This window comes from Vigna unguiculata, chromosome 4 (assembly GCF_037176805.1).
Source record: "Vigna unguiculata cultivar grain cowpea cultivar isolate G323 ecotype 2 chromosome 4, ASM3717680v1, whole genome shotgun sequence".
Lineage (NCBI taxonomy): Eukaryota > Viridiplantae > Streptophyta > Magnoliopsida > Fabales > Fabaceae > Vigna > Vigna unguiculata.
Genome location: NC_140795.1, coordinates 14,063,567 through 14,135,655, shown reverse-complemented (window position 1 = coordinate 14,135,655; position 72,089 = coordinate 14,063,567). Strand labels below are relative to the sequence as shown.

Sequence of the window (72,089 nt, the reverse complement as noted above, 5' to 3'; positions counted from 1 at the left end):
GAGTCATTGGTGGTGCCTTACTTATTGGACTTAGTTCCATGAACCTCGTGGTGAGAGTTCATGGTGGTACCTCAACTTAAGGACGTAATCCCACGCGAGTATCGTGGTGGTGCCTCAACATCAGGACATAATCCCACGCGAGTATCGTGGTGGTGCCTCAAGGCTAGGACGTAATTCCACGAAGGCCACGTGGTGGTGCCTCATGTAAGGGTGTAATTTCGCGAAGGCCTCGTGGTGACGCCTCACTGCTAGGACGTAATTCCACTGTCTTGTGGTGGTGCCTCATTTTACGTATCCGAATGGTCAAGTCTTGGGGTCTTAGATGATTCGGTAATCCATGTGTGAATGTCTGTTATTTATGATTGACTCTGAAACTGCATGTTGACAGTTATGATATAAGATTCCTTTACACTAGCTTACCTTTTCGTTTGCTTGTATATTGTGTGTGGCTTTCTCTATTGCGATGATAATCAATTTCATTGATGTGAGCAGATGTGAGAATCCCTGGCAGTGGTAATGATAGTAGAGACGCTGCAGCTTGAGGGTTGGACGGGTTTTTGGGCTCACTATGGAGCCTACAACTGAAAGAGACCTAATAGTTTATGATTCTCTTGTTTTGGACAAGACCTTGTACTACCTTTAGAACTATTTCTCTTTGTTTTAGTCATTGTGGTGCCTCTTCTCTTTTGTTATGGATATGTTTGGTGTATTGTGTACCTTCATATCCCAAACTTCGTACTCTCTGAATATTCATGTATGCGACATTTTATTAAATTGATTTTATCTATTTAATTGCCACGTTACAAATAAACTATATTTAAATATAAGTAATATGTTAAATAATATTTAAGTAATTATATTAATAAAACAATTAAATAATTATATTTACATAATATATATAAATAATATATTAATATTAAAAACCCATATTAATTAGAAATTTTAAATAAATATATTTAAATAATATATAAATATAAATAATATAATTGATATTTAAAGAATGATATTGAAAAATATTGATTCTTTTTTAGTTGAAAAGAAGGTGAAAAACCTTTATGTGGGATCCGTGACATATAAAGATATTAAATAATATAATAAATTATTAATGGGTTAAATATGTTTTTGGTCCTTTAACTTTCAGTAAATTTTGGAATTAGTCCATTTTGAAACTTTGAACCAATTTAGTCCTTCATCTTTTGAAATACGTGGATTTAGTCCTTTTAATCAAATTTTGTTAAGTTTATTTGACATTTCAAGCGCGTTTCACAATAGTATTTGACTTAACATTAAAGCAAAAATGTGTCAAACAGAATAAACAACTCAAATACAATCCTAAAATGTGTATGAAATATTAAATAAACCTAACAAAATTTGATTAAAAGGACTAAATCCACGTATTCTGAAAGATGAAGGACTAAATTGGTCCAAAGTTTCAAAATGGACTAATTCCAAAATTCACTGAAAGTTAAGGGACCAAAAACATATTTAACCCATTATTAATTTATTAAGAAAACAAAAGATCACTTGCCTTCGTCTCATACATCATTTTTTAGTTCTCCTCCATATTATTTTGTCACAAGAACTCGGACACCGGTTGACGCCTTTGCAACCCCTCCCCCATTAGGGATCATTCAAGAATTTGGAAAGCCTAAAGTAAATTTAAAAATTAAAGCCTTTTATTTAAATTTTTATTTGAATTTTCTTTTTATGTAAAATTATTTATTAAATTATCACAATTAATTTTATTTAACATTTATTTTTTTAATAGATAAATAGGGCCAATTCGTCCTATCTTTCTTGGAACATTTTTTATCTTAAATAAGTTTTTATTATCTTTAGCTTTGAGAAATTCCTTTTTGGCTGAAACAGTGACATTGAAATTGTTAACATTACGTAATCACTTATTACTTATCTTCCTATTGTTGTTTTCACCTATATCTACATTGTTATTATCTTGTTCATTAAAGAGCACCTACCTATATTTTCTAATTCATTTTTCTTATCTATTTTTATAAATTTATTCATAGCTCCTTTTTGTGATGGAATTAATTTCTCAATTCTTCTATTTTTTTTGGATTTCTGAATAGCCTTATTCAAATTTCTAGTTGACATATCTATATATTTTTATATGAAATAATAATATATAAAATACTACTAAAGATATGTATATAAAATGAATGAATTAAAACAATAAAACCTAGTTTTGATTTTCAAGGAAGTAAACTTGATAGTAGGTTTGTAGTATCTTAAAGTCTCAAACATCTCTCCTTCTCAACTCTCAACTCTTTCACAAACATACAGAGTGTATTTTAAGATTAATCATTAATAAAAATAAAAAATTATTGTTCTTCTATAGTAAGTGAGCAAGATATATGAAAAAAAACACTCTTGAAACTCGTAAATTGAAAAATACCGAAAAACAAAATTGGACAGAAGAAATGAATTTCTAATTTTAATAAAAATCCAAAACAAAATAAAAATAACAGCAACACACAAAGAAAGAAAAAACATACTAACAGAAAATGAGGATGAAAATATTGGTACATACGAACAACATGATATTCAAGATTAGGAGATTCAAGGAATGTAATATGCTAAACCCCTAAAAAAAATGACTCTTGGAAGAGAAGAAAGTAAGGAGAGGCAAGAGTAGTCACAGAGAGATAAAAGAAGAAAATAGAATACATATTGATTATAAGACAATGATACTATGACTTCTAATTTTTGACTCTCATCCTTTACAGTGTGGATCATTGATTAATGTACTACTATCTTTTTCTTTGAAAGAATCAATGACCCACCCTAAGCCACGTGTGAGGGAGTAAATGATGGCAGTCAAAAGATAGGAGTCAAAGTATATTTTCCTTGACTGTAATAGAATACAGATATCGCTAATCATTCTCATTTCGTAAATAAAAGTATAACTTACTCAAAAAAGTTTTAACTCATTAATTATCATTTTTAATACCAATAAAAATTATTAGACAATATTAATTTAATTAAATTTTATGTTCAAACATAAACTTATAATTAATTTAATATAGTTATATTAGCAATAAAATATTTTTTTGGGCCTTTTCTTTCTTAAACATAATTTTATAATTAATTTAATAGAGGTATACTAAAAAATATTTTGAGGCCTTTTTTCTTAAAAATAATTTTATAATTAATTTAATATAGAAATATTAGTAGTAAAAGAAATTTTTGAGGCCTATTTTGTTGGAGGCCTAAATCGAGTGTTTTACTCGCTTTACCCATGAGTCGGCCCTGCCATCCATCATAGTCGTTGTTGGTGACATCGGTGGCAATCGAAGGCTTAAGTAGAGTCAACATGATCTCCCTCAACTTTCCAATACTAGATCGGAGACCACCATGACCCTCAACACCAATGTTGTCATCCAACCTAGAGGAGCCATCGTTACGCCTTCTCGAGTCAGGTCATGTCTTCTTTAGTGTGTCCCTAAACAAGGTCATGTTGGGCAGAACACCCCATATTTTTGACATGGTGTCGTATGCACATCGGTCACATGTTCGTGTCCGCCACGGGAGTTCGACATGGAGGCGCCATTCTCATGGCGTGTCGAAGCTTCATTAAATTATGAATATGTTCCTTAATGAATAATACCATAAGTTTTACACAAAAACATTCATTTATAAAGACATGTATCATCACTTCTCTATTTAATTAATTTTGTACCTCAAATCTTTATAATTTGAATGATCTCTAACCAAACTTCTCAACAATTGTAATAATAGTATGTCATATATTACAACTTAAATTTTGTAATAATTATAGAAAAAATTACTAAATATTTTATTATAAGATAAAGGTACTTAACTCAAACCAACCACCACAAATATATGATGTACCAATCAACACATATATAGAAATAATAATTTATTGTACATAAAAACCATTCCATAGCCTTATTGAGCAGCAAGGAAGTTTCTAAATCCAGAAATATGAAAAACTCCTTTTAAAAAATAAAATAATTCCTAGAAGACAAGTTTAATTTTACTTGAGCATCTCTCAATTTCTGATACGAAGATTTTTTTTTCTCAAACGCATGATCATAAAGATGATGTCATAAATAATATTTTTAAATTCATAAATCTATGAAAAAATATATTTATTATCAATCATTTTTTTCATATAAATATCAGGCTAAACTTTTTTTTCTTTGCAAATGCATAGCTAAGTTCAAGTGTTTTTCATAACACAATAATAGTTTTAATTTGACAAATTATTTCATAATTTTTTTCATACAAAACACTTAAAATGTACACATGATATAGAACATTTTTATCAATTGTAAGAGTAGAAGATATTAAAGCATAAATTAATATAATAGAAAAAAATATTAGTTTTAGACATCACCAGAACAAATTATTCAGTTAGCCATAATTTCATTTATCCATAATTTCATTTATTGTTACCAATAGAAATAAAAATAATTATACACATAAATTTTTAGGCTTAGTTGAGACTAATTTAATTATAACTAAAACAAACACATTCGTTCATAAAAAGAAATGTTTTCAATCTTATGCTCTATATTGTCTTTAATGATAGAAATGAATAAGGCTTTTCTCTCTAAGAATTTTAGAAAATGATTAAACAAATTATACCGATAATAATAAAAATATGAGTAATATAATAATAATAAGAATAATAATAATAATAATAATAATAATAGTTAGAGCAATAATAATACCAAGACATACATATGAATCAAAGAATATTAAACAAACTCAATAGTTCTTAAGGCATGCATAACGCTATCCTTAGAGAGGAAACGCCCCACTGCATGTGCATTTATCTTCCAAGATACAAAAACCTGTCAGTCAGATCGAGTGCAACGAAGGATCTTTGAAGCTTTTGAATACCATTGTTTTAAGAGATAATACAGATAAGAAAAGTAGACACTTCCGAGAGAATTCTAGTGTTTGTTGTGACTTTTCTCTATGCACCTATTGGTATTTATAAATAAAAGATAAATATACAAAAATCAATTGTAATAAATCTGGTTAAATAAAATATTAATTTGTTTAAAAAATATAACGGTTAACAATAAATAACATAAAATTAAAAGTCCATAAAATATTAGTAACTTTAAGATAATATTTTAATTATATATTTTTTAAGTTATATTAAAATATTTCTCGCTGTTAACAGATTAAATCTTATAAAATTATATTAAAGTTCTTCCTTGTTTGTTAGCTTGATCACTATTTATAATTCTAGAAAGATAACCGTAGAAGGCTTCATCAAAACTTATTAAATTGATTCTTCACCAATAGGCATGAACATCTTTATTTTGGATGATTCACAAAGGAATATTTTTATATATACAAATTAGTCTATACATTGTTAAATGACAGTTGATAATTCAAAGAAATTTCAATTTCAAGAGACATAATTTACTTATTAAATCTTTTGATTTTGATTTGATTATCTTGAAACACTTTTAACGTTGCAACTTGTTCCTTTCTCTTAATTCATAAAATAAACAAATTATAAATATTCAGAGCAGTAAAAATAATTAAAATGTTAACATCAAAATAAGCCAAACGATATCTCATGGTCGATGGATTGTCTGATTAGTTCAAACTCTAATCGATTCAAACTTAAATTGTCTAATCATAATGAATCATCTAATGAATAGAAATGCAAACTTGATAGGAATACAATAACAATAAAATAATAATACATGCATATAATTAATTTTATTTATTATTTTCTGCTGAATTGTTATATTTTTATTACATTGATTTGCATTTATCATTTTAAAATTAATTCCATTTATATTAATTTTTCAATTAATATATTTATAATTATGGACAATTACATTAACAACATAAGAGTGTGGTGTGGAGAGCGTTCTAATAACCATAAAAATAATCAAAATAATATATACATATAATTAATTTTATTTATTATTATAAGTTTCATTGCACTTATTTTTATTATTTACTATATTTATTATTTCAAGATTAGTTGCCTTTATATTAATTTTTTAATTAATATTTATAATTATGGACAATTAATATTTACATTTTGATGTCAATCAAAACTTCTTTAAATATCAGCAACATAAAACACATTAAACAATCATCTTCTGAGTATTTGTATTTTTGTTTAATTAGAGAACAAGAGTGTTACAAGTCACTCACCAAGAATGACGTCAACCTTCCCCTATTTCATTTCCATTCTCATTCTTAGTTTTGTTATTAAAGGTATATTTTATTTCATTTTATATATTTCATAAATTTTCTTGATCTTGTTATCATCATTAGAGTTAGAGGGTGATTGTGTATGTCATTGTCACCCCAAAACCCCAACTTTCTTTGAAATTCATACATAATGACACTTTGAATAAAAGAGAAAATCAAGAGAGAATAGTTTTAACTGTCATGAACTTTTATGCTTTTTATATCAACATTCTTCTCTATTCATGCATGTGTTGGTTGCACTAATTTTGCAGGATCGAGTTATTGTAACTTGAACAACATCAACATTGCCGCAACAAGAAGTGGGAGAACAATACTTGGAAAGCCCGAGTGGAATGTTGTTGTGACAAACAATTGTAATTGCGCACAAAGCCAAATAAAGTTGCAATGTCAAGGGTTTCAAACTACAGAAATTGTTAGTCCATCAATTCTTTCCATTCAAAGAGACACTTGCCTCCTTATCAATAGCAATCCATTAAAAGGTTCTACTAGTGTTAGCTAGAGATGGCAAATAAACCCGTGCCCGTGGGTATCACCCGAACCCGTCCCCGTTTTGACGGGGAATCCCCGCTTTGACTGGGTATGGGTATGGGTATGGGTAATACCCGAAATTTTCAACTGGGGATGGGGATGGGGATGGGGATATATATATATACCCGCCCAAATACCCGTCCCCGCTTAAATTACTAAACTATTTATAATTTATTAAATAATCTAAAAAATATATATAAATAAATAATATATTTACACATAAAATATAATATAATATAATATAATATAGTATATATACATATAAATAAAATATACTTATATATATATATATATATATATATATATATATATATATATATATTTACACATATACATGTAATATAATATAATATAATATAATATAATATACATATAATATATATACATAATAATATAATATAATATATATAATATATACGTATAAAACAAATTAATCATTTAACTAGTGAGATCTTTTATAAACAAATTTATAAAAATTTAAAAGAAATATATATATATATATATATATATATATATATATATATATATATAAAAGCATAAAATATCTACGCATATACATATAATATATATACATAATAATATAATATATATTATTATATAATATAATATAATATATACTTAAAATAAATATATATCTATAATATATATATATATATATATATATATATATATATATATATATATATATATATATATATATATATATAAACATAAGATATCCACACATATAATATATATACATAATAATAATAATATAATATATAATATAATATAATATATATAAATAATTATATATATATATATATATATAAACATAAGATATCCACACATATAATATATATACATAGTAATATAATATATAATATAATATAATATAATATAATATAATATATATATATATATATATATATATATATATATAACATATTTCTCATTCTCTTTGTTTTTTGTTATACACTTTGTTTACTCTCTCAATTGTCTGGTTTGTTTTTCAAGATTTAATTTTGAAGGTAATTTTTCTTCTTCTTATTACATAATTTTTACTCTCTGTACATGGTTATGTTCAAATAGGTGTTCCTCAATTTCATTCTATGAAATAATTTTTAGGTTACACATTTGATTATCTTTATTTATTTATTTATTTTCATGAAAATGTTTGACTCTTATTTTGTAGCTCTTCTTTTTGTTACTTTGGTTATACACTTTTTTACTCTCTTCTAATTGTTTGGCTTGTTCTTTAAGGTTTAAGCAGATCTTCAAGGTACTTTTCCTTTTATCATAATCTTAATTATACATTTTTTTTTCCGTTATGTTATGTTCAAATGGATATTCTCAAATTTGGGTCACACATTTAATTATCTTTACTCCTTTATGATAATTTTATTTATTATTTATTTTTTGTTTCATGATAATGTTTAATTCTCAATTTTAAGTGCTCAATTGCATAAATCCTTAATTTAATTCAAGATCAAAAGATGAAGAATCTATGTTTAAATTTGAATTATTATTAATTTAATTTTGTTATTTGTGCTATTTCGTTTAAGTGGTATAATATAAATTTTTAATAGTATAAAAAATATTTGAAATATTTTTAAACTTGATTATTGGTTTTCCTTTTATATTTTGTTAAAAAAGAAATTAACCTTTTTACTTTGTTTGATTTTTTTTTGTTACGTATGTTAGTTTCTAGAGAAAATGAGCACAGGAGATCAAGATTTGCAGGTACCAAGTCCACCACAGTGTTCACAACAACCAACTCCCTTTCAAAGTTCCAATAATGACAGTCAATCTCCATTGAATCCATCTACGCAAACACCTTCAGAAGTTCATGATGAAATACATTCAACAACACAAGTAGAGCCTGAGAAAGGGAAATTGAAAAGTGTTGTGTGGGAACACTTTGAAAAGATAAAAGTTGATGGAAAATACAAAGCTAAATGTAACTATTGCAAGAAACTGCTTGGTGGAGAAACAAAGAATGGAACAAAGCACTTGCACCATCATACAAACATATGTATTCAAAAGAAGGCTTTAGCAAAAGGAAAAGGGGGACAAAAAACACTTTTTTCTAAGATTTCAAGTGGCAAAAAGGAATTGGCTTGTGGAGCTTATAGTGAAGAAAATGCCAAGAGGGAACTTGCAACAATGATTATATTGCATGAATATCCATTGTCAATAGTGGACCATATTGGTTTTATTAGATTCGTGACAACAATTCAACCATTATTTCAACTTCCTTCACGAAATACGATAAAGAAAGAGATACTCGGCATCTATGAACATGAAAAACAAGTTGTTATGAAGTTGATAGATACAAATAAAGGAAGAATAGCAATTACATCGGATATGTGGACTGCAAGCAATCAAAAGAAAGGGTATATGTCTATCACAGCTCACTATATTGATGACAATTGGACATTGCAAAATATAATTTTGAGGTACACCTTTTTTAATTTATAAATTTTCCAGTAATTTTTTTTATGCACCTCTAGAAAGATTATATGTCTTACAAAATATTGCTTAATTTATAGGTTCATTTATGTTCCCGCACCTCACACAGCTGATCGACTTTGCAATGTATTAGTTGATTGTTTGTTCGATTGGAATATTGATACAAAATTGTCTACTATCACTTTAGACAACTGCAGCACAAATGATAGCATGATTGAAAAAATTAAGGATAAGTTGAAGTTGGACACACTCATTAAGAAAGGGTCTTTGCTTCATATGCGTTGTTCAGCACATATCCTTAATTTGATTGTGAAAGAAGGGTTAGCCGTCCTAAAAGAAGGGGTGGAAAAAATTCGAGAAAGTGTAGCATATTGGACAGCAACTCCTAAAAGAATGGAAAAATTTGAGGAAACAGCTAGACAATTGCGAATTTCTTTCACTAAAAAGTTAAGTTTGGATTGCCCAACTAGATGGAATTCTACTTACAAGATGCTTGATATTGCCATATGTTATAAGGATGTGTTTTTTAGGTTAAAGCAACGTGAAGCTCAATACACTTCTTTGCCAACTGATATGCAGTGGGAATTTGCAAAGGATGTTTGTCAAAGGCTAAAATTATTTAATGACATCACAGAAATCATTTCTGGCTCCAAATACCCAACTGCCAACATCTTTTTCCCAAAGATTTGTGAGATCAAGATTGCAATAAATGATTGGGTTAAATCTCCTGAGATAACCATTCAAAATATGGCAATACAAATGTTAAAGAAATTTGAAAGTTACTGGAGTGTTATTCATGATATATTGGCAATTGCTTCAGTTTTAGATCCAAGGTACAAGATGGACATGCTAGAATATTATTTTTATAAATTGTATGGTAATGATTTTGATCTGAAACTTAGTAGGATTCGTCAAATGTGCTATGATTTGGTTTTGGAATATCAATCAAAAAAGAATGAAACTTCTTCTTATAGAGCTACATCATTGGAGTTGGGAAAGGATGTTGATAATGATGCGAATGAATTTTTAGAGTTTATGGCAAAAAAGAAAAAATCTAGAACTACAGTTATGAAAACAGAGTTGGATTATTACTTGGAAGAAGATAATTTGCCGGTTACACAAGAATTTGATATCCTATCATGGTGGAAAACAAATGGGTTAAAGTTTCCAACCCTTCAAGCAATTGCAAGGGATGTTTTAGCTATTCCAATAACAACTGTAGCTTCTGAATCTGCTTTTAGTACTGGTGGTCAGATATTAACTTCTCACCGTAGTCGACTTCATCATATTACTATAGAGGCTTTGATGTGTACAAGAAGTTGGATATGGAACTCAAACCATCTAGGTAAGTTACTCAAATTTATTAATATTTTTTGTTAGTATTTTTTGTGAATTCTCATCTAATATTCTACATTTGGTGTTTGTAGGTGTTAAAAAATTAAAAGGAAAAGATGTTCTCATGAGTGAAAATGAATCTGATGAAGAAGGTACATTATATTCTAGTAATTAAAATTTTCAATTTCAATTATTATATCATATCTAATTTTTCATTTTTTTTCTATGTGTAGGTGGATCGAATGCAAATGAAACCACTGATCATTTGTAAAATTAATAAATATTTTGGTTATTATAAAATTTTAGTAATGTGTAATTTTTTAGCTTTTATATAATTATTTGAATTTTATTTAGTTGTTATTTGATACTTTAATTTGAGATTTATACTATTATAATATTTTTCTTAATATTTGACATCATGAAAATCAAAAAGAGTATGTTATTTTAATATTGAATATTTTGATAGTATCATGATTCCGTTGGTGTGATTTTTAAATTTTTTTTATAAAAAATATTTAATTGATATATGGAACAATAAAAAAATGGGTATGGGTATGGGTATAAGAAAATACCCGTTACCCGGTGGGGATGAGGATGGGTCAAAAGTTGTATACCCGTTGGGTTTGGGGATGGGGATGGGGATGAATTTTTATTATGGGGATGGGGATGGGATCATGATACCCGTACCCGCCCCGCCCCGTTGCCATCCCTAGTGTTAGCTTCTCCTATGCTTGGGATCCTCCTTATTTTTTCAGGCCTCTGACCTCTCATACTACTTGTTGATAAATGTTTCTCAAGAGAGTCAAAGAATTACAAATAATAGGATATTTTGCTTTTCATATCCCTTCAACTTGTTCTCCTGAAAGTAATGCTTGTATAATTTTAAATTCAGGTCTAGATAATTTTAAAACTATCATTCACTTCTTTATATTATGAATAATGTTAGTAACTTGATAAATTCAGAAAAATATTTATATTGTTATAGAAAATTTTTACAATTACATAGTATTTTTTTTTGTGATTTTTTTAAGAAATCAATTCCTATGACAAATAACCAAAAATACATGGATAGATTGTAAAATACAACTATTGTATTTTTAATTCATAAAATGTTTATAAAAAAATATCTAAATAGTGTTTTTAATACTTTTAATTACATATGATTACACTGGATTGTTTTAACTTTGAATTAAATAGATTTATAATAGTGGTAATGAGTGTATTATGAAAGTCAAGTAGATGATGTAACGTCCCAATTAAATAGATAAATTCAATTTAATTAAACGCCACATACATAAATATCCAGAGAGTACGAATATTTGAGATATGAAGTACACATTACCCTAAACATATTCATAGCAAAAGAAAGAGGCCCCGCGTGGCCTAAAACAAGATACAGAGTCTCGTTAAGGAGAAACTTAAACTACTAAAACTCCAAAAGTTGTGGGCCCCAAGGTGAGCCCGATACCCGTCCAAGATTCATCAAGCTGCAGCGTCTCTACCATCATTACCACTGCCAGAGATTCTCACATCTGCTCACATCAATGAAATTGATGATCATCGCAATAGAGAAAACCACACACAACATACAAACAAGCGAAAGGGTAAGCTAGTGTAAAGAAATCTTACATTATAACAGTCAACATGCAGTTTCACAATCAGACACAAATAACAAACATTCACCCATAGATTTCCAAATCATTTGAGACCCCAAGACTTGACTATCCGGATACGTAAACTGAGGCACCACCACCAAGCAATGGGATTACGCCTAACAATGAGGCGTCACCACGAGGCCTTCGCGGAATTACACCCTTACAAGAGGCACCACCACGTGGCCTTCATGGAATTACGTCCTTGCCTTGAGGCACCACCACGATACTCGCGTGGAATTACGTCCTTATGTTGAGGCACCACCATGAACTCTCACCACGAGGTCCATGGAATTAAGTCCAATAGGTGAGGCACCACCAGGGACTCCCATAAGAAAGGTCTATAGGATTACATCCAACAGATAAGGCGCCACCATGAGCTTTCGCTACAAGAGTCATGGAATTACGCCCTGCTCACACTTTGTACATGTTTCACCAACCAATCCGAAAGTTCCCATAATACTAATGTCATGTATAACAACCCATCATACAACTCATGCTTTCCAATTCAAACACAATGAAGCAGCATATCATTTACATCTCAACCTCATATATTAATCAAGGCATCATCCCTCAAACTTTTATAGTAAAGCATTCAATTCAAGCAAACAAACAACCACATCATTGGCCATTCACGTTATAGCACAAAACCTGCCTCAGTCTTGCTCAGGCTAGAAGACCTCGCTCAGGCAAGAGGTCCTCTCGCTCAGACGAGCCCCTTCTCGCCTAGGAGAGAGCTCGAGCAGTGGAACAGTGGCTCCTGCGGATTCTCGCTCAGGCGAGCTCCTTCTCGCCTAAGCGAGATTACACCTCGCTCAAAATGAAGGCGAGTCGTCTGAGCGACAGTTCGCACAGAAAGCTTGGGCAAGCCTCTGTTAGTCTCGCTTGGGCGAGGCATGCTCGCTTGGACGAGAAAACCAATGCCCGTCACTGTTCCTTCATGTAGCAGTCACACAATCACAATCCCAAAAGCTAAAACGGCATTCTCATCAACCCACGATAGCATACAGACCACAAAATCATACAAAAGCATTGGAGCAAGCAGAAAACGAACTAGACACACAGACCCTAGCTTCCCTTACCTGGTAAAGGGCTAATATTGGACTTTGACTCTTAAGCCAACGAAACCAGCAACTCCAAGGACAAATCTATGAACTGAAACAGCGACACAACAAAGGGGATTGGATTCACACAGTGAGTCCCGACATAAACCACAAAAATATCTTAGAAAGAGTTAGGTTTGAGAACTAACTTAAACTTGGGTGGATCTCCAAACCCGAGGTTATGTGGAGAGAAGATGGCTGAGTTAGGGCACTGATTTTTCAGAATGTCTAGCAATTGAGGGACCTGGGTTGCTTTAGGGTCTTGGCACCCTATGGGCCAGTCCCTCTAGGCCCAACAGTGTGACAGTCCGTAATATTAGGGCACTCAAAAGAAAGTGGGCCTTATGAACCGTAAAAAAAATCCAGCAATCCAAATTCTTTATATATAATATATAGTAGATAGTATTTTTTGGAGTGTTACAACCATTCTTTAGGAATTTACAAAAAGTTTCGTATTCTAACATGTATTATTTAACGGTAAAAACTTGGTTTATAACGTATGATATTTTAGAACAACTTTATATTCAATAATACAGGTTAATTAATTAATTGAAGAAGTTTAAAAATGTTTGGTTTGTATATGCTCTTTTTTATAATGAAATGCTATGATTGTACATAAAGATTTGTTTTTTAATTTTCTTTTATAAATATTTGTATGTATGTATATTTTTGTACATGCTTAAAATATATTTTGAAATATATTATACATTATATTATACATATCCTCTTTAGTATGTTTATAATGAATCTAGTCTTTTTTTAAAATGTTACATCACCTATTTAGGATTTTATAACGTTTCATGATAATATGTATTAGTTTAACTTTAGCAATAAATATGAATTGTAAAATTATATTTCAGAACAGTTTTCTACCCAATAAAACTTATTAGTAGATGAATGATATGTTTATGCTTAAATATCTCTTAACATTAATATATATATATATATATATATATATATATATATATATATATATATATATATATATATATATATATATATATATATATATATATATATATATATATATATATATATATAATAATTGAAGTAGAAAATGTAATTTAGAAAGGAGCTCCATATTTTCCATCTTCATTTTAATAAGATCTCACTAATACTAATTTAAAAAATAAAAACATTATTAAATGCTAATTGAGATTGAGATAAAATATGATGATATATTATGTAATGTTAGAAAACGTTATTATTAAGATAAATTTATTAAATACTACTAATTTATTAAATACTACAAATTTTAATACGAGTTTACTTTTGACTTGGCTCACACATAGATAATATTTTTTAACCAACATATAGATAATTTGTATTTTTGTGATTTTGGTTTGTATTTGAATGTATTAAAGTTTATTTAGATTTTCATTAGAATTATAATTTAGTTTTGATTCAAAAGAATAAAAAAATTGTATTTTTTGTAAGTAAGTGAACCTGTGAGTCAATCTGGTTAACCTACCAACCTATGGTGGGCTGGACCAGGTTCGAATTTTTTTGACTCGCTAATAAATGAACTGGATTGGGTTGGCTCACTAAATGATCAACCCGTGATGGATCGAGCTAGATAGGCCAAGTTACCCATTTTGACAGTTCTACGTATTACCTCTTACTATATCACTATCAATTTATTCATTCGCTTGTTTGAAATTTTAACAAACAAATCAAAGCAACAAATACATATTTTTTTATAATTTTATTAAAACAAGGTAACACTCTCAATAAATACATAAAGATAAATGGGATTGTTGAACAATTAAAATATTAATTTGTGAATTTTGGAAAAAAAAATCAATAGTAAATTCACTTAATTTACAACAAGTTACAAAAGCTAAAAACTGCAAATAATCTAAGACAAATAGGATAGTTTTCATTATTTAATGATCCAATTATGTTGAATAAAAATTTTACAACAAGTCAACAAGGATGAAGACAAAATGAAGACAATGGAGACAATTATTATTTTTTTTAAGAAAAAATAACCTATCAACTAATAGAAGGAAGGAAATGAGGAGGCCCATTGAATTGAAATTGCTCGACTAAATGAAACCAAATAATGTCAATTACAAAATTCAACAATATTTAAATAAGGTTCTGCAGAATCATAACTCCACCAATGATACTTTATTCTACCACCAGCATAATCATAGCGCAAATTCCTACCAATGATCTCCACATTCAATATCTTACCATATAATAATTGACTATTTTTAGAATAATTAATTAGCTTTGAAAAAATTCTATATCCGAATAACATGATAAACATTTAATATATTCCAACAATATTTAATAATATCATTAAACAATACAATATCAATAAAATAAGGTGCAATTCCCTAAATCAAAAAATTAGTCGTGTATATATATATATATATATATATATATATATATATATATATATATATATATATATATATATATATATATATATATATATAAATAAATATATTTAAAGATCATCATATTATAGTTAAGGTAGGGGATAAGATAATTAATCGAGTTAGGAAATTCTAAAGACAAGGTAGAACTATATACCTTAGGTCTATCAAATAAGGTCCATGTAGGTACTATATATAGTCACTATTCATGAATTATGTTAGTAGAATCGTTTATTGCAATATTACTATTCATTGTTAATAACTAATTTAGACGTCAAAGTATGATAGACAACAAACACGATGATATGAATAAGGATTTGAACCCTATTGCAATGGTTGCAAAACTATAGAAGGAGTTGGTTGGTTGAAGAAATGTAGTGCCAAAGACACAAAGGCTATAAAGGCATTGAAGAGGAGATTGAGGGATGAGGAAAAGGAGGAAGGAGGCCAACATTGGCCTAGTAAGATGCATATTTCATCCCCACCTCGAACTCACTCTGACACAGTAGAAGAAAGCGCATGAGGAACAAACCAACACATAGTTTGTACCGTTAATGTTGGTGATATAGTGTTTACACACACACACATACACGCACACATATATATATATATATATATATATATATATATATATATATATATATATATATATATATATATATTTATATAGTGCAACCTTTTTGGTCTTAATTCTTATCATTCAATTAGATCCTAATTGGGAAACGTCGTTTAAATTGGTAACGCTGCACTATACAATTGGCATTTTTGTGCTACGTGGAGTATTAGTAAACCTACGTGGCCCTTTTTTAAGTTTAATCACATGTTTAATTAGAACTTTAAAATAAAGGAAAAGGAAAATTAATAAAAAACAAACTTTTATTTTTGTGGCACGGTTGGCCCATTTGGATTGTCAAGTTCGCTAGGTATGTTAGCGTAGTCGGGCTTACCTTGTCGTTTAGTGTAGTCAGGCCCGCCTGACCCAACCGGGTTAGTTGGCCTGCCTGGTCCGTCCGGGTTGTCTTGCTCGATAGGCCGGTTCGAGACGTCGGACTCGTTCGGCTCTTCAGGCCTGTTTTACTCTTTGCATCCAAGTCTTTGGACTCGTCCGGGTCGTCAAGCCCACCCGTCCCATCCGTGTCGTTGAGCCTGTCCGTCTTGTCCATGTCATCGGTCTTGTCAATCCCATCCGGGTCGCTTGACTTGATCTTTGACTCTAGCTCAAATTAGTATTTTTAGAGGGGTCTAACCTACCTTAGCCCTGACCCTAACCCATTAAAGAGGGGGCTTTGGGGGCTGGGGCTTTTGTTTGGCCCCCTCATTTGGGGGCTTCCTAAAAGATGGCTTAATGAAGAGTGGGCTAGGGCTGGCCCATGGGCTAGGGGCCAAATTGACACCTCTACATGCAAAAATGAAGTTCTTATGTTGTTAAGTAAGGGATCAAAGTTGGGTAAATGCTAGTCAAATTAGTGACGTGTACGAAAATGGTGTTGAATAGTTTCTACAATTTGCTCTGCGAAATGCAAGACATGTGAATGGAAAATATTATTGTCCATGTGTTAATTGTTTGAACAGGAGATGATAACCAGTTGAGCTGATACAAGATCATCTTCTTTATGATGGTTTCTTAAAGAGTCATTCAACGTGGACTTGGCATGGTGAAGTTTTAAACCTTTCAAATGTATTTCAATCTCAAAAGTCGAGTGTATATTATGAAGATCACATGGAGAATATGATTGATGATATTGAAGAAGAAAATTTTCAATGCACACATGTGTACAAGATTCACACATTTGTCAAGAATATTAAGATTATTTGGCATCAAGGAAAGAAATTGGTGGACCGATAGAAGTTTCACTAAATTGCTTGAATTGTTGCATGAAATTCTCCCAGAGGGTAAACATTGTCGACCTTTCACTATGAGGTGAAGAAAATACTATGTCCAATAGGTATGAAGTACCAAAAAATACACACATATCCAAATGATTTTATATTATATAAAAAAGAGTTTGAAACACTGACTAAGTGTCAAAGATGTGGGGTATCATGATTCAAAGTGAAGGATGATGACATTTATTTATTTGTTTGAAATAATCCAAGGTAATCAAATGTTGAACATTGCAGTGATTTAACTTTGGATGATCTAAGTACACTTTAAATTTATATTTTTCTTTTAAGTTACGTTTTGGAAAATGTGTAACACCCCTTCCAAGTACCACATGTATATTTAAAATTTTTGAAAACTTCAACACACAACCTCTAACACCATCCTATTAAATAAGAACTTTACAACCATTTTATTTATTAAAACCACTTATCAAAATGTCCTTTGAACAAGACTTTATTATCCAAAATAAAACATCATTAAAACTCAAACCAATTCGATATAAGTTTTCAAGCAAAACTTATTACAAATCTTTCCAATTGAAAGTAACTCTTAAAATAGACAACTATTACATCATAGTCCAAAAATAGTTCCAAAAGATTTTAAAATAAATTCCCATGTTTTTCTCACGAGCTCCTCAAAGCTACGCATCTCCACTAGCATTTGCATCAACATCTACTCCCATATAACACATGTGCAACAAATAATTGAAAACTTTAATATAGACGTATGTGTTAATTACAAAAGTAGTAGGTTTTATCACGATTATGTTGTAAATGACTAGTTTTATCATATTATGTTGTAACATCCTAACTGAATATTATAGATTTTTAATAAAATAAAATAGAAACAATATTAATACCTCATTTAATTAAGTTCATTTCCCAAAAACATGAGAAAATTTACATCATTTATTACATCCAAAAATTTCAAAATCCATACTTTATAAACTCAATTATAATATCAAAGTCTGGTAACAAGAGTTTACAAAATTATTCCAAAACTATAAAACATCAAAACTCTGAGAAAACTTTCTCCCAATCTAGCCCTGCTCTAGTGTTATGCCTCACCACATCCACTTGCAACATCCTCTGCTCCCGTGTACTGCGTACACGATCATCGCCAAACACAAGCAGATAGGGTGAACTTACAATTTTAGAAACACACACACACACACACACACACACACACACACACACACACACACACACACACACACATATATATATATATATATATATATATATATATATATATATATATATATATACATCAGATAAACCATACAAGTACACCAAAAGAGTTTCTATCCTTTGGTTCCACACCATATGGCCACCACCATGTTGCTCGTGTTCTACCTCTTCTGATGAGTACCTCGAGATGTCTTGCTACCACACCTACCAGCCACGACTGGTAGAGCACGTACGAGCCACAACTCGCACACTCACACTGGCAACACTCGCCAACACGAGCCACAACTCAAGAGTACCTCGTGTTCATCCGCCATCCTGAGCCACAACTCAAAGGATACGTTTAGAGCCACAACTCAAGGGATAAGTTCCGAGTCACAACTCAAAAAACATCAATAAGCCGACCTTCGAGGTATCACTAAAGCCTTGTAGACCATGAACATCTAAAGCAAGCAAAACATAAGTCGGGCCTCTGCAATATCGCTTGGCGCTGCTCCTAAGCCGTCAAGCGAAATTTGCTTCCACACCGCCTGGCGGGGGACACGTGCCACCAAACATCATGCGCCTAGAACCCACTAACGTTCCAAACATCGCCTGGCGGGACCTCCATCACCGCCAGACGCACATCACTACTCGCGCAATACTGGTTTTCTAGGCACACAAATTAGATTGTACACTCTAAGCTAGGTATCAAAACCCACATTGAACTTCACTAAGTGAATTACATCCATTCTCACGTGTTTAACTTTCGAATTCACAATTTGCCCCTGTTGATATCATGATACTTATACTCTATTATCTAGACCCAACATAGTGCCGCCAAGCGGCACATACGAATTCTGGAAAATCTCTAGAATTTCTTACAACTCAGCCTCACCACTCACTCTTAGTTTCTATGCCAAATTTTCCAGAAAACCTTCTACTATTTTTGTGATAATTCTTATAATTCTATGATTATATTATCACTCATCATGCTCAAACATATTATTAAATAATAATCAATTAAATAACACATAAATGGCATACATAGGACTTGAACCCAAGTCCTCTCAACACATACAAGTACTCTCAACCATTTGAACTAATACTTTTTCACGTCATATTAATCAACATTTAATGCCATAAAGGCTCCAATTACCTACATTTATTAATTACTTATTTATTTAATTAATTAAATTTTACGGGTCTTACATTCTCCCTACCTTATAAAATTTTTGTCCTAAAAAATTGAATGTACCAAAAATAGGTGAGGATACGACTTCCTCGTGAGATCCTCCATCTCCCACGTCATCTTCTGTGTTGTCTCGTCCTAGAGGACCTTCATAGTTTGGATCTCCTTTCCTTTGAGTTGCTTGACTTGAGAATCTAAGATTCTCACTAGTCCAACTCCAATTGTTAGATCCTCGCGCACCTAAACATCATCATCTTCCAGCACATGAGTAGGATTTGCAATGTACTTCCTCAGTTGTGATAAATGGAAAACATTGTGCAGGTTTGCCAAGTGAGGTGGCAAGGAAATCTCGTATGTTATCGGTCCAATCCTTCTTATGGTCTTGTACGGCCCGATGAATCTAGGAGTCAGCTTTCTCGACTTGAGAGCTCTCCCAATACCAATCGTCAATGTAACTCGGAGGAACACATGATCATCTCCTTCAAACTCAAGCGACCTTCTTCTCTTATCTACATATGATTTCTACCGACTCTGAGTTGCTCGCATCCGATCTTCTATCACCTTGACTTTCTCAGTGGTTTGTTGCAAAAATTCTGGTCCTAGCACCACTGACTCTCCATCCTGTTGCCAGCACAACGGTGTCCTGCATCTCCTACCATACAAATCCTCATATGGTGCCATCCCAATGCTGGAGTGATAATTGTTGTTGTACGTGAACTCAACCAATGGTAACATATCACTCCATGTGCCCATGTGATCCAACACACAAGTCCTCAGCAAGTCCTCCAATGACTGTATAGTTCTCTCAGACTGATCATCTGTTTGAGGATGATAGGCTGAGCTCATTCTCAATTGAGTGCTCAGTGCTGCCTGTAGTGATTGCCAGAACCGCGAGGTGAAATGTGGATCTTTGTCTGGTAGAATACTCGCTGACACCTTATGTAGTTTGACCACTTCTCTAATATACAACTTTTCCAATTTGTCCATAAAAATCTTCTGATTGATCGGCAAGAAGTGTGCACATTTCGTCAGTCTGCCTACAATGACCCAGATTGAGTCATGCCCCCTCACAGACATTGGCAGATGTATAGCAAAATTCATGGAAATACTATCCCATTTCCACTGAGGAATATCTAGAGGCTCCAATGTACCCCCCGGCCTCTAATGCTCAATTTTCGCCTTCTAACATACTAAGCATGATGATACATAATCTGCCACATCAGTCTTCATACCAGTCCACCAGAAAGTTGCTTTTAAATCTTTATACATCTTAGTCATACCTGGATGTATGCTAAGACGATTCTTATGTCCTTCCTCCAAGAGCATCTTTCTTAGTGCAAGTATTCTAGGTACACAAACCCTCTCCCTAAAACGTAGGATGCCGTCTTTGCCCATCCTAAAGTCCTTTCCTATATAAGTACCCAACCATCCAATGAACGACTATAATTCTTGGTCCTTTCCTTGCTCCACCCGAATCTCCTCTAAGAACTCATTGGTGATTCTCATCATGCTACATCTTACGTGACCTGCACCTGTGTGTAATCTCAAGTTCATATCTTGTAGCTTCTCAATAAGCTCTAGTTCCTTCATCATCATAGCAGACATATGAACTTTCTTTCTGCTCATGGCGTCTGCAACGACATCGACTTTACTAGGGTGGTATAAAAGTTCAAAGTCCTAGTCTTTCAAATATTCCATCCAACGCCTCTGTCTTATATTCAACTCCTTCTGATCAAATAAGTATTTTAAGCTCTTATGATCGTTGAACACTTGGAATTGAGAACCATACAAGTAATGCCTCCAAGTTTTGAGGGCAAATACTACTGTAGCTAACTCCAGGCCATGCGTCGGATAATTCTTCTCATGCACTTTCAATTGTCTCGACTCATAGGCCACTAGTCGTTTATCTTTCATCAGCACACAACCCAGACCCTAGTATTAAGCGTCACAATACACCTCAAACGCATTAGTCGTGTCTGGAATAATTTACATTGTTGTGGTTGTCAACCTCCTCTTCATATCTTCAAAAAAAGCTTCACATTCATCTATCCAAGAGAAAGGCTGATCCTTTTTGGTGAGTTGTGTTAACGGCTGAACCATCTTGGAAAATCCTTACACAAACCGTCGATAATAGCCGGCTAAACCCATGAAACTTCTCACCTCTGTAACTGTTTGTGGCCTCTCCCACTTCATCACCGTCTTAATCCCGTCGGGTCCTCTACGATTCCTTGGGCTGAGATTACACGACCCAAGAATTACACATCCTCTAACCAGAACTCACATTTTGACAGCTTCTCATACAACTGATACTCTCTAAGGACTGTCAACACCACCCTCAAGTGGTTTGCGTGTTCTTCCTTATTTGGGGAGCAAATAAGAATGTCGTCGATGAACACCACGACGAACTGATCCAAATAAGGATTGAAGATCCTGTTCATGTAGTCCATGAAGATTGCAGGAGCATTTGCCACCCCAAATGGCATCACCACATACTCGTAGTGTCCATAACGTGACTTGAAGGCAATCTTCTACATATCCTCTAGCTTGACCAAGATCTGATGATATCTAAACCTCAAGTCAATCTTAGAGAATATTGCTGCTCCTTTTAGCTAATCCAACAAATCATCAATTCTTGGCAATGGGTACTTATTCTTGATGGTTAACTTGTTCAGCTGACGGTAATCAACACACAGTCTGGAACTGCCGTCTTTTTTCTTCATTAACAACATTGGTGCTTCCCATGGCGATGCACTTGGTCGGATGAACTTCTTTTCTAGTAGATCTTCAATCTACTTCTTCAACTCGACTAACACTATTGGTGTCATCCGGTACGGTGCCATCGATACTAGGTTGGCTCCAAGGATGAGTTCAATAGTGAAATCCACATCCCTGTTTGCCGGTAGTTCCAGAATCTCATCTGGAAAGACATCTACATACTCATCCATCACTGGTATGCTTCTGATCTACTTAGTTATACTCCTATTTTCTGCTTGAGCTACTATCATAAGCAATTAGCTCCAGCTTGTATCTCCTTCATCGCCTGGTTAGACGATATCATCTCCAGTCCTTCTGTATTTGGGAACACTACTCTACACCGTCCGCAATAGATAACACTGTGGTTGCTGGATAGCCAGTCCATCCCCAAAATCACGTCTAGACCCTCCATCAGCAAGCATATGAGATTCACCTTGAACTTGCGGCCTGCCACTTCCATAGGGCATCCCACACAAACAGAATTGGTGGATACTTGCCTAGATACTTATACTCTATCATCTACCCCAACATGGTGTCACCAGGCGACACATATGAATTCTGGAAAATCTCCAGAATTTTGTGCACCTTGAAACCTTAACCTCACCCTCATCCTCATTTGACCAATTTGTCAAATCATAATACAATTAAATGCACTTAAGTATTAAATTAACATAGAACAGATCACTCTTAGTCCAATTCACGCTTTAATTGATTCCTAAACCCAATAATCCCCAATTATTCAGACCCTAGAATGAGAATGGGCCACAATGATCCAATTTCCCCTTATCACATCATGATTTCACAATTATTCAATTCCCTTTAATCATTTAATGAATTAGACATCCTTTCCACCGATCAAAACTCGCTCAGAAAGCCCAAAACATTAAAATCAAACCAGTTTGGCTCGTGTCATCTGGCGGGTGTTCATCATCGCCAGGCTATTCATCGGGAAAAACCCAGAAACTGGGTTACGAGCTTGCGTCGCCTGGCGACATGTTCATCGCTCGCCAGGCGGTTTTTAGAAAAATCCCAGAAACATGAAATTCGTAAATGAACATAATATATACATCCAATTTATCATACATTTCATACAATTTAAATGATACAAATTAAAATAACGATTCCAGCTCCCCTAACCTGGATTCCTTGCTCAAATGTGCACAATTCTTGATTGCTCTCAATTCGCCTTAGCTCGTGCTTCCTCCTTCAAGACTCTTTCTCCACTCTCAGTTCTCTTTCTTTACACGCACTCAACTCAACCTCACCACTCACTCTTAATTTCTATGCCAAATTTTCCAGAAAACCTTATACTCTCAAGTTTTTAGCCATTTATTTCATGAAATTTAATAAAAAAAAAACGAAAATGGATTACTGCATGTATTAATGGTCATTCAAGAACCATTACTAGGGTTTTCCGGCCCCTCTTGGCTGCCCTTCTGATAGGGTTTTCTATGCCCTTTCACATTCACGCCAAGAAGAAAATTGGCAAAAAGAAAGTTTAATTTGGTTCTACCAAAGTTTGAACCCATAACCATGCCAATGTCAAATCAATGCATAACCATTCAACCAATTATTGTTTTGTGATAATTCTTATAATTCTAAGATTATATTATTACTCATCATACTCAAGCATATTATTAAAATAATAATTAATTAAATAACACATAAATGGATACATAGGACTTGAACCTAAGTCCTCTCAACATAGAGGAGTACTCTCAACCATTTGAGCTAGTACTTTTCCACATCATATTAATCAATATTTAATGCCATAAAGGCTTCCACTACCCGCATTTATTAATTACTTATTTATTTATATAATTAAATTTTACGGGTCTTACACCCCTAATCTTAACTTTTTTATATGTTGAAGATTATGAGGTAGAGGCCATGTGCATTTGGATGTTGACTTCTCGGCTTGTGGTGTTTGGCCTATAGTGCTTTTTTGGAAAGAAAATTTGTATTTCTTTGACCGTATGACCCTATGGGTATAGTAACCCCCAACCTCGAGGAGCATAAATGATGAAGAGGTTTAATGTGTTTGGGAAGATGTGAAGTCTCTAATTGATGTGACATGAGTTGGTGGTTGTCAAGGCATTGTTGGAATCGAGGTGACTTTTGGGAGTTCAAGAGTTGTGGGAATTAGGCCTTTTGTTGAGAGCTTGTGACGGTTGGCATGTGTTGGGGTGGGGAACTAAAGTGTTGTAGTCCAGTTCTATAAATCGTGCTTCACTTTGCATCATTTTCACTAAGTTTCAGAATCTTGATTTGTTGTTGCTACTTCACTCTACAAAATTCCTATGAGAAACACAAAGACTTTGAGTACTAAGAGGTATGTCATTCAACAAATCCAACGTGAGTGCTGGTGACAGGCCGAGTAGTGGTTGATCTTTAGAACTGTCTAGTCATTCTCTGTTCAGGGTATTGGGGTGACTATGGAAGTCACCAGGATGTGTAGGGAAGATCCTCTTGAGAACCATGTTGAGACTTCCCTTCCCAGAAGGGCCGAGTATGAGCAGGTTCATGAAGAGGTTTGACTTCTAACCTCTAAATTTCGATGGTCAAGATTGTTGACTACCTGACTCAATAGTATATACGTTTTTTAGTTCACCATATAGGATGAAGAGGAGTTCCTATACGTGTATTTAGCCTTTTTTGTATAGTTGCATGTCTGACTATCATTTGACGAGTTCACCATGATTATGAATAATGCTCTTACGTAGAGAGTTTTCTTTATTTTTATGTTACTCGTTCAAAGGGATTGATTAAGTGGTTGTCTCTGGTGGGGAGCGTGCCTTTCTTATGATACTCCCAGTCTATTAAAGGGTTTAAGAATGAGTTCTTGAGGGTTACTATGACCTCGGTTGGGAGGTTGTACTTTTATGATAATGATAGTAAGCCAAATTTTTTGTTCTAATGCTAAGAGCTCGTTGTCTGCAGTGAGTAAACGAATAGTGGAAATGTTGGAACAACTTCCTAAGAAGATCCCGACCTAGAAGATAGTGCATTGTGATCTTCACCTAAGCCGGCTAAGGATATATGTGGTGAGTTTACCTTTTTCCATACCTTGTGTGATTTGGCTAATCTATTTTTTTTTTGTATTACATGGCCCAACATGTTGCTAAGGTGGGCGTCGACAAGGATGTCTTCATCAAGTTGAGGAGGCAGATGATAAAGGCTGCTTAGAAAGAAGGTTAGGCCAAGGTTCCAAATTTGAATCGAGTTGTGGTACAAACTCATAGGTTCGAGAGTGTTGTGAAGAGGCATGCACCTTCCAAGTAGAGGTGAAAGGGGAAGGATAAGAAGAAAATCATATTTTTGGCCAAGGGTGGCACACCAGGTTCTTGCTTTGATACCTCGTAACTTGATGCCCTTGACGTCTTTGGCCTTCGCTTGAGGAAGAGTACTAACCTACATCTAACTGAGCAAGAGGTGGAGCTTATTGATATGGTGGAACCGAACGTCACCATAAAGGCATTGTTGGAGTTTCAAGCATAATCGATGATTATTAGCCGAATGGTAGCTACTTTGCTATAAAGTGAGCTGACTGTTAGGAACAAAAAAAGAAGGTTGTGAAGGAACTTTACGCTTCAAAAAAGAAGGTTGAAGCTGACCAAGCTGAGTGGGCAATGGAGAAGAGGAACCTCGAGGAGGAAGTTAAGAAACCTAAAGGTTGGAGGGCATGTTGCCTTTAGTTCAAAAAGAAATTGAAGAAGACCAAGGAGAGTATTAAGCAAGAGGAGAAAATTATGAAGAAGGTCGAGGTTGAGATCTCTACTTTTTGTCAGTATGTTATCTCTGAACATATATATATATATATATATATATATATATATATATATATATATATATATATATATATATATATATATATATATGTTGACATGTGAAGCCAAAGTGGTGTGCTTCTTGAAGATTTGATGAAGATTTAATGAAGCCCTTTTGAACTATCTTGAAGCCATTACCATTGAGTAAAGCCTACATTGATGAAGGAAAGGAGATTTAATGATATCCATGTTGATCAAGGTTGGAAGTTGTGCTCTCCACATAGTTACATCATTAAGAAAATGTATTTGAGGTTTGTAATTCATATTGTAGACCTTGTATTTGGTGTGTCTTTTAATTTGTTGAATGGTTTTTCAATAGGTTAAAATGTCTCTTTTAATTTGTTGAATGACTTTTTAACATGTTAAAAGGTTGGTTGTAGTAGTCTTAAACTGCAACTAATTCAATTAGTTGATTAATTTTTTAATCGACTGATTTCACTTAAGTCAAGTGAAATCAACCGATTGATTTGGAAATCAACCTGTTGAATTTCGTAACAGTTTGACTATAAGAGTTGTGATTTTCGAAAGAGAGGCATTCTGATCATTTTTTAGTGCGAAATTGTTCTTGAAACTTGTGGAAACTCTCTCTTTCGTGATCATTTAGACTGCAGCTATTGAAGATTGATCTTGGATCAATTCTTGGAGCTTTTGGCTTGTGTTTGAAGCTTGGAGAAAGTGGTTTGTGGTAGGCTGGGTTGTGCTACCACTCAGGTTTGATCTTTCTCAAGCTTTGTGTGTGTGTTTGGTGGTTTTCTAGGTCTGCAAGAGGGTTCTTGCTATGCTGGTGTCATTCTTGTGTGATTCAAGAGTCTTATTTGTGGTTTTTGCATATTTTGAAAGTGTAAGGGTGGATACTTTGTAAATCTTTTGAAATAGTGCAAAGTCAAGCTTAGGTTGCCTTGACAAACTAGATGTAGCTCAGGTTTGAGTGAACCAGTATACAAATCTTGTGATCCAATCTTTTCTCTAACCCTCCAATCTTTTTCGTGTTCTTGCATGTTTTCATGATATCTGCAGCTTTGAGCATGTTTGCATAATCAATTAAAAATTGTCTTGATCATTCTTGTGCATTGTTCCTAGTTTAAAACACGAATATGCATTTCTACATTTTTCCTAATATTTTAGTTGACTGTTTTTCTGTTTCAATCAATTGATTTATACAAGAACAAATTTGCATCTTAATTTGGTGATCTAATTGATTCAATTAAAGGTGATTTTTAGCTTTCAAAAATAGCCTAAATTTTTAACTAGCCAATTCAACCCCCTTCTTGGCATTTCAACCATTTCAAAACTAACAATATATATATATATATATATATATATATATATATATATATATATTCATAATTTATGATTTTAATGTATAAAATTTTACTAAACAAGAAAAAATATAATTATAATGAAAAATTGCAAAAATAAATTATAGTAATATTTTGGATAAATAGTTTATTTCTTCTATTTCTCTTTACTTTGTTTGTATCAGAATAGCTACAGAGATACAAAATGTAATCACTTTAAAATACAATTAAAAGTGATACAAGGATGTGAAATTTGTATATTGGTCATAGATTTATACATTTAAAGAACATAAAATGAGGATTAGGTATATATGTGTTTTATTACTTTTGTTGACCCGAAACTGTAATTTTATCATAAAGAGACATCCTTCATGGTAAAAGTGTTATTAGGAGTGCTGATATAAAATTTATAATTTTATTGCAGTTTTTTTTTTATTGTTTTTGAAAGAGGATTGCAGTGCAAAAGATAAAGTTTTAGTTTATAATTACTCATAAGATCAAGGATATGAAAGTAAATAGGAGAAGATGGAGGAGAATGTGAAATCGCAGTTGCCACGTTGCCACTTGAGGAACACAGTTCGTTGCCAATGATTGTGATAGTTCACGATTGATTCACCGGGGGAAATTCGTTGAACGATAAAGTCGCTACTATTGCACTTTCAATCCTTAAAAGATCAATCAACACTGCTACTTCTGTGTGAGCTACGTAATTTGCATTACCTTATGTACATTTCTTGACTGCTAAGCATTATTTATGAGTAGCGTGATTTAAATTTTACAAGCTTCATGTTTATATACGGTATTTGATTTCTTTTCCTTTTTGTTTGTTATTGAGATTGAATCTTAATTATCTGTTTTACCAATATCAGTGTGTGGAATGGTATTTTTTTGTTTTGGTTTGGGAAATTACCCACTCGACCAGATACTGCTCGCGGTACAGTGTTTTGAATTGTTTGATCGTGAGGATGAATTTCGATTCTAAAAGGATAAAGTAAGCAATATTTGACATCGGATGAAAAAATTAACTATGATATTCCATCATGTTCATGATTTGTTGTTACACATATCACGTTTTATGAATGGGTGATCTTTTTCATGAGTGACTAGTATGTGTTTGGTTTGGTATTTGGAATTTTGGATCCACTTTTTATTATATCAGACACTAAACTAAACTTAGTTTACCTTTGAAAGTTAGGTGTTTAAGTTAAAGGAGCTGGTCTTGTAGGAATTGAAGCTTTAAATTTATGAACTGTTTTCCAATACGGTTTCTGTGATTAACATCATTGAAGGATATTGGCTAATTTCAACTTGTTTGTTTGATGCCAGACAGAAGGTTATATTTGTTTGGTGCTGCTGATAGAGGATGAAGTCAAGTGAATGGCATGTTGAAACAAGGCAAAGTTCAAAAACTGAATCCCCTTCATCAAGGGATTCAGAAAATGCGCATGAGACAGGGTCACTCTCCATTGTTATACTTGGTGCTTCTGGTGATCTTGCAAAGAAAAAGACGTTTCCAGCACTTTTCCACCTATATGAGCAGGTTTGATAACCTAAGATTTGTGTGTTAAAAAAAGGAATAAAGAATAACCTTTCTGGACCAGTTATTTAATGCCTACTTTTTTGAAAGACTAAAATAATTGTATTAGAGAGGTTGAGTACATGACAATGACATACTAAACAAATAGAAAATTTGATGGATTCTCATTAAACCTAAGCTTCTCCTAAAGCTGCTATGTACAAGACCTGATCCAACACTAAACCATCCAATCCCCTGCACCTATTAAATACAACCAGTAGCTATAAAATCAGCACCTACACTGATAAACACTACACAACACATTATCCCACCTTTACCAATGAACTTGCATAACCACTCATGCTGCAGGGCTTGTTATTAAAACAAAAGGATTTGATATAGATCATCATTAAAGTATTAGTGAACCACTGAAACACCCTTAATGGAATGTGTATCAGAATGTTATAATTCTAATCTAGCATTTGTTCAAAAAATTTCTTCATATTCATATATTCTAACTGAAATTAAGATTTGATAAAATTTTAATTGGATGTGAACGGCCTAACACCTCTTTTGTATGGACTTGGAAGTTGAGACTGGGTATGTAAACTCTATTTAAAACCATTTAATAGGATTTTGATATAAAATCTAAATAGCCTGTACAGAAAATTGGTTTATGACAAAACACACTGGCATTGTTTGATCTGTGTAGCAATCCCTCTATGATCAACGGTGTTGGATCTACTAGAAGGGACTAGTTCTCACAAGATGGGGAACCAAGGTTTGAATCTCTGCTGGGAGAGGTGTCGAAGATTTAATACCCGATTGTGGGAAACAGATTACGTCTAAAGGAAAATACTTGTTGGATACCGAAAAAACTATATTCTATTCTACATGATAACCTAAGCAGATGTCTATTACTAATTCATCTTGTACAAGGAGAATTTTCTAACTGATGTATGCTTCTCTAAAAGTAACCAACAATTTTTCTAAATTTTGGTGGCATTTTGCAGGGATTCCTACCACGAAATGAGGTTTGTATTTTTGGCTATGCAAGGACAAAAATCACTGATGACGAATTGAAAAACCGCTTACATGGGTGAGTTTTTTTTTTTTTTTTTTAAGTTGCACAATGTATATCTTTCCTAATATATATAGAATAAATTAAACAAATTGTGGAAACCAATTTCTTTCTACTATTTCACAACCATGATTTCTTTTATGTAAGTATAACATTATTTCAAATGCATCAGTATCCTGTGAAATAACAGAGCATGGATCCGTGTTTACATAACATTAAAATTTTATAGCATGTTTAGTAAAACTTAATTTTGGTAAAAAAAATCACTTATTTCTCAAAAGATCTCTAATATAGCAAAATTAAGTGGCTATTTTACAAAAATAAACCGAACTAAATATGAATTTGAAGTTTGTTCCATGATTGTTGTCTTACATGTTTGCTTACTGCTTCTTTTATTCTTGTTCTATACTTATGATATTTGTCATTTTCATCCCTTACTTAAGCAGATTCTAGGTACAATAAATGATAGGAAATTGGTTGTTGTTTGATGTGCAGCTATCTTGTTCCTGGCAAAGATTCTTCCTCTGAGCAGTTGGAGGAAGTATCTAAGTTCTTGCATCTGGTTAGTGTTGGCTGCCTTGAATCATTTTATAATTTTCTGCTATTCACTCACTGAAATTACTATCTGATTGATCAAACGTTCATTCTTTTTCCCCTTTCTCTTCCCATTAGATCAAATATGTAAGCGGCTCTTATGATTCAAAGGATGGTTTCTGTAATTTGGATAAAGAGATTTCAGAGCATGAATCTTTGAAAAGTAGCGCTCAGGGTTCTTCCCGAAGGCTTTTCTATCTTGCCCTTCCTCCTACAGTATACCCATCAGTTTGCAAGATGATAAAGACTTATTGCATGAACAAATGTAAGATTTAGCATCCATTGTTTTGATATGAATCTAGTAACATTTGGTTGCAAACTTTAATAAGAACTCTTAACTGGGGAAGAGTAACAAACCTTGTATGCCATAGCTCAAGACCAGCTAGAAGTAATTCTCAGTCGGATAACTACTCCAGTCTGTACTTCAGAGGTCACTTTCAGCTCTTCAAATTTTTTAAAAATAAAATCTAAAATGCAGATTTCTTGTGTTCTTTCTTTGTGATTTTTTATCTTGTTGACACTGGTTCTGTATTGAAGTCACTGCTGTTGGTCTATACTGTAAAATATAATGCTTCCAGAGGATGAAACGTTGCTTTGATTTCGGATTTACTGCATAACTACTGGTGGCTTTGTCATATTTTTTGTGTTTATGCTAGGAAATAATTCTGAAATAAACTTGGAAGTCTGTTTGATAGATAGAATCAACTAAACAGATCTCAGGGCTTTAAGTGTCTAGTCAGTTGCAACTGAGTGTTCTGTTTTTAGTTTTAACCTACATGATTGGTCAGTTACAATTACTTGTCTACCTAATAATAATTCTCTTATCTGTATGTAGGATTTTGTAGCGCAGAATTTACTAACTCATCATATTGTACATATTAGATTCACTATGAATATAACATTCTTTCAATATGGTATCAAGAGCATAGTGATCTGTGCCTTCAAAAAATATTCCACCACCTTCCCCTCCAACACATGCAGCAACTCAGTCATTGCCTTTGCAAAGAAGGTTTCAGCTGCATAATATCAGTTGCTGAATATCTTCTTCGATTAAATAGGAGTATAATGCTTTAACTCATAATGACAGTGGGGATCTGCTTTCTTTACCCTCTGACAGGAAAGCAGTTAGTCATAAATGGGTTTTTAGGTAAAAGAAAATGTTGATGGAACTGTTAACAAATATAAAGCCAAATATAAAGCCAAGTGATTCCACCAAGTTCATGAGTTTGATTTTCATGAAACTTTGTCTCCTGTTAACAAACCTATTACCGTCATAACTATTCTTACTATTGCTTTAACTAAATGGATAGGATTTGCTTTATTTGGATCTTAATGATGCCTTTCTCAATGGCACTCCTGAAGAAATAGTATATATGGTCCAACCTCCCGGATTTGATGCCTCAGATAAATCTTTGGTCTGCAAGCATAATAAAGCCATTTATGGCTTAAAACAAGCACCTTGACAATGGTTTAAGAAACTCATCACAACTCTTTTTCAGCTTGGTTTCCGTTCTAGTAAATGTGATCCTTCAGTATTTACCTATCAATATGACGCTCATATTGTTCACCTATTGGTATATGTTCATGATATCATTTTCACTGGCACCTCTGTATCTCTTATTCAGCCACTCACTCAGCTGTTAAAGACCTTTTGCATAAAACAAAGATGACTGAATCTCAACCTATATGATGTATGGCCTCATCTTGCAAACTATTTAAATCAAGATCAGATTTATTTTTTGATCCTACTCTTTACAGATCAGTCGTTGGAGCTTGGCAACATGCTACTCTTGCAAGACCTGGAAATAGTTCTGATGTCAACAAAGTCTGTCAATTCATGTCAAATCCTTTGGGTACTCATTGGACAACTGTTAAAGGAATCCTTAGATACCTTAAGGGCACTCTTTCTTATGGTCTTCGCATGCAACCAGCCTTTGTAACTCATCATATATATGTTCAACTTGTGTCTTCTGTCCCATTCGGTGTAATAATAATTCCATTCACTTCCTGTTAATCTTTTCTCTGTTTTCTCTCATACCTAGAATTCTAATAAGATATTTAGAATATTAATGAGTTAGTTACTTGAAGTGTTAGTTAGATATAAATAGAGGAAGGAGAGAAAAGAAAAGGATGTTAATTTTGTAGATTGGGTATTAGCTCTTTGTGAAGTGAAAACCCTTGGAGGAGAGAGAGTGCTCTTCTATTTCGTGTTCTTTTATTCTATTAAAAAAATCTTTCTTTCCTTTCTCTTTTCAATTCTTGGATCCTGACACCTTTCCACTGGATTATTGTAGTTACAGGTCTCTCGATTCTCAAAACTGTCACCCTTTTCCTTCTAAGCTTCCTCCTATTAAAGGACTTCTTTCTGCTAACTAACTCTTAACTGTAAAAGTTGCCTTACAATTGTATTCTTAGTTTTTCTTCTTAAGCCTCCTCTGTAGTAAACCTGCAATCCTGTCTTGTTATCAACTTGTGCTAGCTCCTGCCTAACACCATCATCCCAAGTAACTGCGTCTAATTTCCCTACCTGGCCTAAGTTGCATCTTCATTTCCATCATTGTTTTTATTGATGATTTCATCTATTTTCATTTTGTAGCTGATCTTGGTGGGTGGACTCGTATTATTGTTGAGAAGCCTTTTGGTAAAGATCTAGAATCTGCAGAGCAACTCAGTACCCAGATTGGAGAGTTGTTTGAAGAACCTCAGATTTATCGTATTGATCACTACTTAGGGAAGGAACTAGTGCAGAATATGGTAGTAAATGACTACTTAATGACTCTCTTTTTGTTTGCTTCATCGGCCTAAACCCTCTTCATTTGACTTCTATTTAGTTAGTACTTCGTTTTGCAAACCGGTTATTCGTGCCACAATGGAACCGTGACAACATTGCTAATGTGCAGGTGAGGGAGTTACCATTGAAATCAAACAAGGCCTTATTAGTTTCCTTGACAATTCGTATTTCTTAATTTGCTTCATCGTAACTGTCAAATCTTTTTTTGTGGCCCTTTTAAATTCTGTCTGTTATTACCTAGTTCATCTACTTCATGACCAAACATTTACATGCCACATTCAAATTGAGTTTTAGGCTGTTTTTCTGTGGCAGATCGTTTTCAGAGAAGATTTTGGAACTGAAGGCCGAGGTGGATATTTTGACCAATATGGGTATGTGTAGTAAGTCATTTATTTTTTAAACTAAGCTGCCTAGTGACAAGTTAAAGCCATAATAGGTTGTCAAATGAAGTAATATCTTTTTTTTCTTATGGGCAATTGTTAGTTGTTAGTTTTTGTTACTGGGAGAGTTGAACCTACAACCTCTTTCATCTTTCCTTCTGAATCCTACCAAATAAATTTTATTTCTTCACATTGTTAGCCGGAAAAAGCAAGTGTGTATACCGATTTTACTTTTCTTAACTATGTTGACAGTGAAACTTTTCTAGCTTTTTAAGTACCATCCGTCCATGATTAAGCTTTATTTTATATTGTTTTATATTATTGAGATTAGGAAAAAACAAAATCACTAACGTAATTTTTATTCGGCAGAATTATTCGAGATATAATTCAAAATCATCTGCTGCAGGTACGGCCTTTATTTTAGGCTGAAAAAGATCTTATATACATTTTTACATTACTACCATGGCGGATTAAACAAAATTATCAAATGCACCAATATTTTGAATTCACTTCCCCCTAAACTTCTAATCTTCCTAGAGTTATGTTTTATAAAACAAAATAACGTTGTTGTGGAATGTACTGATATTTTGTGCTGAATATTTATGCATTGCATTTTGTAATAGTTAGGTGAAAAATCACTGAGAGAGAGATGTAGGTGTATAAGGGATAATATTTATCACTGATTAATTTTTAGTAAGCTTTAAACAAACAACATTAAATCATTTAAGCTCTGATTTTTTTTCTTTTCATTAATCATTAAATTGAATTTCAAACAGACCTTAGAAATTCTTATGAAAGTGCCTGAATCTTCCTGTAATCAGTGATTGCAAGACCAATCTTAATACGCTTGAACAAACTTCACGATTTTTTCAGTGTCTACATTTTTTTTCAACATTTATTATTTTTCTATAAACTCAGGTTTTTTGCTTGGTTGCTATGGAAAAACCAGTTTCTCTCAAGGCCGAACACATTCGAGATGAGAAAGTGAAGGTTTGTCTCTTTCCATTTAATTTTTTGTGGAAAGACAAGGGAAATTGTATCAATATTATTAATCAAAAAATGGAAAAACAAATACAGTAGGCTAAAGATCCTACTACCACAGAGCAAGCTCCTTCAAGGAGAAGAACATTCCCTGCCTATAACAGAATTCCCAAAATCCCGACTTCCCCTTTCTCCTCCTTTTTTCTCCCCTATATTCTCCCTAACCCCTCTAATATGATCTAGATGAATCAACAATGACCCCTCTCATATCATCTACCACCAAATTGGGTATATACCGTTGGGCCATGTTAAACATTTTATGAAATCTACAAAGATTTCTTTCCACACCTTCTCGGGAATATTCAATGATTGAAGCAATCCCCTTGAAGTATTTGCTAGATATTTCTGTCTTTGGCATTGTCATACTTCAACACACATTGTTGGACTATCTTCTTCGCACCAAATCAAAGCATATTAGTAGTTATCCTATTATAAGTTTGGTAATACTTGGTGGCCTCCTTAAGGAGTCTCATGGAATCTGTGCAACATCTTGAGAATCCATGAGTCAGAGGATAAGACTAATCTTTCCTCATACAGAAACACTCCCCTTTTATATTCAAATCCTGCTTTGGCCTCATTACCCTGTTTTAAAGATGTTATTTTTTACATTAACTTTGCATCGCTATGAATTTTTCTACTATTGTATAAACTAGTTCCCTCTTAGGGTTTGAACTATCTGTTGCAGGCCACTTTCACCACCTCTACGTGAGAGAGCATTTCTGCCCTTAATTTCCAAACTCGACTTGTAATGAATATCAAATTGTTAACCCAATAGCTAAGCAGTACAATTTTGTTGATGCACAATAGTCAAACTTTCTAAGAGCAATTGGCTCCAAATTTTCTAATTTGTCTTTATTGGGAGCTTCTATCCCAACAAATACAGTTTTCAATTATCAATAGCTAAGGCCACTGCCGTTGACTCTTTCTCATAGGCCAAGTTGGACAAATTTCTTGCTCCCAAAGTTTTTCTGAAATACACAATTGGCTTACCTTCTTGAATAATAATGACCCCAATAACTGGCCCTAAAGCCTAACTTTCAATCACAAATTCCTTTTAAAAGTCTGGTAAAGCTTGCAGAAGGGCTATAGTTAGCTTCACCATGAACTACTAGAATGCTTCTTGAGCTGCCTCATTCCATTTAAACTCATCTTTCTTTGTTAAATCAGTGAGGGACCTTGCTTTCTTACTACATTTTGGGCCTCGGTCTCTTCTTCTAACAACATCACCCTTAACTAACCATCAGGACACAGTGGTTTGGGTGAAAAGGACCCCCACATTTGTAACAAGACCGTTTTTTCATTGAATCGGCCACCCCTTGATCTCATGCACCAAAACAACACTGCTCATTGTCAGTTTCCTTTCTGGTTATACTAGCATCCTGTCCTTCATGGATTGACCTTCTTGGCCAAAGGTTAGGTCCCGCGTTCTCTCCAATGAATGTTACTAGACTGGATATGGTTTTGCTAAACATTTGGGCCCAAGCTAGTGTAGCTCAACCCATTTTTTCCTTTGTTGCCATGTGAGCGAAACCCATGCCATGTCACCTTGTTCTCTTCTTCTGTAACTCTAACTCGACTGCCCTGGCCAAGTTAATCAAGCATGAACGTGACAATGGTCTAACACATGCCCTCTTATGCCCTCTGGTAAGCCATAGACAAAAGATCCAGAGTACTGGTCGTCAGGCAAATGCGGAATATACACTGTCAAATGCTCAAACTGGCAGAGCGCTCTCCTCCTGTTAAATTGACCTCAAATGCTCTAAAGACATCACCCTCACCACAGCTGCTCCCATGTTAGACTGGTGCGTTCGTCGGTGAGCGATTTGAAAAGATGGATGGTGGAACCCTCCATGCCAGAATCACTTTAATATAAGGGTGAGTCCTCTGAACCTGAAAATAGAACTCTGGGCCCACGATCCACTTTACCAGGTTCTCACCATTAAACATCAGCAACTCCACCTTCTTGACAGATTGCCAGAACTCATCAAACCGGTCGTTGTTTGGATCAAATGTAACCTCTCATGGCCAAGCCATTGGCATTTTTCATTCTACTATTTCTTGACAATAACTCCATGAGTTTCGCATGGTTGGAATCAGCCTTGAGTTTCTATCCTGCAACGTTTTCTCTCATGGCCTAAACCTGCAAAGCGTTTTTGAAGTCAGCAACTCCTGTCTCGAGTGGGATGACCTTTGCAACCATTTTAACAACCTCTTCGACCACTAGGCTATCCGCTCATATCTAGCAAGTCAGACCAAATGTTAGAGATCAGATACAAGAAATAGGAGAATAACATGACAGGGAGATAATATTAGTATAATTACTCAAAAAGGAATAAGAAATATAGTAGGGTGAACATCTTGCTGCCACAAGCAAGCTCCTTCAAAGAAAACGACATTCCTTATCCATAACAAAATTCTCAAAATTTCGACTTCTTTCTCTCCTATTTTTCTGTCCTTTATTCTAACCAACCACTCTCACTCATTAATCAATTCTGTTACATCTTTTATCACTTCAGCATTTTTCTTCACACCTATTTGTTTCCTCCTTTTTAAGCCTTCAAACCTTGGGCTTACTGCCAACGTCTAAGCCCACATTCCTAGTCCCATCATTATTTTCTTGCTCTCTTGGTTTGTTCTCTTGTTTTGTTCATAATGTTTTCTTCCCGTCATTATATTTGTTAGAATATAATCAACGGTAACAGATTTCTAAGAAATTAACTGTTACATAATCTCGTAAATTAGGATGATTGATTCTTAATTATTATGTGTTTTTATTGTAATTGATTCTATTCAATAGTATAAATACATATTGTGTGGTCTGCATTATACACACAATACATTCAGAACATATACAATTCTATAATATTGTTATCACTAATGAATTGAAACTAGATGCAGTCCCTTTTTATGATTACCGAGAATTTTGACTGTGTTCAAACCTGAGTTATACCACTTTCTGATTGATATAAAAAATTGCAGGTTCTTGAATCAGTACTGCCTATTAAAGATGATGAGGTTGTGCTAGGACAATATGAAGGCTATAGAGATGATGCCACCGTACCTGACGATTCGAATACTCCTACTTTTGCAACTATTATTCTGAGAGTAAACAATGAGAGATGGGATGGTATGTGAAAAACCCGTCCATCTTGTTCCTGAAAGACAAATTTGAACTTTAGGTTCAGGGATGCTATAGGGAGATATTTCTGACATTGCTTTATTTACGCTGAACTTTTGGAATATAATTATTCAGTCCATCTTTTTATGCGTATGTTTGAGTGCACTATTTTTCTATTTTTATGCTATATATTTCTGTAAATTTGATCAACTGAACTGCAATTGAGACATTTTCACACCAAACTCCTTTCTGATGTTAGGTGTTCCATTCATACTAAAAGCTGGGAAGGCCCTAAATTCAAGAAAGGCAGATATAAGAGTTCAATTCAAGGATGTTCCTGGTGACATTTTCAAGTGTATGCCAACAAATTTTAAATGCTTGGGTGAACTCTCTTCAAATCATGCATCTTTAAATATATATATATAAATATATATATATATATATATATATATATATATAGTAAATATATCAATCATGACCATGACATTGAATATATCTATGTATCATCCATCATGTGCAGTCAGATACAGTATACAACCTATTGCTTTAAAAGACAAGGAATTTTTGTGATAGGATTATCTAGTTAGACTTTATTTTGCACTTCGGTTTCAAATAGAAATATTAGTGTATGTGCATAAAACTATCTTATTGCTGCCGAAAGTGATGTTTTTATTAGGGGTTCATCTGTATGATCCATAATTCCAACAAAGGCAACATGCAGGAGGAATTTGTTCTTTATTGGCAAAGTATAAAGGCATTGAAAAATAAAATAAATATTAGCTAGAGTGTATTTTTCCATATCTTGGTGAGTACAGAAGTACCTATTGATCTAAATTTCAACCTATGTTTAGACCTTATTGTAAATTTATTCTTGTTTTAGGTAAGAGGCAGGAGAGAAATGAGTTTGTCATACGCCTGCAACCCTCAGAAGCTATGTACATGAAGCTAATAGTATGTCTATCATGCTGATAACACTTAACGAGAACTGTTCTGCCATTTGTTTGGCTTAATTACCTCTGGAAGTTTCATATGTGTCATTCAGGAAAGTATTTTTTAGTGTTAAAATTTAGATATTTAGTGTTTGTGTATTGAAAAATGTAAAGATATCATGACATATTTTTGAATCAATTATCCTGAAATGCAAATGACAACTTTTCTAGTTAATTTGTAGTCAGCTTCGGCCACATCTTATCTCTTTTACTTGTTATCTTGAGTTCATGAAAGAAATCTATATGTTAAGTTCTGTTGGAAATAATGCACTTAGGAAATGGTATGTTCGTATCGCATATCACATAATAAAATGCATTTAGGACTTACGAGTAATAGTTTTTAGGAATTTCTTTTTAATTAGTAGTAGCCTCAGACATAGTCTCAACTAAGTCTATTACGAGTTTACATATATGGATATATGTAGAACATATTTTTCACATTTTCACTGAATAAAAGAATATTTCCAGTTTCTAAACTCTCTCTATACAATATTCTGCTATATCTTCCTCTAAATCTCCGATCATAAATTCAAGTGTTATCTAAGTGTATCCAGTCCTACAAGCAGCACATGCTACATGTCTAGTCCTAGACATGAAGAATGTGTGCTAAGTTATCTCCAATTCATTTCTGATATGCTATCAGAATATACCATCCATTTTGATCTGTGTTGTCACAGTTCAGCTGTCTTGCTTTTTGTGATTACTGCTGCTGCTCAACCAGTTCAAATGCACCTGCACTGCTAAAATAATTCGATGATATGTATAAGAATGGACTATTCTCTGATTTTGTGCAGGTCAAGAAACCTGGACTGGATATGGAAATAGTTGAAAGTGAACTAGATTTGTCATATAGGCAACGTTATCAAGGAGTAACCATTCCAGAGGCTTATGAACGTCTAATTCTTGACACGTATGTTGCTCTTACAACTTCATGTTTAATTGTTTAATGGCTTGTCTCTTGAGAACAGACATCTCAAGGTGTTACAAGTATACATGATTTTGGATTACATTTTTGTTTTATCAAATGTTAGTTGTTAGTTTTTATTAGTGGGAGAGTTAAACTCACAACCTCTCCCACCCTCCTTTCCAACTTTTACCACTAGGTTTATTTGAAGGAAATAGTTTTTGTGAATATCAATGAAAAACGGTATTTTCATTTTTACAGAATTAGAGGTGATCAGCAACATTTTGTTCGCAGAGATGAGTTGAAGGTAATACAGTACATGCTTCATAGACCCACCCATTTCAACATTAATTTTATTCACGAATTCAGTGACTGTATTTTGTTTCATATCAGGCATCATGGGAGATCTTCACTCCTCTTTTGCACCAAATAGATGAAGGGGAGTTCAAGCCAATCCCTTACAAACCTGGAACAAGAGGTCCTGCAGAAGCAGATAAACTATTGCTGGAAAAAGCTGGTTATGTTCAAACACCCAGTTATAAATGGATCCCTCCTACGTTGTAGAAAGTACAGTCATTGCCTTAAATATTTTATGCTTACACTTGATAAGCATGAGAAGATCTCCTTGGAACAAGATTCTTCCTTAATGGGTGATTTTATCAAGCATTTGAATAAATATGTGGTTGACATGCTTTATATAACCTTCTCTGTGAATGCAGAACAATGAGTGGTTGACACGGTGTATGTCTTGTGAAAGCAAAACAATGAATGGTTGACATGGTATATGTATTGTGCATACAAAATAAATGGAAAACGAAGCTCATTTAGTAGTATTTGTGTTTCATATGCAGTAGTATACATTCATTGAAGCACAAGGAAGGACAAATACACCCGTCTCCCGGGTATTTTTCAAACTTGTAGACAAAAAATATCATACTGATTGAATATGGAAATAGGGATGGATAATACTCCTTTAAATTAGGTATGAGGGCTGGAATTGTTACGTAGATATCCATCCCATTCACGGTTCCATCCCCATACCTGTTTTAATATTCACCCCTATTTTCACCTGTACCAGTCCCTGTTTAAATTACAAAAATACCTATAATTTACTAGTAGTTTACTAGGTAACCTAAAATACTTTTATATATATATATTATATATATATATATATATATATAAATATAAATATTATTTTCTTAGTATATATTTGTAGTCCTTTTTTTTCTTTTGATACTCGCTTTTTACTTCTGTCTTTTTATTATTTGGCTTGTTCTATCCTTAAATCCATCCATATCTCCAAGGTGCATTTCTTATCACAATTTTGATTACACATTTTTTTTATGTAGTTATGTTCAAATTGTGTATTATCAATTTTAGTAGATCAAATATTTTTAAGGTCTCATTTGATTATTTATATTCCTTGTTAGTATTTTTATTTATTGTTTTTTCCTTTCCACATAAGAGTGTTTGACTCTCTCAATTTCAAGTTTTCAATTGCGTAAATATTTCATTTACTAAGTAATATAATAAATTTATCTTTATTATCTTTGATCCTTGATTTTTGTTTCATTTGTAGAAATTTTTGTTTCGCTCAAACAACTTTCATTATCTCTCAACGGTTGAATTAATTAAATATTTGAAAATTTTTATGATATCTCTAAGCTACTTTCAATTTTATTATATCCTTAATTATACATTTTTTTTCTTTGTCGTTTGATGTGGTGTGTTAAATCGTTTGATCATTTTTTTCTTTTTAATAATTTTATTTTTTCTTTTTGTTATCATGTCAAATATTGTTTTAATGAGTTTATGTATAATCATTAAAAAAGAATTAGTTGGGACTATTTTTTAAATATTTGGGGTTTTAACCCCCACTAATGGTTTTACCAGGGATTTGAAATTCCCCTAAGACAACTAGAGTGGCTAATCGATTGATGGGGGTTTCTAGCAATCCTTGGAACTAACGCAACTTACTAGGGGTTTATAAAACTTTTGGTACTACTTGAGGTTTCGAACCCCATAACTCCCTGCGATTTTAAACCCTAAGCACTATTTAGGGTTTCAAAAACCACCACCTTTTAATACTTGGGCCTTCAAAACCCTTGTTAATACTTGAGGTTTCAAAACCCTGTTAGTACTAGTTTCAAAACATGTGTAGCCACCACTTATTATGGCATTGATGTACCACAGTGTGTTATTTCAAGACTTTCAATTTAAATGTAGTTCTTCATTTGCCTTTCTTGCCTACAATCTTCTCTCTTTCTCTCACTCACTCTCTTTCTCTTTATTCTTGGATTGTGAAAGTTGTTGCAAATGCTCTTTAAATACTCGCTCATTTTTCTTTTATTTATTAAAATATATTTCAGATATATGTGTTGTGTGGCAGATGAATCAACCAAATCAGGATTACAATTATAATAATTCTATTACCTTTTTTTTCCTTCAAATGGGACCAGTACTAGACTAGTAGTCTGTTAGGACTTTGGCGAGTGTACCAGGTCGTGCAAGTAGTAACCGGTAAGATCGGGATATCATTTCCCGAGAGACTCGTGTATACTGAATAATCGTGCAATTAATAACTACTTTAAACTAAAGAATGATTCCATAATTTTGAGTTTCATGTATGAAAGTAAATTTGTGCATAATTGATTAAAGATGAACTTTGGAAGTTAAAGACTTTTAGCGAAGGGAAAAGATTAAAAATGATATGAATTGATATTGTCGGGGTTAGAATTCACCTACTTCGCTCTCATGTGTAACATCCCAGCCGAATATTACTAATTTAAAAATTAAAAAAGAAAGAACACAATAATAAACTGCATTTATTATTAAGTTCTTCCTTAAAAATGCGGAAAATTTTAAATCTATTTCAACATGCCAATTATAATGAAAAAACCACGGCGTTCAATTATTACAATTATATGTGGTTTATAAAATTCATTTACAAAATAGTCCATAAAAAAAATCCATGAAGAAAACTAGTATAAACTCCCATAGCTGGCCCCCACTCCGACTCTAAGCATCCATATGCTCACCTACATCAACATCTGCTTCCATGTAACAAGTTACATGATCATCGCCAAACACAAGCAGATAGGGTTAGCTCAATTAAAATAAAACAATTACAACATAAAATAATAAAGCGTCTCAAAACCATGCCCCGTGTTAGCACCCTAATTCTAACACCTCAACTTCCAAACCTTTTGTTGGATGCCTCTTGATTCTACACCCTTTAATGAGTACACTGATCAATCTTGGCTGCACGAGTGTCTACTCGCCCTTCCAACTACAGGCCACCACCTAATAGTCCACACGCGAGAATAAATTGCCACGGCCACGATCCGCGACACGAAGTGGAGTTCCCCAATACAAACTACATTCTGTATTTGTCCTAAGACTACCAAACTCCTTAGATAACACCCAGGAGGGCAATCTTCCAAAACCCATCCATACGAGCCACGATCTCGCACACTCCACTAGACTTCCAAAACCACCAAACTACAACCTCGAGTGGCCATGTGCTACCTCAATAAAAGTTACATTCGTAACTAGGCCCCCAGCCAAGCATTGCATCATGACCTCCATCCAAAGTTGTGTAGAAATCCTCCTCGCGGTCCAACTATGCACCCAAAACTGCTTAGCGCACCCCTCGCGTCACTAGGTAGAACTTGGTTCCAGGCCGCCTAGCGGTCTCCTTGTGTCGCCAGGCGACACACCTTTAAAGTAAATCTGTCAGCAGACTCCACCTGGTAGAGCCTACCCTTCCGCCAGGCGCCACACGATTCCAATGGCCCATGCCACTATCTTGGGTCTCTATCGCCTGGTGGCTTGTCCCACGGTTCCAGGCACCATACCAGTAGCACAAGTGCTACTTGTTTTTGGCACTTTGGAATAGGTTCTCATGAACCTCAAACACGCAACACATAAAAACATAGCACCATTACAATTATTTAGTCCTAACATTATGACTGAATTATAATGCCACACCTTATGTTCATTTTCCTAAAATCATGCAGGAAACTTTTAGGTATCCACCCTCAAAACACAATGCGAAGCAAAGTTCGCATAGCTGCTTGCACCTGACGTGTCGCATGGCGGCAGTGCATGTGTCGCCAGGCGGTGCATACAAATTCTGGGAAAATCCCAGATTTTCCAGCACCAGCTCGCACCTTAAAGCCCTAGTTACCAATTCTAGTACATGTCCTGACATAATTTTAATGTTTAACATCACACATAGATCGTGTTTATTTAATTTAATATTAATTTCACGAACCATATCATTGGTCATCACCAGAAATCACGTCCATTAATTCCTCCAATTCCAACATGAACCCTAACCCCAAATTCATACATGATTCATACCATGATCATAAAAATTACTTGCAGTTATCCAATCACATCAAAATACACTCAAGTATACATCAAGGATTCATCCAGGAAACATCAACAACACAGAAGACTCAAGAAGGCAGCGAACTAGAGTGAGCAAGTATTTTATTGCAGCATGATCAGTGTAAATCACAACTTTAGAACCAATCCGATAAGAACAAAACTTTTCTAAGGTATACACTATTACAAGTAACTCATTTTCAGTAGTTGCATAATTTACTTTATGTTCATTAAGGACTTTACTAGCATAGTGTATGGAGTGAAAAATCTTATTCTTTCTTTGCCACAAAACAGCCCCAACCGTACAATCACTCACATCACACATAAGTTCAAAATCAAGATCCCAATTAGGTGTGGTGATTATGGGTGCAGAGACTAGGCTAGTTTTCAAAAGATTGAAAGCATTTAAACATTCAGCATCAAAATTAAAGAAAGTATCCTTGTTGAGCAAGTTGGTCAATGGCTTGGCTATCTTTGAGAAGTCCTTGATGAAGCGTCGGTAAAAGCCTGGATGTCCAAGAAAACTTTGGATCCCCTTCACATTTGTTGATAATGGGAGTATCTCAATGACATTCACCTTTGCTTTGTCCACTTCAATGCCCTTGGAAGATATTTTATGGCCCAAGACAATCCCTTCAGTCACCATGAAATGGCATTTCTCCCAATTAAGAGTGAGATTGGTTTCAACACATCTCTTGAGCACAACTTCCAAATTTGCTAAGCAGAGATCAAATGAGCTTCCATACATTGAGAAGTCATCCATGAAAACTTCTATGCACTTCTCCACAAGGTCGAAGAAAATACCCAACATGCATCGTTGAAACGTGGTTGGTGCATTGCAAAGCCCAAATGGCATCTTTCTATAAACATAGATACCAAAAGGACAAGTGAAAGTTATCTTCTCTTGGTCTTTAGGGTCCACCAAAATCTGGTTATATCCCGAATAGCCATCCAAAAATCAATAGAACGCTTGGCCCGCCAATCTCTCTAACATTTGATCCATGAAAGGAAGAGGGAAGTGATCATTCCTTGTGGCCTTATTCAACTTCATGTAGTCTATGCACATCCGCCAGCCGGTCACGGCCCATGTGGGTATATCTCATTTTTCTCATTGTGAACCACTATCATCTCGCCCTTCTTGGGAACCACTTGCACTGGATTCACCCATGCACTATCGGAGATATGGTGGATAATTTCAGCATTTAGAAGCTCCAAAACCTCCTTTCTCACCTCCTCCTTCATCACAGGATTCAGTCTTCTCTGAGATTGTGCCACTAGCTTGAAATCCTCCTCCATGAATATTCTATGCATAGAGTAGAAGGGACTAATTCTGTTAAGATCAGATATAGACCAATCAATGGCTCCTAAATTGACTTTTAGCACCTTAATCAACTTCTCTCCTTTAGAGGGTGATAAGGAATTGTTAATGATCACAGGTTTGTTGCTACCTCCTTCAAAAAACACATACTTCAAGTGTGAGGGCAACATCTTTAATTCAACTTTTGCCTCCTTGACCTCATTCTTAATCTTCAAATCTTCAATATTCGCTTCATGAGGAGGGATTTCCTTCAAAGAATCAAGATTGGCCAATCACTCATCAATCTCTTTCTCCTCCTCATCATTGAGAGTCTCAAAAGCATCAATTAGAGCTTTCTCTAGAGGGGATGAGGTGTGTAGAACTTTCTTGGAACTCATGAGCACTTCATCGAGAATATCAATTCTAAAGCAACCTTCAACATCCTTGGGGTGAGACATGGCTTCGAAAACATTGAAGTCCACTTCTTCATCGCGAACTCTCACCTTAAGTTTTCCATCATCAACATCTATTTAAACTTTTGCAATCTTCATAAATGGCCTCCCCAATATGAGAGGCACTTCAACATCCTCCTCCATTTCCATTATGACAAAATCAAGTAGAAATAGGAATTTATCGACTTTTACTAGCATGTCCTCCATTACTCCATGAGGATACTTGATTGACCTATACGACATTGCAATGTCATTTGAGTAGGCTTGATTTCCAACTCCTCAATCTTCTTAAGCATAGACAGAGGCATCATGTTGATGTTAGCCCCCAAATCAAGTAAGGTTTTCCCTACAACTAGGCTCCCAATTGTGACTGAAAGTGTAAAACTACTAGGATCCTTCAATTTTGGAGGCAACATTTTCTGAAAGATGGCACTACATTCTGCCTCTAGCTTTATGGTTTCCTCTTCTATAAATCTTATCTTCTTTATGGAGATCTCCTTTATAAACTTTGCATAGGTTGGAATTTGCTCCAAGGCTTCTGAGAAAGGGATATTAATTTGCAGTCTTTTGAAGATGTCTAGAAACCTTGCAAATTGCCTTTCTTTGTCTTTCTTTGAAGGCTTGAAAGGATATGGGAGAGTCTTCACTAGTGGTGGTTTTGTTACCACTTCTTTCTTTTTCTCTTTTTCTCTTTTTCTTTGTTTTCACTTTTATTCTCTTCCTTCTCTACAACAATTTCTTCATCGATCTCTTCATCATCTTTGCATTCTCCTCTATCCTTGGGCTTGCCTTTGGTTTCATCACTTCCTTTAGCATTCAATCCCACTTCCTTATCACTCCTTGTGACCACCACCTTGCATTGCTCTTTAGGGTTGGCTTCGGTGTTGGTGGAAAATGAATTGCTTTGTTGATTTGCCACTTGCTCTGCCAATTGCCACACTTGCACTTCCAAGTTTTTAATTGATGCATCAGTGTTCTTTTTGATTTTGAATTGGCATTTGCATGAATTGTTGCATCATGTCTTCAAACTTGGATGTTCTATTAGACAAAGAGGGATATTGGGTAAGTTTGTTGATGTATGTAACATCCCGTCGGGATATTACGGATTTATAAATAAAATAATCATCACATTTAAGAATACCTCATTTTCCCAAAATGCGGGAAAATTTAAAATTTATTAAATACCCAAATAGAGTTCATATCCATACGTTCCAAACTAAAAGAACAATGTTATAAAATCACCCATCAGGGTTTACAACTATTTTCAAAAGCAACAAATAAAACATAAGAGTTTCCCAAGTCGAAACCCTCTCCGCGACTAAGCTGCACCTGAGCCACTTGCATCATCAACATCTGCTCCCGTGTACCGCGTACACGATCATCGCCAAACACACGCAAATAGGGTGAGCTTAGCAGATAAACCATATATACAGTGTTACAAACATATATATCAACATGCATACGTATCACACAGTACTTAACTTAACATCCCACATTGCCCTGTACTTTTATTCCTACTATCTGACCCCCAAATCAGATTATTCGTGGTCTACATCATCTAAGGATTACTTCAAGGTGATTTGCTGCCATACCTATCGACCACAACCGATAGAGCACATGCGGAAAAACATACTACGGATCATACACCGTAATGTCAGGTAGAGTTCCCATATACGAATATAGTTCGTATCGTCCCAAGACTACCAAACTCGTCAGCCAACAACTGAGAAGGGCAATCTATCTGGACCCATCCGTACTGGCCACAACCAGCACACTTACACCGACAACACTCGCCAACCCGAGCCACAACTCAAGGGTTCCTCGTGTTCATCCACCATCCCGAGCCACAACTTATAAGATGCTATTCCGAGCCACAACTCAAGGGATACGTTCCGAGCCACAACTCAAGGAACACCAGCAACCCCACCTTTAAAGCACCATTAGACGTCTTGTAGATCACAAATACACAATCAAAGTTCAAAGCTCCATTAGTACAAATAAATTTCTGCACATCATCATCCTCCATAACATGCGTAGGATCGGCTATGTATTTTCTCAGTTGTGACACATGAAAAACATTATGCAAGTTTCCTAAGTGTGGTGGCAATGCTATCTCATACGCTGCAGGACCAATCCTCCTCATGATCTGATACAGTCCGATGAATCGAGGTGTCAGCTTTCTCGATTTAAGTGCCCTGCCAATACCTGCAATAGGAGTCACTCTAAGAAACACGTGGTCCCCTGCCTCAAACTCAAGCGACCTCCTCCTCTTGTCTGCATAAGACTTCTGCCTGCTCTGAGTCATGCGCATCTGATTCTGAATCACCCTCACCTTCTCAGTGATTTGCTGTAAGAACTCTGGCCCCAGAACTACTGCTTAGCCATCTTGCTGTCAACACAATGGTGTCCTGCATCTCCTACCATACAAGGCCTCGTAGGGAGCCATTCCAATACTAGAATGATAATTGTTATTATAAGTGAATTCTACCAGCGGCAGTACATCACTCCAAGTACCCAAATGATCCAAAACACACATTCTCAGCAGGTCTTCTAACGACTGTATGGTCCGCTCAGACTGTCCATCTGTTTGAGGATGATAGGAGGAGTTCATCCTGAGCTGAGTACCCAAAGCATTCTGCAATGACTGCCAGAACCTCGATGAGAACCTCGGGTCTCTGTCTAACACAATACTCGCTGGCACCCCATGTAACCTAACAATCTCCCGAACATACCAATCCGCCAGCCTATCCATATTCATCTTCTGATTAATCGGTAGAAAATGAGCACACTTCGTCAATCTGTCTACTATCACCCAGATTGAGTCATGTCCTCTCACCGATCTCGGCAGGTGTGAGACGAAATCCATGGAAATGCTGTCCCATTTCGACTGTGGAATGTCCAGAGGCTCTAACATACCACCTGGTCGCTGATGTTCGATCTTCGCTTTCTGACATACCAAGCAAGAAGCGACGTAATCAGCCACATCTGTCTTCATACCCGTCCACCAGAAAGAGGCTTTCAAATCTTTATACATCTTAGTCATACTAGGGTGTATGCTAAGATGACTCTTAGGCCCCTCATCTAGGAGCATCTTCCTCAGAACTGTGCTGCTAGGAACACACATTCTCTCCCTGAACCGTAGAATCCCATCTCTGCCCATCCGAAAATCCTTCCTCTTCTTGGTGCCCAACTCACCAATAATATTTTGCAGCTCCTGATCCTTACCCTGTTCCACTCGAAGCTTATCTAGGAACTCATTCGTGATCCTCAGCATGCTGCATCGTATCTGTCCAGGCCCCATATCCAACCCCAAATTCATGTCCCGCAACTACTCTATCAGCTCCAACTCTCTAATCATCATAGCTGACACATGAATTCTCTTCCTACTCAGGGCATCCGCTACGACGTTAGCTTTACCAGGGTGGTACAATAGCTCAAAGTCGTAGTCCTTTAAATACTCCATCCAACGCCTCTGTCTCATATTCAGCTCTTTCTGATCAAATAAGTATTTTAAACTTTTATGATCGTTGAATACCTGAAACTGCGCCCCATACAGATAATGCCTCCATGTCTTGAGAGCAAACACGACTACCGCTAACTCTAAGTCGTGTGTCGGGTAATTTTTCTCATGCACCTTCAACTGTCTCAATGCATAGGCTACAAGTCGTTTATCCTGCATCAGTACACAGCCTAACCCCTGATACGAGGCATCATAGTACACTTCAAATGTTTTAGTCGTGTTAGGGATTGCCAGTATCGGTGTGGTGGTCAGTTTTCTCTTCATATCTTCAAAGAACGTTTCACACTCATCTGTCCATGAGAAAGGTTGATCCTTTCTCGTAAGCTGTGTAAGGGGACTCAGCATCTTGGAGAAACCCTCCACAAACTGTCGATAATACCTTGCCAAACCCAGGAAACTCTGCACCTCTGAAACTGTCTAGGGCCTCTCCCACTTCACCACGGTCTTTATCTTAGCTGGATCAACTGCTATTCCTTGGGCTGAGATCACATGGCTCAGGAATTGTACCTCCTCCAACCAGAACTCACATTTTGATAACTTACCATACAACTGGTGTTCTCTAGGAATCCCCAACACCACTCTCATATGTTCTGCATGCTCTTCTTTGTTCTCAGAGTAGATCAGGATATCGTCGATGAAAACTACCACAAACCAATCTAGATATGGCCAGAAAATCCTATTCATATAGTCCATGAATATAGTCGGTGCATTGGTCACCCCAAATGGCATCACTACATACTCGTAGTGGCCATAACGTGACCTAAAAGCAGTCTTCTGGACATCCTCCAGCCTGACTAGGATCTGATGATATCCAGATCTCAAGTCTATCTTCGAGAACACCCCAGCTCCCCTCAGCTGATCCAACAAATCATCAATCATCGGTAGCGGGTACTTATTTTTTATCGTTAACTTGTTCAGCTGCCGGTAATCAACACATAACCTGGAGCTATCATCTTTCTTTTTCGCTAGCAGCACTGGTGCTTCCCAAGGTGATGCACTCGGTCGGATGAACTTCTTCTCAAGTAGATCCTCAATCTATTTCTTTAGTTTGGCTAACTCAGCAGGCGCCATCCTGTACGGTGCCATAGACACTGGCCCAGGGCCAGGGATGAGATCAATGGAGAAATCCACATCCCTGCTAGGCGGCAACTCTGGAATCTCATCCGGAAATACATCTGCGTATTCCTCCACTATCGGAATCCTGCTGATTTTCTCTATCGTACTCATCTTCTCCGCATGAGCCACTATCATATAACACGTAGCCCCAGCCTCAATCTCCCTCACTGCCTGGTTAGACGAGATAAGTTCCAACCCTGCTGTATCCGGAAACACTACCCTACGCCGTCCACAATCAATGACAACATCGTTGCTCGACAACCAGTCCATGCCCAGTATCACATCCAGACCCTCCATCGGCAGGCAAATAAGATTCAGAGTGAACCTACGGCCTGCCACCTCCATAGGACACCCCACGCACATAGAAGTGGTGGATACCTTTCCAGATGCTGGCGTCGCGACTATCAATTCGCACTCCAGCTCTCGCATAGCAAGTCCGAGCCTCCCCACGCATTCATTAGACACGAACGAATGGGTTGCCCCTGAGTCAAATAACACCACCACCTCGTGGTCACACAACAAACACATGAACTACAATAAATTACCTGACTGGGTTGCCTCTGTAGTCGTCAAGGCGAACACACGCCCTGGTGCTCTGGGTTAATCTCCTACAGGTTTCTTAGCTGGCGCACCTCCAACTGGTTTTCTGTTAGGACACTGTCGTGCAAAGTGTCTAGTCTGATCACACATGTAGCACTTACCAGTGCTACTGCCTCCACTTGTACTACTGGCAGGTCTAGTACAATCTCTTCTCAAGTGCTCCCCGCCACAGTTATAGCATTGTAGCCTCCTAGAGGTAGTCGGTGGCCTGCTATAAGGTTTCTTCTGCTGACGAGTGTCTGTCACAGCCTTCTGTGACCGTGCTGCTCAGCTGGGCCCCATCTCCAACTGCTCAATTGTTTTGGCCTACTCGACCAAAACCGGGAACTCTCTGATTCTGAGAGGTACCAAGAATCTGTGCAGCTCATGTTTTAGTCCCCCCTCGAACTTCCTACACCTCCACTCCTCAATGACCACTGGAGTGTAGAAACGTGCAAGGTACTCGAACCTCTCAATGTAAGCCTCCACGGTCATGGTTCCCTGCTGCAATGTGAGGAACTCTGCTTCCCGCTCGTGCCTCGCACTGTTCGGGAAATATTTCTCCAGGAACCTCGTCCTGAAGGTAGCCCAGGTCACCTCCTCCCACCAATACTCTGCATCTACCACCAGAAGAAAGGTGACAAACAGTAGCCTCTGAGCATCTGTGCACTTTAGCACCCCGCAAATTTTCTTGCACTCCCTCATCCAAGCATCTGCCTCATCAGGAGTGGCCTTGCCAGAGAACTTGGTCGGCCTATGTTTCATGAAATCCTCCATAGATACCGGCCTGATAGGTGCCACTACAGCTCTGGGTGGCGCTGCTATGGGCTGCATCGCGTCCACCATACGATGGATCGCCTGAGCTATGTCATCGGCTCCAGCGGTGTTCCTCCTCCTTCTGTTAGCCATAGCTCGTGTGCGCCACATATTATAGCTGTTCACACACACAGCTCAAATTAGGATTTCATATCCAAAAATAAAATAACACACAAGCAATTAGTCACACGAGCGTAACACGGTAAGCTCACTCCCCATAGATCCCAAAAATCATTTTTTGAAAATCATTGCTCTAACACCAAATGTAACATCCCGTCAGGATATTACGGATTTATAAATAAAATAAAAGAAATAAAATAATCATCGCATTTAAGAATACCTCATTTTCCCAAAATGCGGGAAAATTTAAAATTTATTAAATACCCAAATAGAGTTCATATTCATACGTTCCAAACTAAAAGAACAATGTTATAAAATCACCAGTCAGGGTTTACAACTATTTTCAAAAGCAACAAATAAAACATAAGAGTTTCCCAAGTCGAACCCCTCTCCGCGACTAAGCTGCACCTAAGCCACCTGCATCATCAATGTCTGCTCCCATGTACCGCGTACACGATCATCGCCAAACACACGCAGATAGAGTGAGCTTAGCAGATAAACCATATATACAATGTTACAAACATATATATCAACATGCATACGTATCACAGTACTTAACTTAACATCCCACATTGCCCTGTACTTTTATTCCTACTATTTGACCCCCAAATCGGATTATTCGTGGTCTACATCGTCTAAGGATTACTTCAAGGTGACATGTTGCCATACCTATCGGCCACAACCGATAGATCACGTGCGGGAAAACATGCTATGGATCATACACCGTAACGCCAGGTAGAGTTCCCATATACGAACATAGTCCGTATCGTCCCAAGACTACCAAACTTGTCAGCCAACAACTGAGAAGGGCAATCTATCTGGACCCATCCATACTGGCCACAACTAGCACACTCACACCGGAAACACTCGCCAACCCGAGCCACAACTCAAGGGTTCCTCGTGTTCATCCACCATCCCGAGCCACAACTCAAGAGATGCTATTCCGAGCCACAACTCAAGGAATACCACGTGCTTAACCCCTATCCCGAGCCACAACTCAAGGGATACGTTCCGAGCCATAACTCAAGGAACACCAGCAACCCCACCTTTAAAGCACCACTAGACGCCTTGTAGATCACAAATACACAATCAAAGTTCAAAGCTGCAGTAGTACAAATCGCCTGGCAGGGGACACGTACCGCCAGGCACTGCCAGCTCTCAGACCGCCTGGCGGGTGTCGTGTACCGTCAGGCGCACAGTGCCTTTAAATTTCTCTCGCAACAGCGACCGCCTGGCAAAACTGCCTCCGCCGCCAGCGCACCAAGCCCCGAGACCCCACTGTGATCCCGCTACCACCTGGTGGTCCAAGTCCCACCGCCAGGCGCCATGATAGTACAACGCATACTGGTTTTACTGTTCAAGTTTAACACAGTTTCTTACCTCATTTCCCTTTGATCAATCTCCAATATTATTTAACTTAAATGCTTACTAACAATGGTGAGGTCAAATCCTCACTCCCTAGCTTGATAACAGGACTCATTCAATTATGATATTAAGCTCCTTCCTTCTTAACCTATTGGTACTCTTAGATTCTTTACCACTAAGTTGTTGTCAAACCTCTTTCACTGTTTGGACTCTCATTCACAATAATTGGTCAATTTGCTAAACCCCCTTGTACCCAACTTAACCAGTATTCAGAATCCCTATTATACCATAATATAGAAAGACCTCCAATATTCGATATCATCGCCACCTAAGGAATTTCTCACCCTTGTAGTTCATACACGACTCCCTTGTCAAACCATCCCAACTATCACAATTTCCATCCACTAATTCCAACCCAAAGGAAAACAGTATCCAACCTCAGCGCACAACACTTCAGCCTGCAGCATCTCTGCCACTGCACTGGCGCCTGGCGGCCAGCCCCCGTGCCACCAGGCAGTGCTTACCATCTGGGTATTTTTCCAGATTTTTCCCGCACTCAAAACCCCACAATTTCTCCACCTTTGTGAATTCCCACTACAATGTAATCTAGTTCAAGTATAATCACAACGACTCCATATTTTAATTACACTTATCCTTATTCCTATATCCAATTCACGGTAATTCAGTTCAAATAGCAATCAAAGATATCATACCTTCAACCCTAAACTTACACATACTATTCCATTCAATTAAGCCATTAATTAGGTGACCATACCTACTGTTGGTTAACATTATCACTCTATATGATTCACCACTGACCTTTGCCCCGATTAGATTTAGCCCAGAACTCCAGAAAACCCAACACGAGTTAGATTTCCCTGCGCCGCCTGGCGGTTCAACCAGTCCCGTCAGGCACTACATCAGCAAACCCAGAAAGTGGCTAAGACGCCTTGCATCGCCTGGCGGCCGGGAGTGTTCCGCCAGGCGGTTCCTCTTCCAAGAACCCAGAAAGCATGAATTTACATGAGTCGCCTAGCGGTAGTTCGTCACCCGCCAGGCGGTTTCTGGAAAATTCCAGAAAACGCAGAATTCCACAGAGTTAACAATGCACAAACAATCCAGCATATCATACACACACATTATTTAATAATAAACATAAGATTACGGAGTCCAGCTCCCCTAATCTGGATCCTTTCGCTTAAACTTTGACAATTTGTAAGGTTCTCCTTTGATCACCCACCTTCCTTGCTTCCTCACAATTCAACACCGCAACTCTCCCTCAAGTCTCACAACTCTCAGATTTTTCGTGCTCTCTCTCTGGTATATTTTTCAGCTTGTCAAACCTTAGCTCTTAACCTAATTTTACCTTTTAAAGTGTACCTAAAACTAAGTGATTCAAAAATGGCATTGAATAGGACATAATGTGCCATTCAACTCCCCTACGGTTGCCTTTCCATCCTCCTTTGGCTGCCCACTCACTTAGGTTTTCTTTCCACCTTTCCATATTCAAGTCAAAGCCAAAAATGCCAAAAAAAAAATAAAGTTTAATGTAAGTTCTCCAAGGCTTGAACCCATAACCATGCAATCGCCAAATCAATATCAAACCATTTAACTAATTCATATTTCATGCTAGCAATCACAATTCAATCATCATATCATACCAGAACATGTTTTCATAGATTTAAATAATAAAATAATAATACAAAAGTTAGCATACATAGGACTCGAACCCAAGTCCTCTCACACAATCAAAGTGCTCTCAACCACATGAGCTAGCACTTTTTCACCTCATACCAACCATAATTTAATGTCATAATTATTTCCCCTCCCATATTTATTAATTATTTATTTATGTAATTAATTAAATTCTACGGGTCTTACAATGTAAGGGTCTTGTGTTGGTGAGGTCTCCATCTTTGATTTTAGTTCCTTGGTAGGCCTTGATTACCCATATAACTAACTTCCTCCTGAGATCTGCTTTGCATAGCACATTGCCCATTGGTATGGTTTCCTCAACACAAGTAACAACTTTTCACTTGTTGGAGTTGAGTTATAGAGGCATTTTAAAGCTCTTGGGGAAGTTGTGACAATTTCTTCATGAGGGTCTCTAGCTACTGAGTCATGATCTTGTTCTGAGCCAACAGGGCATCTTAAGATTGAAGCTCTAGAATACCCTTCTTTTGAAAATGAGATCTCTTAGTATACACTTCATTATCATTAGTCGTCATATTCTCTGTCAACTCATAAGCTTCCTCTAGCGTCTTCCACTTGATACTTCCTCCGGTTGAGGCATCCAACATTAGCTTTGATTGGGATTTAAGGCCTACCTAGAAAAGAGTAAGTTGTGTAGGTTGATCAAACCCATGAATGGGAGTTTTACTTAGCAGTCCTTTGACCTTGGACTGAAGAAAATATTTGCTCAAAACTTTGCAACTACATCATCCTAATTAGTGAGGCTATTCTCAAGAAAGGAATTCAGCTAGGCTTTAGCGGGTCTTGCTAGTTAGAAAGGGAAGACACTCAAGAGTATGGCTTCATCAGAAATTTGATGGATCTTCATAGTGTTGCAAATCTCTAAGAATGTGGCCAAATGAGTGTATGGATTTTCATGAGAAGTCGTTGAACTGATTACTCTGAACCAAGTGAATAAGAGCCAACTTCATCTCCATATTGGTGGCATTGACTATTAGTTGAGCAATATTGTTGAAGTTCATATGGCCTGTGAACGCTACGTAATCTTCCAAAGTGCGTCTTTCACGACCTCTATCATCACCATAAGGATTTTCAGTCATTTCTTCGTCTAGAAATGAATCAAGATTCTAAAAAGTAGACTGAAAAGTGTCTGAAGCAGAAGAATAAGGGGCAACTTGTTGTGCTTGAGCTCATCATCTCCTTTTGGCATTATTGTTTATGCAGGCAGTTTTCTCTATCTTAGGATCAACAAGGACTGGTTCTGAAGACACATTCCTCCTTGTACAGATTGTAAGACCCATGGAATTTAATTAATTAAATAATTAATTAATTAATAAATGCAAGTGGGAAAATTATTTATGACATTAAATTATGATTGGGATGACGTGGAAAAGTACTAGCTTAAGTGGTTGAGAGTACTTTGTTTGTGTGAGAGGACTTAGGTTCGAGTCCTATGTCTGCCAATTTTGTGTTATTATTTGTTTTTATTTTAAATATATGATAATCATCCTGTGAAATAATATGATAATTGGATGATGATTATTAGCATGAAATATGAATTGGCATCATGGTTTGATATTGATTTGGCAATTTCATGGTTATGGGTTTAAGTCTTGGAGAACTTATATTAAACTTTATTTTTTGGTATTTTTGGCTTTGGCTTGAATATGGAAAGGTTGAAGGAAAACCTAGTAGTATGGATGGCTGGAAAATAGCTATAATGAGTTGGTAAATGACATTAAACATCACTTAATACCCAATTTTCGTCCTAGGATATTCACCTAGATTTTAGGCACACTTTAAAAGGTAAAAGTGGGTTAATAGAGAAGGTTTGGCAAGCTGAAAAATATACCCAGAAAGAGAGCACGAAAATCTGGAATTTTGTGAGGTTTGAGTGAGACTTGTGGGGCTGAATTGAGAGAAGGCTAAGGAGGCAATTGGTAGGGAGAAATCTTAATCGTCAAGCTTTAAGCAAAGGAAAACCAGGTTAGGGGAGTTTACACGTTAGAATTTTTATACTTGTATTTGAATTGCTTGATATATGTGTATTGTTGATTTCTGTTCTTTTTTGGTTATATTTTTGTGTTTTTGGAAAATTCCCAGAAACCGCCTGGCGGGCTGTGAATAGCCCGCCAGGCGGCACATGCAAATGTACGTAATCTGGGTTCCTGGAAGAGGAACCGCCTGGCGGCACACTCTCGGCCATAAGGCGACGCTTGTGGCAACATTCTTTTTCGTATAAAATTGAAGAAAAAATATATGACACATAAAGTTAGAAATTAAAACAAAAGGTTCACATCAAGATATGTAGTATTGTCACCATTTAATCCCTTTTCCTTGCAATGCACTTAGATCCACATGTGTGAGCAATGATTTGCTTTGCCCTATTAACTTTATTTTTTAAGGCTTGCTCATAATCATCAACGTATAAAAAATCATAATCATCAACCTAAATGATGTTGGTGAAAAATAGTTTCAATATACCTTTGTTTTTTTAATTTAGTCGATAATCCACAAAAGAAGCCCAATGAACTCTATTGTTCATGCTGGAGTCATTGCGATCAATTCATCTCTAGTACGCGTTCCATCATTTCTATGTTGCCACAATTCTTGTCGGTGGTCTCTTCACTTTTTCTTAAGTGATTTGAGGATGTGGTTTATATGAACATCGGAATGGACATCAAAATTAGCCTTTAAAACATAAAACAATTAAACTTAATAAGAGTTATAGTATAATTAAATTATACATTCAGATTTTTTCAATGTTGACCTGGATAGTGTTCTTAAGTACGTCTTCTTTATAATCTTTAGGAATCTTCTTCCAACTAGAATAGCTAATAGGAAAAGAACTAGTGTTCCTTGTAATACTCCCTAAGAACCTATTCAATAATGCTCAACCATCTACAATTGGTTGACCCTCATTATTCAACTGCACAACAATCCTTTCATTAGGAGGTAAATGCCGCACATCATTGGTTCGTTGTTGTTTTGTAATTCTCTTTCCTTGATCATCTATGAAATGTGAGAAAATAATTTTTACTAATTTATTATAAAGACAAAAGTATGTATAACATATTAAGTAGTACTTTGTATATAGTTTCTTACCAATGACATTAACAAACCATGTTTTTTTTCTAGGTTGTGGGCCTTTGTTCATCTACTTGCATCTCAGTCTCCTCATTTTCTTCCTCTCATTTTCAGAATATGAATACGATGTAGTTGGTATTGTTGGTTCATATACATGAAAAGATTGATGTGGTGGCTGAGAATTAGATTGAGGTGTAATTAGGGGCTGAGAATTAGATTGAGGTGGTTATATTAAAATTCACATTTTTTTATTAAATATTTTTATATAATATATTAAAATTCACATCATTATAACTTTGATATAAAAAATAAATTTGGTTCCAATTTGGAGAGGAACCAATTTGTTTCGTGTTAACAAAAAGGTTTTATTACTCAGATGGTACCCACTTTGGTACAGGTGTGTCAATTTGGTACCCACGTGTCAGGTCATTGTGTGTGACACGTGACATTGCAATACCACGTGTCAATGTCACTATCAAATAACATTGTGTTGATTTCGATTTAGTCCCTATATATGTCTTTTTGTTTCAATTTAATACCTACTTATGTGTATCTGATTCAATTTTGTCCCAGTTTTATATTATTTATATTATTACTGATATATTATTATAATTATCATATAATTATTATTAATATTAATTTGAGGTTAAATTATTCATTTGGTCCCAATTTTCGTAAGTAAATTTCAATTTGGTCCCTTAATTTTTAAAAGTGTTACCTAGGTCCCTAATTTTGATATTTTGTATCAATGAAGTCCCTTCCGTTAAAATGACAGAAACGACGTTAAGAGAACAATGACGTGGAGATATCAGACTGAAATGTGTCATTTATATTTAAATGCATTTGAAAACAGTTAAAAATTTTCAATATAAATGTGTAATGAGTGTTTTATGCGTGTATTCAATATAATTGTAGTGTATCTGTTGGTTACAAATCCATGAGTGTTTTGTAGTTCAGATGGTTGGTTTGTGTTATTTTTGTAATGTTTAATTATGAATGAAAAAATTGCAGTAGTTGGGGTAAAATATTGAATTATTTGAGTCTTCTTAATTTGTCGAAATAACACAAATGATCTGTATTGAAAAGGACACCTGCTTATATTCATAAACATATAATGCTCCAACACTTAAACATTCAGCATTACAAAATAAATTTGGTCCACTATGTAACCTTGTTACAGCACAAAAAAATTGGTCCAAATATGGATGTCATGATCTACAAAACAAATATAACAGGTGTTATTAAGTGTCTAAAGATAAAGTTTAAAATGTAGAATTTTAAGTATGCAACTGTTTGAGAACACTTGAAAATTTGGATATCCAACTGTCTGATAATAAATTTCCATTCATGTATAGAAAAAAGTTTTGCTTCTTTAACTACAAAGAATATGTAATCTGCCTTGCTAATTGCTATGATCTATTATCTAAGCTATGTATATAGTAATATGAAGAAGTGTTTCGAAGCCATTTGTGATATGTTGTTGAGGTGAAGGCAGTGTCTGAATTTTGGCATACCCTTTTGCATTATCATATTTTCCAGTTCCTCCAACAACAGCAATATGAGACTCCTTTGTGGCTGTCGTGTGCACACCAAAGAAACTAACAACATCCTCCTCATCATCACCTTCACCACCAAACACAATCGTAAAGGCCATGGTTCGGCTACTTCCATCCAATGAGCTAGTCAAATGAAATCCCTGTGCTTTACCAATAACCTCTGACCCAAACTCGTGCCCCTGCGTAATTTCATCGTCAATAACCGTTATTCTTCTGAACAAAAACTTGTCTAGTGATGCTCCCAGTGGATTCCTATCAATAACAACCTTGTTTTTGTCAATGTTTTTTATGACCATGGTGGTGCTTGAGTGTGTAGATTAGTGGTAGTGTTTGTATCAACTAATGGTATGGCACCTTTAAAGGGGAAGATCCTGTTGTTGGGTTTTGAGAAGGGAAGTTTAGCTGTTTGAGTGTCTACAATGGTGCCAACAACGATTCTTTCTGAAGGGGTTGATCCACCAATGATGTCATGCATAAAGAAAGTTATTGTAGGGGCTCGAGCATGCACCTCAGTGACCACATTATTGTGCCACTTCACTCTTTAGATTTCATATCTCTATGTCACTGTACTCTTAACATCGTTTCTGTTATTTTAACTGAAGGAGCTTCATTGATACAAAATATTAAAATTACGGACCTAGGTAGCACTTTTAAAAATTAAGGGACCAAATTCAAATTTACTTACGAAAATTGGGTCCAAATGAATAATTTAACATAATTTTAATAATAGTTATAATATTATTATTTATTTTAGTATTATTAATAATTATATATAATAATTATTATTATTGTTATTATTATTATATAATAATACTATTAATAATTATATATTCTTATTATATAATAATAATAATATTATTATTATTATTAGTATAGTACTATTATTATATTATTATTATTCAATGTGCAAGGACTAAATAGTGACCAAGTTTCAACCAGGGACCATTTCCAAATTAAGTTCAAACTTCAGGGATCAAAAGCATATTTTTTCCAATTTTTGTGAAAAGTGTCGGCTAGTTTTTTTTTTATAAAAAAAATAAATAACATGTGGCACGCCGTTTGTTATATTTAACGCTGTTCAAAAATAGGGACTAAAAACAATGATTTTGAAAGTACAGGGACCAAACAGTGACCAAGTTTCGACCAGGGACCATTTCCAAATTTTGGTAAAACTTTAAGGACCAAAAACATATTTTTCCCAAAAAATTTAAAAAAATTTTAAAAAAATAAAAAAAAATTCAAAAAACCCACAAAGTGACACGTGGCAGTCACTGTTCAAGGTCGTTAAGGATTTAAACGGTGTTAGCAAAAAAGGACCTAATTGAACAAAATTAACGAAAATTGGAACATATTTGAACACAAAAACAAAATTAAGACATATTTAACAAAACTTGATAGAAATTGGAACCAAAAAGGTATTTTAACCAAAAATAAAAATAAAGAAACCTTAGCTTTCTAGGTTGCAGAAATAACATTGCAAGTGAGGCAAATGATAAACGTACGACACCATTAACGCACATTCAAGAGCATCATATTATGTATTCATAATAATATTATTAAACATTGACCATGAAAATTGGAACATATATAATGTGTGTACAAAGTGAAACATATTTCCTTTTGTTCGAACATGTGATACATATGAAAAATCGGAATATACTACTTGTGCATTGTCATTAACTTCATTAATATAGATTTTGTAAGGCCCAATTATTTTTCTGTCCTTATTTTATAGGGGCTGCCCCAAATCAGTTGGGCCCTGGGATGGCCCATTGGGAACCAAGGACCCTAAACTACCCTAACCCCTTTCATTTCACTCCACTTTCAGAAAACAGTCTCCCCTTTTCCTTAGATCTGTTGTCGTTTCTATGCTAGGCTTTTGAGACATCTTTGTCTTCAAGTGAGTTCAACTCATTTCCCTACTCATGTAAGTTGCTCTCAGTTCATGCTCTTTTCCCTTCAACTTATTCTTGATGGTTCCAACTAGGGTTTGTAATAATAAACCCGTTTAAATATGTTCTGCTACATTTTTCGAGCTTTGTAATCTATTCCTAGAGTTGTGGTGCTCCGTTGTTCGGTGTCGAGGTCTTATACTAGCTCTTTCTAGGTAAGGGAAGCTAGGGTCTTTAGTACTTTCTGTAAATCTATCTGTTTCAACCCTGTTTCTTGTCTTGTATGGATTGTATGCTACTGTGAATGTGTGGACTGCCTGGTTATGTTATTTGGATATGTATGTATGGCTGTTGTAGGAAGGACAGTGGCAAGATCTGGTGTTTTCGTCCAAGCGAGCCTGTCTCACCTAGGCGATACTAGCAAAAAATTGCCCAGGAGTTTTGCTCGAATACTCGCTCATGCGAGTAAATTGAGTTTTGAGCGAAAGACCATCTCGCTTAGGCGAGATGGCCTCGCCTAAGCGAGCGCTCGCAAAACCTCCCAGGACCTTTGTCGCAGTCATGTCTAAGCGAGAGCCTGCAGCTTGAGTGAGGGTACTCCTCTCGCCTGAGCGAGGGCTTCTGGCTTGAGCGAGATATGTTGTAGGCCACATTGTTCTCCTCACATGGTTGTTATTGATTGTTTGATTGGTTGGTTTGCTCTATTTAAAGTATGAGGCATGTGAATATGCATGAAATATCTAAGGTTATGAATTGGATTGATGTGTTGGTATGATTTTGGCATGTAAAACAAATGGGGTGGTTGGTAATGAAAGTGGCATGGTGTTGGTATGAGATATGATTATATATTAATGGATGAAACATGATGTTGGTTTGCTCTATTTAAAGTATGAGGTATGTGAATATGCATGAAATATCTGAGGTTATGAATTGGATTGATGTGTTGGTATGATCTGGGCATGTAAAACAAATGGGGTGGTTGGTAATGAAAGTGGCATGGTGTTGGTATGAGATATGATTATATATTAATGGATGAAACATGATGTTGGTATGTTTGGGGGGTAATTCCACGATAGTTTCGTGGTGGTGCCTCATTTGGTTAGGGCGTAATTCCATGAATCTCTAGGTGAGATCTCATGGTGGTACCTTAGTTGGTCAGGACTTAATTCCATGGCCATTGTTAGTGGGAGTTCATGGTGGTGCCCCATCTATATAATTTAGTAAGGATTCAAGGTAAGGATTGCATCATGACGCTCTAAAGAGTCGATTAGTCTCATGTAGAGCGTACTAACTCGAGTAGTTAAAGTAGTAGGAGGCTTGGAACCCATTAAGGGCTAACCTTGTGTGTGGGGGTTGAGACACTGGAACAATTAGCTCGGTAGAGCAGCTCAATAGAGCAATAAAAGCCACCACAAGTGCAAGCATCCGCTGAATCCGACTAATTATATGTATCTGGATGAGTCGTGTCTGAGTCTTAGTGTATTGTTTGCAAGTCATAACATGATTGGTTGGCTTATGCATCTTGAACTGCAAAATTGTACGTAACTGTGTGATAAACCATTTTCTGCTCTAGCTTACCCTTTTGTTTGTTGTATGTCTTGCTTGTGTGGTTCTCTCTTTTTACAATGATCATCAATTTATTTAAGTGAGCAGATGCGAGAAATCCTCGTGGCCAACAGGAAAATGGTGACTCCGCTGCATAGCTTGCTTGGGCTGGATACCTTTTGCTTGGGCTGGATACCTTTTGCTTGGGCTTTCCTTTTAAGGCTATAGCCCATGTGTTGTCGTGCCTTTAGGTTTTATTTCGAGATGTAGTCGATACATTATGATATTATGTTACTGGCATCGTGGTGTGTCTAAATTTCCTTCCTGTTTCTTTTAGACTACTGTAAGGAGTAACGTTTATACTTCAGGACCATGCTTACTATATTAATCTGTGTGACGCTTCCTTTAATTAGAGTTATTAATTAAATGGAGTGTTACAGATTCCTAAAACATTCAGATAAAATCAACATGATTAAGTACCAGCAGTTTGATGAAAAATTTAAATTTTACACAATCACTCTTAATTATATTTTTTAAATCTTATACTCTTAATTACAATTTTTTAAATTTAAATAATTATTTATAACAAATTATTATTTTATTATTTTATTATTTTAGTCATTCTTTTAATAACTACTCATTACAAAATAATTATTTAATTTTTTAACATTTTTAATAACTACTTATAATATTATTTTATTTTAATAACTAAAATTTATTTTATCCATAATTTGTATTTATAGTTATAGATTTTATTTTATTTATTTTATTTTTTAATTACTATTTTTAAAATTTAAATATTTTATAACTATTTAAAAACTTATGCTATCTTGAATAAAAATATATAAATAAATTTAGTTTTGTTAAAAAAATATATAATAAAAATATCAATTTGAATAAAAATATTTGTTTATTATTTATATAAAAATTAAATTTGATTTTCAATTTGAAGAGGGACAAAATTATTAAATTTTTACTAAAATTGGAACTAAATTGAGATAAAATAAAAAATACAAGGACTAAGTTGAGAATGAAGAGATGACACTAGCATAACAATGACATGTGAGAATGCTCTTGTCACATCATACTATCATTGTCCTGTGACACGACATCAATTTAACACGTGACAAATTTTAATATTTTTAAAAAATAAATCAAAAATTTCAAAAACTTAACATTTGATACCATTTTAACGCAATTAGTATAGTACTAGCGTAAACACAGGCGCGATAGCGCTTGTGTACATATTTTTTGAATTATATTAATAATTAATGATATTGTAATGTTATTAAGTTAATAAACAAAATAAAAATATATTTATAAAAATTAAAGTGAAATGTATGGAGAAAATATGAGAAAATAACTGTTGATGAATAGTATGAGAAAAAAAAAGGAAGGAGATAAGTAAATAGTTTTATAAAGACTTGTAAAAGTAACCGTTAATTTTTAAAAATTTAATAAATAATTAAATTGTAAAGGGTAAAGTTGGAATTATGAAATGTGGACACAAAGGGGGAATCCCGTTCATATGTATAGTTATAGATTACCGAAAAGACTTGATTATATAAAATTTTTAAAAATAAAAACTAAATTAAGGTAAATAAAAATAGAAAGAACAAATTGCTATGTAAATAAAGAACAAATAAATTATTTATTTTATTTTTAACGTTTGAAATTAAAATGTTCTAACGTTGTAAAAAAGAAATAAATAAAAACAAAATCATGTATAAAGATAATCTCAAAGAATCTGTGAACTTAATCTCCTCCATTTGTTGAGGAGAGTAGGAATCTGATCCTTACCTCCATATGTTGACTGTCTTAATCTCTGTCCCCTCTCATGAATTGGCGAAAATCCAAAACAATGAAGTAGAGCGTAATTCCTCTCTTCCTTTTTTTTTTGTTTTTCCATGGCTATTACAAACCTGATTTTCCAAATCACATTGTATCTTCTTCTTCCTGCCCAACATTGGTGATACATATGCTCCATACCCTCTTGTTTTATTTTTCTCATTCTTCTATTTTGCCTTCTTTACAAATCTCCCCTTTTTGTTATTTTTGTCTGCTGTCATCAATTTGTGCTTTGAAGTGCGTGTTTTTTGTTTTTTATTTCCTTCCACTCAATTGAGAAAAAAAAACGGGAGAGATTAGGCATTACAGGTGCGTGTTTTGAGTTCCGGTTATCCTTTGTTGCAGGGTTTCTGTTTCTTTGTTACAGTGACGGTTAAGGAGGGAAAGAATGGCTTTTGATTCTTATAAGGAATCTAGCTTTTTGATTCCGCAAGAGAAGAAGTTTTGCCCCTCAAATGGGTCGGTGTTGGACGGCCATTTGATCAAAAGCTGTGATTGTTTTGGCAGTTCTTGCTGCCTATGTTGTTTCAACGAGAATTTAGGAGAGACATGTTTTTATTTGGAGAATGCAAAGGAAGTGGTTGTTGATGATGACACCGATGAACATGACAACGATGATGATGTTCGTGGTCGGTTGCCAGTGGACCCTTTTGAACTAGACATAAAATCTACATTGGCAGCATTCTCAGATTGGATTGAGGATTTTGATTTTGAATGGGATTTCCCACCTGAGGATATAGACTTTTTGCTGGCTGAAACACATGAAAAGATCGGTGATCATGATCATCTTCACCTTTTAGGTCTGGGTTGGACTTGGAATGGCCTTGAGAAGTTGCAACATGGGTTTAGTTCTAAGGAGAATGAGATGTCTGTATCAGGTGATATTTTCAAAGGGTATCAAAATTTTGATGGGGTATTTGGTGGGGGCATTGTGGCTGAGGGAAGTGAAGGGGGATTTACGAGCGTTAAGCATGACAATTACTTGGTTCCAAGCACTGAAGCAATGCAAAACTGCACCAAAATTGAATGTGATGCTGAAGGAGGTGACCCACATGATGCTTTGTTTTTTGTCTTGGGTTACCTAGGTGTGCGGGACCTTCTCTCTGTTGAACAGGTCTGCAGAACATTGCGTGATGCTGTTAGAGGTGATCCTTTGTTATGGAGGACTGTGCACATTAATCAGCCATTGAACGAAAGGATTACTGATGATAAACTTGTGAAGTTAACCAACAGAGCTCAAGGTACCCTTCAATGCCTGATCCTGGTGAACTGTTTATGGGTCACTGACAGTGGTCTTCGAAGAGTTTTACGAAGTAACACAGGATTGATGAAGGTTAGTATTTGTAACATGATCCAAAACAAACATGTGTACATATCATTTATTACCAATAAAGTGACTGACCTCCTTTTAAAACCTTGCTTGAAGCTAACCCTACATCACTAGCTTGCAGATTTGGTGTTATTTTAACTTCAAAACTTTTGCTACCTGTTGAGTCTTGTTGAGTTATGTTAACCTTTCTTTTACATCAAAACTTTCCCAAGAATATATCTTTAAAGAGCTATGGTTTTTTCAAGTTGGTGCTTTGTATATTTTAGATTTCATGCTGGCAATATTTTGTATATATTTTGTTGTTAATATATAATGATGTCAATGTACAATATTTTGTATGTATTACTAATAGTAGGCACAACTTTTTTGCTTAGTAGTCTAAGCATTACAATTCAATTATGAACTTCTATTCTTGAACAATTGTTGCACACACAACAGTAAAGATGAATGTGCGCTACCATGCTAATGCTAATTCAATTACATTTCCTTTGCATGTTTATGAAAAACACATCATTGTCTATGTACTACGATGTTTTGATAGCTTAACTTATATTGAAATGACATATCTTGAAATTATTTATGTAACAAATTTGAATGTACCTCTTTCAGCTTAGTGTTCCAGATTGTATCAAAATCACAATTGAGGGCATCTTATTGAACCTCAGGGCTCTTAAGTCATATGGAAAATCTGGTATCAAGCATTTACGAATTGGTGGGCTTGCTGGTACGTGTCATGTGACTGAACAGCAGTTGGAAGAGTTAAAGAAATTACTGGATACTAGCAAGCATTTGCAACATGGAAATCAGAAGCCGCAATTCTACCGGAGAGAGTATTCACATATCTTACGTGAAGATGGCCGTCAAATCGACGTAGATGCATGTCCAAAATGCAAGAAAGTGAGACCTATTTATGATTGTCCTGCTGAGAGTTGTCAGCAGCAGCATGTTGCTACTCAGCTCTGTAGAGGTTGCACAGTATGCATAATACGCTGCATTCATTGTGGAAGATGCATTACGGACATTTATGAGGAGACATTTTGTTTAGACTCTCTTTGTTTGAATTGTTTTGATCAGTTCCTGCATTGTCCAGTGGAAGGGGAAAAGGAAGCTGCAGAATGCACTATTATTGGTGAGAGGACCAGGTATCAGTTTTGTCTCTATGGCTAGGAGTGTCTGATCTTCATGATCTTTTGACAAACATTGGACCAGAATCTGCACATTTGGCTGTATGGTTTTATTTGTGCAGCAAAGTTGAGATATATTTGGGTTAGAGAGGTACTGTAATATTCCTCAATAGCTGAGCTTCGGTTCCATATCACAACTATTTTTTCTTAAACTGTGATAGGGAAAACGAAGAAAGGGTTTTGGAGGGGAAAATTAATTGAGATTGAATTTGGAAAACAACAAAGTTGTAAAAAGGAAAAAGAACAAAGTGTTGAGTGTAGGTGGATCAAGGGAAAAGAAGAAGTTTCATGATGTGATGCCTTCTGTGGTGAAATTATTGGTCAAGTTTATTGAAGCAAAGCAGATGCAGATGTTTTTATTCAACAATATGGTGAAAAATTCTCAGTTATTCTTGATTCAACGATGTGGCATGCATGCAGATTTTTCCTGACATCTTTGTGACATGGTGTCTCCACCTCATGTAAACTGTTGTGAAATGGCATTCATTCAAACTAGAATGAACAATTTTGTTGATGAATGGTGATGCTGAAGTAGGGCTGTGCTGGTACTTCAAGTGGGTCTTTTATCTGGGTTTTGATCATGGAAGAAAATTCCACCTTTTATTAGTTTTTAACAAACCATCTTTTGTCAGAGAGAAGAAGCTACACTGTCAAGCAGAGTGGTCTGACATAACTGGGGTTCTGAGAGAAATAAATTCAGCCATTGCAGCCTTGAATGCAATGTAAGTTCCAGTTTCTGCAAATTGAGAAATTATCCTTACTAGTAGAAACAATTGATTTTTTCTGTTTATGATGAAGAAGAAAAGAGTAAGAGAAATTCCAAATTCTTGTACTATTCCCTACTTTTTTTATTTGGTTTTCTTTGCAACTCTTTGTCTTTTACCTTCAATAATAATGTATTTTTTGGTTCACTTGCATATGTTATATATACAATTCTCAAAAATTTGAAAGCATGAAATGTGGCATCTTTTATGTTTGAATGTGTGCTCTGCCTAGTAATAGTCAATCAACTTTATTTGATGGGATCTTTTGACAATTTTTTCCATAAAAGAAAATTTTGAATAAAATTTTGGTTAAAATAAGCTTTTCTTGAAAAATTGAAAATTTTAATCTCCAGCAAATTGTTCTTCACTTTTAGTATTTATTCATATTGACTTTGTTTAGTCGAATTTCTTTAATGGCATATTTGGATGAGGCAATTTAAGAGAGTAATTCATTTATTTGGAGAATTTGAATTTCTTTGAAGTAAAATAACTTGTTTGGATGAGGAAATTAAAAGGAAATTGAAATTGAGGAATTTTAAGAAGGTATTTCAAATAACTAAAATAATAAAATTTGAAATTCACTCCAAAAAGAAGGAAATTGAAATTTTATCACTTGTGGAATTCGTTATTGTTCAAGATGAGAAAAGGCAGGGGTCAAATATATCGAAATTTGGTCGGGACTAACTCGGCTGAATTCAGTCGGGTCGTCTTGGCCAAGTACGACCAAATTTTGGTTGGGCCCGACTTGACCTAATTTGGTCGGAGCAGGCTTGGCCGAAATTCGACCAACACTAACTTGACCCAATTTAGTCAAATTTGGCCGAGTTGATCTAGCCAATATTCAGCAGAATTCAAGCGAGTTGGCCTTATCCAAAATTGGGCCGTATTCGGCCAAGTGGACCTCGGATGAAATTTGACTAAATTTGACCAAGTCGTCCCCAACAAAAACTTGGCCGAATGTGGCCGAAGTTGGACTTGGCCGAAATTTAGCCAAATTTCGCCGAGTCGAACATGTCCCGAATTTGGCCAAATCTGACCAAGTTGACCATGGTCGTAATGTGGTCGAATTAGGCAAAGTCAATTTGGCCGAATTCGATCGAATCAGCCTCAACCAAACTTTTTTTCCAAATATGACCTAGTCGGCCTCAAGATAAATTTGGCAAGTTGACCTTGACCGATATTTGGAAAAATTTGGCCAAGTCAGCACCGACCGAATTTTGACTGAGCGTGACCAAGTTTGTTTTGGCCGAAATTTGAACGAAATTAGTTGAGTTGATACCTACCGAAATTTGGCCTGATGTGAACCCCATTTGCACAAGGGCTGACTTAGGATCTTTAGGGTTAAAACCTTGTAGGAAACTTGGAAAATTAGTGAAAAGGTAAACAGGAAAGTGGTTGACATTTTAGTTTGGATAATAATTTAGAATAGTCGATATCTTGTGGTATAAAACTCCAATTGATATGATTCCAAAACGACGTGAAAGTTCATGTTCTGAACTTTAGTTTAGGCTTAAGAATTACTAATTTTGGAGTAATAGAATGTGAGTTATGACCATGAGATAAATCTGGGTAGAATTGGATTTTCTTTCTAAAAATTTGGTGAAGAAGAAAGAATAAAAGCTGAATATGAAAGGTGGAAGGAAAGAATCACTCTTTCCGAAGGAGGCAAAACACAAAGGTTAGAAAAGTCCTTTTATACAGCCAAGAGTTCTTGAATCACTCAAGAACTTAGGAGAATCACTCTCACTAAGATCTTAGAAGAGAAAAACTCTAATATTAACTTAACTTGTTTCATTGATGAAAATGGTTCAGCTTATATAGAAACTTTAACCATCAGAATTACAAAAGACCCATTACATCCCACTTAAGCTATTAATGATCCCACTACTTAGTGGCTGATTGTAACTAGTATTTTGGCAACCTAAAAGTCACCCCAAAAGCATTCAGTTATGCTTCCCCTTAGTCTCCCAAAGGCTGATTCTTAGATTGCTAAATGGGCCTTATTACAACTTGAAAATAAAGCGAAACTAAAGTCCATTAATCGGTTAATCCAAAACATAATTTGGTCAACCAATTTTTACAAATGATTAGGCCATTATTTAAACAAACTAATAACATAAAAAAAATTGCAGCACAACATTAGTCCTTTTCCATTTAGGTCATGATGCATTTCACAACATGGGTCTTTTCTCCTTGAAACTTGGACTTGTATTCAAATAATATAGATAATACTTGTTGAAGAGCTTCATTTGCTTTTCTTGCTCTAGCCCTTGTCATGGGTCCTCTAAGTTCTTCAAGTGGATCCTTGCCCTTGCTCATTTTTACATCTTTATCATGGCCGAATTTGACCGAGATAGTGCTATCCGAAATTCGGCCGAATTCACGTGAGCCAAAATTTGGCAAATTTTGGAGTTAGCCTCACCAAAATTTGGCTGAATTTGGCCGAGTTGACCCTGGCGAAATTCACCCAAGTCGATGTAGCCTAAATTTGGCCGAGTTGACCTAGCCGAATTCAACCGAGTCATCTCCATCCAAAATTGGCCGAATGTGGTGGAGTTGGTCTGGCCAAAATTTAGCCAAATTTGATCTAGTCTGATCCGTCCAAAATTTAACCAAATTTGGGTAAATTGACCTTAGTCAAATTCAGCCTAGTCAATCCTGGCTTAAATTTGGCTAAATTTGACTGAGTTTACGCTGGCCAAATTTGGTCCAGTCGATCCGATCAGAATTTGACAAAATTTAAATATTTTAAGTTGACTATTATATTTTTTAAATTTGATTTTAAAATTTTCATTCACATTTGAAGAGAACAAACGAAGGTAACAATTCAAATAAATTCTACTCTAATATTTTTATGTGTTTCACCCATAGAACAAATATTACTAGTTATGTTTATATAATCAAACTTAATTTATATTATACTTTATCAATCATAAAAATAACTATTAAATAAAGGTTGCATAATGGATTCGTTCGGTGTATTTTAGCATGACATGTCATTTTGTTTATAAGAAAGTAGAGAGAGTAGAACGACTTGTATTAGCAAAGCATGTTGAAAATCTTGACTTGTCTTGTCAAAGGTTTAATCGGCTAACTAGCAAATGAGTTGTCAAGCCTTAGCTCTTGAGTAAGAACACTATTGTGTTCATCGACACATACAATAATATTCTTAATCTTCTATCCATCTTAGGATGCTATCATCTTTTGGTTAGAAAAATTGTGATTGTTTAGCTAGAAGTAGACATGTTCAAAAAATACTATGTGTACGGGGTGTACATGAATTCCGATTTGCAAACAGTGACGTCTTG

At 35.2% G+C, this 72,089-nt stretch overlaps 4 protein-coding genes and 1 pseudogene across 10 annotated transcripts; 2 read left to right on the top strand and 3 right to left on the bottom strand.

The window, feature by feature from the left end:
• Positions 1–28,358: 28,358 nt before the first annotated feature.
• LOC114182203 (glucose-6-phosphate 1-dehydrogenase, cytoplasmic isoform-like) lies at positions 28,359–41,059 on the top strand. 6 transcript variants are annotated; one of them, XM_028069008.2, is made up of 16 exons: positions 28,367–28,537; positions 29,139–29,352; positions 30,342–30,427; positions 30,905–30,971; positions 31,082–31,268; positions 33,600–33,757; positions 33,835–33,903; positions 34,107–34,165; positions 34,544–34,580; positions 35,093–35,164; positions 38,195–38,342; positions 38,593–38,715; positions 39,214–39,284; positions 40,117–40,232; positions 40,488–40,533; positions 40,620–41,059. In XM_028069008.2, the coding sequence occupies exons 2-16, from the start codon at positions 29,176–29,178 to the stop codon at positions 40,788–40,790; spliced, it is 1,587 nt and encodes a 528-aa protein (XP_027924809.1). In that variant the 5' UTR covers positions 28,367–28,537; positions 29,139–29,175; the 3' UTR covers positions 40,791–41,059. The 6 variants fall into 6 exon arrangements, 5 of the variants coding, with proteins under 5 accessions (XP_085528593.1, XP_085528592.1, XP_027924809.1 ...); XM_085672464.1 differs by having other exon boundaries at positions 28,368–28,537; positions 38,593–38,688; XR_014994530.1 differs by lacking the exon at positions 40,620–41,059 and having other exon boundaries at positions 28,359–28,537; positions 39,214–39,376; positions 40,118–40,232.
• A 9,863-nt stretch (positions 41,060–50,922) lies between these two features.
• Positions 50,923–51,531, bottom strand: LOC114180519 (uncharacterized). The gene has a single exon (XM_028066831.1). It carries the CDS (start codon positions 51,529–51,531, stop codon positions 50,923–50,925), a length of 609 nt encoding a protein of 202 aa, XP_027922632.1.
• A 378-nt stretch (positions 51,532–51,909) lies between these two features.
• On the bottom strand, positions 51,910–52,491 carry LOC114180518 (uncharacterized). Its single transcript, XM_028066829.1, has one exon. The coding sequence runs from the start codon at positions 52,489–52,491 to the stop codon at positions 51,910–51,912; it is 582 nt and encodes a 193-aa protein (XP_027922630.1).
• A 7,594-nt stretch (positions 52,492–60,085) lies between these two features.
• LOC114180517 (dirigent protein 24 pseudogene) lies at positions 60,086–62,763 on the bottom strand (annotated as a pseudogene).
• Positions 62,764–65,406: 2,643 nt separating this feature from the next.
• On the top strand, positions 65,407–68,928 carry LOC114181062 (F-box protein SKIP14-like). Of its 2 annotated transcripts, none has more exons than XM_028067387.2 (3): positions 65,407–65,528; positions 65,849–66,836; positions 67,443–68,928. In XM_028067387.2, exons 2-3 carry the CDS (start codon positions 65,892–65,894, stop codon positions 67,998–68,000), a joined length of 1,503 nt encoding a protein of 500 aa, XP_027923188.1. In that variant the 5' UTR covers positions 65,407–65,528; positions 65,849–65,891; the 3' UTR covers positions 68,001–68,928. The 2 variants fall into 2 exon arrangements, with proteins under 2 accessions (XP_027923188.1, XP_027923190.1); XM_028067389.2 differs by having other exon boundaries at positions 65,481–65,624.
• Positions 68,929–72,089: the final 3,161 nt, after the last annotated feature.

Excerpts from the sequence above, each read along its gene's own strand:
- LOC114180519 (XM_028066831.1), bottom strand. The coding sequence starts at position 51,531 with ATGTGTTTGTTGTGTGACCACGAGGTGGTGGTGTTATTTGACTCAGGG.
- LOC114181062 (XM_028067387.2), top strand. The coding sequence starts at position 65,892 with ATGGCTTTTGATTCTTATAAGGAATCTAGCTTTTTGATTCCGCAAGAG. Across the intron at positions 66,837-67,442 it reads GTAACACAGGATTGATGAAG|CTTAGTGTTCCAGATTGTAT; the intron begins GTTAGTATTTGT and ends TACCTCTTTCAG.
- LOC114180518 (XM_028066829.1), bottom strand. The coding sequence starts at position 52,491 with ATGGCTAACAGAAGGAGGAGGAACACCGCTGGAGCCGATGACATAGCT.
- LOC114182203 (XM_028069008.2), top strand. The coding sequence starts at position 29,176 with ATGAAGTCAAGTGAATGGCATGTTGAAACAAGGCAAAGTTCAAAAACT. Across the intron at positions 33,904-34,106 it reads ACAACATTGCTAATGTGCAG|ATCGTTTTCAGAGAAGATTT; the intron begins GTGAGGGAGTTA and ends TTTCTGTGGCAG. Across the intron at positions 38,343-38,592 it reads AAACAATGAGAGATGGGATG|GTGTTCCATTCATACTAAAA; the intron begins GTATGTGAAAAA and ends TTCTGATGTTAG.